At 38.1% G+C, this 72089-nt stretch overlaps 2 protein-coding genes and 1 long non-coding RNA gene across 4 annotated transcripts; all 3 read left to right on the top strand.

Moving 5' to 3' along the window:
• The first annotated feature begins 5656 nt into the window (after positions 1 to 5656).
• Positions 5657 to 7553, top strand: LOC124170189. Its single transcript, XR_006867349.1, has 3 exons — positions 5657 to 5859; positions 6461 to 6607; positions 7240 to 7553. It is a non-coding gene; the product is annotated as an uncharacterized LOC124170189 (long non-coding RNA).
• Positions 7554 to 21864: 14311 nt separating this feature from the next.
• LOC124170066 lies at positions 21865 to 23967 on the top strand. Its single transcript, XM_046548752.1, has 2 exons — positions 21865 to 23616; positions 23750 to 23967. The coding sequence occupies exons 1-2, from the start codon at positions 23322 to 23324 to the stop codon at positions 23965 to 23967; spliced, it is 513 nt and encodes a 170-aa protein (XP_046404708.1). The 5' UTR covers positions 21865 to 23321.
• An 11165-nt stretch (positions 23968 to 35132) lies between these two features.
• LOC124170120 (zinc finger protein 468-like) lies at positions 35133 to 67095 on the top strand. 2 transcript variants are annotated; one of them, XM_046548805.1, is made up of 2 exons: positions 35133 to 35326; positions 65977 to 67095. In XM_046548805.1, the coding sequence occupies exons 1-2, from the start codon at positions 35281 to 35283 to the stop codon at positions 66903 to 66905; spliced, it is 975 nt and encodes a 324-aa protein (XP_046404761.1). In that variant the 5' UTR covers positions 35133 to 35280; the 3' UTR covers positions 66906 to 67095. The 2 variants fall into 2 exon arrangements, with proteins under 2 accessions (XP_046404761.1, XP_046404762.1); XM_046548806.1 differs by having other exon boundaries at positions 35133 to 35330.
• The last annotated feature ends 4994 nt before the right edge of the window (positions 67096 to 72089 follow it).

Raw genomic sequence — 72089 nt, 5'->3', positions numbered from 1 at the left:
GTCTGAATGTGCCAAATTGATAAAAATCTGTCACAATAGTTATATGTCTCAATTGGAGGCATCAATTACTGGTAATATTAAGCGCTTTTGGAGTCATGTAAATGCAATAAGACGTACGGGTAGATTACCAAATTTAATGTGTTTTCAAGATCAAATTGTTGACTCGAGTGAAGGGATAGCCAATTTATTTGCTAAATATTTTTCATCAGTTGGAAACATGATAATGCTCCTATTCCAGGCTACTCATTGCATTCTTCTTTTACTATAGCATCGTTAATGATTTCAGTTAACGAAATTGAACATTAACTTGGTAATCTTGATCTAAACAAAGGCTCTGGTTCAGATGAGCTTCCTCCCCTATTTTTGAAGATGTGTCTAACCCCATTACTGTATCCACTAATCATACTTTTTAATAAATCCCTCAGTAGTGGCATCTTCCCTGACTCCCTAAAATCCACTTACATAATACCTGTGCATAAAGAGGGTAAAAGAAATATTATCTCTAATTATCGCCCTGTTTGCAAAACTATCAGCATTGGCCAAAGTTTATGAATCACTGGTTGTAGATAAACTTAGTTCTACTATTAACAGCATAATCATTCCAGGAGAACATGGTTTCATTAAAAGTCGCTCTACTTTGACTAATCTTCTTACTTTTCAAAACCATTTGCTGAAAGCTATGGAAAATGGTACTCAAACAGATGTCATCTATACCGATTTTCTAAAGCATTTGACTCGGTCAATCAAAAAGTTCTCCTGGTGAAACTGAAGTCACTTGGCTTTACAGGCACAATAATTACCTGACTCGAAAGCTCCCTGTAAACACAAATAGCTGCAGCAGCGCTGCACAGGGGTTTCCCAGCTGCAAGTTCGTTTCCGTTTCAATGAAGCGCGGTAACAGCGCTTGTGCAGCGCTCTTTCGCAGCACGCTGGCGAAACATGCAATTGCAGCGCATCAACAGCGCATGCCCAAAGCATGCCTGCAGCACGCTGCTGGAACGCTGCAAATGCGAGTTTGTGCAACAATCCTCCGCTACGCGATACGCGATTGTTTACCAGGGTGCTTGGGAAGTTTGCTGAGGCTATGGCGGCCAACTTTGTGAAACTGTTGATCGTCCTTGGGGATTCTAATTAGGTAAGAATTTATCATCTTCTTTTAAAATGTATAATTTTAGTTACTTTAAATTCAATGCTCCTTGAAATTAGGTAGAATTGGCATTCTTTCATGGTGAATATAAACACATTTTAAGAGTGAGTGTATTTGTTTACATACGTGGTCGTAGTTATGTTTGGAACCATTGGAAATAAGCTTTAAAATAATAATCATATAGGTTTCCATTAATAGTGAAATAAGAAATTTGTAACGCATATCTCAGGAAAAGTTCACAGTTGAAAAGTTTTTAGTTAGCCAACCTTTTTAGTAAAATACTAAAAAGATTGTCTAACGAGATGGGCTGACGCGGGAGTGAAAAAATCATTAAAGCGACAGAGAGAATGCCCTGCTAAAATGGAAGATGTCAATACTGATTTATCCAGTAATTATCTCGTGTTACTAATTAAAAAATATAAGTTGTTTAAAGCTTAAGTAAGCCTTCAAGAATGCATTGACGAATTTTAAAATGAAAATGCTGGTAGAGGAGTAACGGGATAACTCAAAAGCATTTTGGTCTGGTGTTAGGGAAGTACGAGCAATGTAAAATATCTTCCGTTTGATCGCTAAAATACGATGATGGATAAGTATTAGCAAACAGTTTCGTGAAAGTCAATTTATTGAATTCCTACTTCAAGAGTGTGTTCACTGAACCCTCTGAGAACAAATTAGAAAATATTGACAATGTTTTTGCAAGTTCTAGCTTCAGGGTAGATTGCCTTCATGAGTGTTTGGCAAGTTTAGCCTTTATATAAATGAGAGAGTGTAACTTTCTGGCGTATGTAACATTGTCATTGTGACCGTGTGGTGTGCATGTGGGAATCCTCTTGCGTGCTTATGATTCATCATGATAAATATTACAATTATTACAACGCTAGTAGCTTGGTATATTTTTACTCTTGTCATTTATTCCTTCCCTCCTTTTACAATTGATCTCCTATTGATTGCATCTTTTGTATCAGTTGATGCTTTATGTGTGTTCTTTGGTATTTCCTCAGATGCTGATAAGAAGCCTACGCTGGTTCATGTTGGTTTTGGTAAAATAAATAAAAAGTTAGGAGAGTGGTACCAGCAATTGCACCAGGATAAGGAGATCCGTTTTTGACAGCGATTGTGTATACTGTTGCATTATTATGAATATATGCTTTTATTTTCCATTGAATTGCTCTTGCTTCATCTGATGTGTCTAGCATAATTACTTTAAACGACCACTGTTTATTCTCTAATTTTCAGTTTCGTATTTCGAAGAAAGAGCATAAAAACTTCCACTGCTATTATATGCCATGCAATTCTGCCCTTGGGTACTGTCATTTTGTTCTGTAACTAGGAATTATGGTGCATTCTCATTCTATATTGAGTACTATGTTTGTTACCTTTGCTTTTGATGATTTTTCGTTGCATTGCTTCTGCTGACATATCATGCATTAATACTTAACATGAATTTTGTTTATTCTCTAATTTTCAAATTTATTATTCTGAGGAGAGGGCAGAGAAACTTCCACTGCCATTAATTGCTATTTAAATCTGGCCTTGCATACTGTCTCTTTGCTCTGTAACTTTTTGGGATGCAAATTATAAGATGCACTGAAAATAAATTTTTTTAAGCATATTTTGAATTTTTGCGATTTTATTCTTCTACCATAAACTCATTCTGCTGTATGGATAATGCTGTATAGCGAATGGTGAGTAAGTATCTGTGTTTAAGGTATGCTTAGTTATTCTGAGGATTGTTGTACGCTTTGTATGGAGTGGTTACCAGTTCTTAATTTTGCATTCTTTTTTTTGATTCGAGATTTGAGAACTAGTGCTGTTTTGGCTGAGTGAAGTACTGATGGTAAGCCTAGAGTGAAAGTCTATGGAAATTTTACTTTCTAGGTTATGACCGTCATAGAATTCTACCCTGTGTGCCAAACTTCCTGTCAAGGTAATTTCGTTTTGGTTTACTACCCTGTGGCCATAGTTGTTATGCAGGTTATTCCGGACCTTTTCATTGATGGTTTGCTTTCAGTGTAAATCCCCAAAAGCAATTCCATCATTCATGTGCAGGTCTGAATCATCATCGCTGCTATGCTCGTAGATATGTCTACTTGTCCGGGCACTAGTCAGCCTGGCAGGTGAATTAAGAAATAGCTATTGGGCATAAGCTATGAAGGAGTATTGAAATAAATTATTAGGTCTTGAATGAATTACGCAGTTCAATCAAGACCTAATAATTTATTTCAGTACTCTTTCATAGCGTATGCCCAATAGCTATTTCTTCATTCACCTGCCAGGCTGACTAGTGCCCGGACAAGTAGACATATCTACGAGCATAGCAGCGATGATAATTCAGACCTGCACATGAATGATGGAATTGCTTTTGGGGATAGGCCACCGGGTAGTAATTGGCAAGGATAAACTTGATTCAGTACGCAATTAAAGCGAAATTCGGGCGCCGCAGCACCGCTGGTGTAGCGTTGCTAGTGCATTTCTACAGCGCTGCCGCAGCAACTGAACGGCGCTGCTGCAGCTGTTCAGCAGCGCTCGTGATGCTCCTCCGTTACGCTGCCGCAGCTGTTCTGCAGCGCTACAGTGGCGCTCTAGCAGCGCGTGTGGCATTCAAAAAACGGAAATTTGAAGGTTGCTGTCGCGCGTCAGCAGCGCGTGGGCACCGTCTGCAGCGCTACGGTGCAGCGCTGCTGCAGCGCGTCAGCAGCTATTTGTGTTTACAGGGCTATTTATCTAATAGATCACTTGTGGTTAATATTAATTCCTCAAAATAAAATTTTTTTTTATGGTACTTCTGGAGTTCCACAAGGCTCTCATTTGGTTCCGATGCTTTTCAATCTGTTTATAAATGATATCAAGGATGTCCTTGACCCTGTTTCTTCTCTACTCTATGCAGATGACCTAAAGATTTTCCAAACCATTCATTCTGAAATGGACTCTGACTCTGACTGAAATGGACTATTGTAAAGACAAAACAGTCTACAAAGGCTTGGAAAATGGTGTAGTCTCAACTATCTGAATTTGAATATTAAAAAGTGCTATACTGTTTCCTTCCATAGAAAAAAAAGCCATTTCAATTTCAATACAAATTAAATGGAATTGCTCTTTCACAACAATCCCATATAAAAGACTTACGGGTAATATTTGATTTCAAGCTTAACTTTCTGCAACACCTGAATTATATTCAAGCAAAATCGTTTAGAGCTCTATGCCTTATTTCAAGATTTGTTAAAAACTTTAATAGTATTAAAATTTACAAAGTGCTGAATACATCTTTAGTCAGATCAAACTGAGTACAGCTCTGTTGTATGGTCTCCTTTCTATGTCTCTCACATTAATACCTTAGAGTCCATCCAAAGGAAGTTTGTTTGAATGGTTTCGATAAAGTTTCGACTATTTGATAAGGACTATAGCTATTCTGCCATATTGCCTTTGTTTAATGTTCCATCCATGTTTAAGCGGAGACAGTGCTCTAATATTATTTTCCTTTATAAGCTGTTAAATAACCTAGTTGATTCCCCTGTCCTATTAAGAGAAATATTCATGAAAGTCCCTTCTTACTCCACTAGATGTGACACTCTTTTTGACATTAGCCATCACTCACACAACTACACCTACTTTTCCCCATTGCAGCAAATAATGCGTGACGGCAATTTATGTCTCAAGGTGGACCTATTTTTTGATTCTTTACCTTCTATATTGAGGTACCTGAAAGGAATACCAGATAAGATGTTACCTATTACATAATTAACTATTACAATATGTTTATTTTTGTCACTGTTATGATATTTTATGAAGAATTTTATGCTTTGTAATTGGGCCTTGGCCCCTTAATTGATAAAATGTGAAATATGACACCAAGTAGCCCTTACCATTGAAATATCCCAGATAACACACACTTCTGTAATACAGCTGTAAGAATACACCAGTTATACATATGTATCTATACAGCTGTATTACACATGTATTACTCGCGTATTTTTACATGTGGAAATGGTACACATGTAATACAGCTGTAAGAATACACCAGTTATACATATGTATCTATACAGCTGTATTACACAAGTATTTTTCGTGTATTTCTACATGTGGAAATAATAAGCATATGTAATACAGCTGTACGTATACACCAATTATACATATGTATTTATACAGCTGTATTACAGTTGTATTACATGTGTATTTTTACATATGTACAAATACAGCTGAATTACACGAGTATGAAGTCATCATCGCCTCTAATATTCTTGAACAAATATTCAGGTAATAATCATTTCATAATAGGATTTATTTTCGATCTATAATTGTATTTATAATGCCGGTACCCTTTTTGGAACCCATATTTAAATATGAACGCTGATGGTAATGTTTTGTTGTTAATTAATATGCTTAACGTACTATGCTGGCCTCCTGCGCTCAATCGCCATATTATTAGATAGAGTCCTCTTTTTTTTCTCCGCACTCGTTGTTTACGTTGTGAAAGTTAATGTCATAAATAACTCTATGGTTAATGTGGCCGGCTGTTGCTCGGCAAGATTTTCCGTTAATTGTAGAAGAAATACGGCACAATATGTTGTAGCTCGGCTCCTAATTGCTCCATTAGCACCAAGGACGTGTTTAAAAATTTTAGTTTCCCTCAAAATACTGAGAGAAGAGCGAAATGGCTTCAAATATGCCGCAGGGACAAGTGGCACCCGACAACGTCTTCCCGCTTGCGTGAGGTAAGTTTTTCTACACATAATGGTTCCTTGAATACAATTACCTTAAATTTTTAATAGTGTTGATCCACGTATTTCAATCATTTGGTTTGAACTGTGCACAAGTAGTAATTTTTAAAAATGTATTCCGGTTCAGATAGTCCGGCAAGGTTCTTGACGAGTGTTTTAATGCTTCTTTGTTTTCAATTCATCAATAGAATGTGTGAAATTTTGTGATTAAAATACAATATTTAGTCTAGGTTGCTGAGATGATTGTCGTAGTGTTTACTAAGTACCAGAAAGTGTAACAATAACTTTTTAATGATGCTACTTTTGTATTCAATAAAAATATTTGTTTGTGTCAATGCCGGTATGAAGTAATCTTTCGGTCATTTACAACAAATAAAGGCAATTACGTTTTTTGACTAGAATATGCATATCCCGATACATATTAATGGATGAAACTTCGCTTTTCATTGCTTTATTTGTGTGTTGTTCATGAGAAGATTGACTATCATATTTCGAAGTAGTATGAATGCTAAATTTTAAGATGCAATGAAAATCTCGACGAGTCGCTTTTGCGACGAATATTTTCCTTGCTTCATTCCGATTTTTTTAATTCCAGTTTTGTATTAATAGGATTACATTCCTTCGGCTGGTTAAAACGGAAAAATACATCAACACCGAAATTTTGTCGTGGCCCAGGGCTGATGCTGCTGTCTGCTCCTGTGTACTTGAAATTTCAACATCTTTGGCCGAATAATTACTTGTGGTACGTATTCGAGCATAGTAACTAATTGTAAGATTTGAAATTTTACAGTTAATTAGGTTTTTTAAAAACGGTTTCAGTGATTATCAAAGAGGACGGTGCCATTCATGCCTAAAAATGTAGTCATTATAAAAATATGGCTTTGGAAAACTAGGAGTTTTTCATTATTTCTTCGTACATCATTATATTTCAAAACGTTATTGTCAGTGTATATTTTTCTAGGACTTATTGTTTTACTTATAGATTTCCTTTTACTAAGCCTATGTGTTTGTGTGCTTTTATAAATGCCATGTAAATAGTGATTGTGAAGAGTGGAAGCTTATTGTTAATGGTTAGATATAACTTATTCAAGACCTGATGTGGTGTTGTGTGAAAATATTATGGTTTTAATGATATTTTGGAGATTTCATGTGCAATTAAAACTTCTTAAGGCATTTCTTAGCGACATGTTGTGATAAACCTTGGATATTGTACTCCTAAATCCATTTATGGTGTTTATCCTTCCTTGTAGGGGGATTTTCTGCCATTTCATTTTGCATTGATCATATATTCTAGTGATTAGTTATGTTTACCATTGGTATGCATCAATAAATTTGATTTGCATGATCACTTGCATGTTGTTGCTGCGAATGCAGGTTCCCAATTTTATGCATTGCTACTTCTGACCTGAAGATGCCAGCAGGATGGCTGGAGAAACTGTCGTCACCTATGGACAACTCAATGCGGAGGAATGCCCGGAAGCCAAGACTCTTATGATGTACCTACTTCAGTATATAATGAACTTTAAATTAATTGAAAATTTTCGAATGACAGAATATGCACAATTTGGGTGATATTTAATAATGTGTACATTGTACATTAAATGATAATTTTATATGAAAGAATTTGTATAGTTCCTGTTATATTTAATGATGTACATATTGTGCATTAAATGATAATTTTAAATGAAGGAATTTTTTGTCTTCACTATATTCTTAATTTGCATTACAAATGGCTATTGGATGCATTCCTTTCTCATGGAATTCAGGATTCCCAGCACGACATTCACTTTGTCATTGGTCAGGAATTGCTAGGATTGATTACTTCATTGTCCTAACCTCCACTCTTCCCTGTGCTAGTCCTCACTGCTTGATAACTCATCCTATGTACTTCCCTTTCTTTTATCTGTGAACTTCATAAAATGTTTTCCATTGAGAACTGTTCCATTTTCCCTTCAATCTTGCTATTCATGCATTTAGGGTTTTTCCAATCCATTTTATTCCTCTCTGGTATCTTATATGGTCCTCCTTTTTTACTACTCTGAAAAATTTGTTTCTGGCTGTCCATTTTATATTCTCAATGATGTTCGATCTTCAGGTTTTGAGGGCCATCACGTTTTATCAAGGAAGATTGAGGGCCTCTGCATTTGAACTAGTGCAGCTACTACTTAGAGTAGCTATGGTAAGATGATGTGTGATCAAGTGAAATTAGAAATACAGAGCATAAGTAAGGTTTAGTCAGATTAGTAATTTTTCCATTGACTGCATTTTTAAGTCAGAGAAAATTCTTCTTTTAATTCCCAGAGCAGCTAATATTAGAGGAATCAGCATGTTTAAGATAATGAGGTCAGCTAATGAATACTATTGAGCAAGAAACATAATTTAGATGTATCCATACATCGGATATACAGCTACATACATGTGTATATGTACATGTACAGCTGTAATACACGTGTATATGTACATATACAGCTGTAATACATGTGTATATGTACATATACAGCTGTAATACACATGTATATTAGCTGTATATGTACATATACAGCTGTAATACACGTGTATTACAGCTGTATTTCCCAGAAAAATACAGCTGTAATACATGTGTATTACAGCTGTATGGCAGGACTTTTGAGCTACTTTTACACGTGTAATACAGCTGTATTACAGATGTACTCGCACGCTCCGCGCGCTCGTTAAGGGGCTACGCCCCTTAAAAACCCCGGTTCCGGCTTCGCCGTCTACATTTGTGGTCGCTCGAAGACTTTTAAAGTTCGAATAATCTCACCTCAGCTAGGGGCCGGCTTCGCCGGCCAGGGGGTAGGGAGGCGCCCCACTCATTCCTCGAAACGGCTTCGCCGTTCCTCGCTGGAGGGCGACTTCGCCGCCCAGGGGTTGAGTGTGAGTTGAGATGGGTGGAGTCTACAGCGGCTGCGCCGCTTGAACGGCAGGGCGGCTTCGCCGCCCGAGGGTTACTGAAGCTCCCCCTCGCCTACGCCAGTCACTCCTCGGAACGGCTTCGCCGTTCATCGTTGTGGGGCGGCTTCGCCGCCTTGGGGTCGAGGAGCCCCCCCGCGGCTGCTCCGCTTAGTCCTCATTAATGCTCTTCTCCACCGAGAGGGGTGCCCAAGGGGATTCGGGGGTTTTAATGTGTCATGCATGCGGTCACTAATCGTCCACAGTGATCACGTAGCGATGATTGTAAAGGGTAGTGCAATGCGGAGTAATAGTGGCGACAAGTACCCATAAAAGAAGACTTAATGGCACGTTTTTCATTTTTTGCGGGGGTTCCAACGGAATACCGGGGGGTTTATACTTGTGTTAAACCTGTGGTTACAAATCGTTCTCATAAATTCCGTGCCGATAAGTCGTAGGGGTCCGGAACAGTGGTCTGACGATTCTTTTACCTGGAGAGGCGATTTGTTAGAAATTTTTTGGGAGGTTTCACGGGGTTTTCGGTGGTTTTAATAAGTGGTAGGGGAACCGGTTAAATTGTGACGAAAACTACTCGGAAAGGCGACTTTAAAATTCATTAATTTTTTTAGCGATGTTCCAGGAGGTGATCGGGGGTTTCTGGTATTTTTTCCCGTATGGTTTACGGTTGCTCGCCCTCACCTAATATTCCGGACCTAGACCTCAGAGGGGACGGGTAGTGTGGCGTAATGTTTGCGAGAAGTACCCAAATAGGAGACTAAATGACACATTTTACGTTTGGGAGGGATTTCAGGGGGATACCGGGGGTTTACATGTGTGTACTCCTGGAGGTCACCATCCATTTACATAAATTCCGTGGGGATGAGTCGTTGGGGGCGGTGGAATAGTCACGTAAAGTACCCAAAAAGTAGACTTATATGCAAAATTTTATTTTTTGGGGGGGTGTAATAGGGTTTACCGGGGGTTTATAGGTTTTTACTGCCAGCGGTCATCAATCGTCCACATCAATTCCGTAGCGATGAGTGGTAAGGATTGGAGAAGCGGCGGAATTGTGACGATAAGCACCCGAAAAGGCTACTTATATGAAAATTTTAATTTTTTAGGGGGTTTCGGGGGGTTTAAAGTTGACGATACTATATGGTCACATTCATTTACTGTCATTTCTAACAGAAGTGTGCCTTATGACATCCATATTTCGAGAGTAATACAATAAAAAGCAAACCAGTCCCCAAAAAAAGTGAGTAGTGCCCGCCATTTTTATTTTTTCGCGGTTAAATATATTGAATCATTTATTAAACGTTCATGTTTTCTGAAAGACAATAAAGAAGTGTATGTAACAACAAAGTTTGAAAGAAATCGGTCAGGTTAAAATTGACATAATCTTCTATTAGTCTGTTGGAAATCGTAATTTTCGGTGATTTTCGGAATATTTTAATTTTTTTCAGAGTAACCAAGGACGACGAAAGAAAATTGTTACCTACATTTCGTAGACGATGTTATGAGCATATATAATAATCATTTTCGTTATCATACACTTGAAATTAAGTCGAGGGGAGCGGAAGGGATGAAATTATTTTCGAAAACCCAATTTTTGGACGCCATTTTGGCTACAAGTTTCTTTAACAAAAACTAAAAACATTACAGAATTACGTGCCCACGTTTATTAGCTTTCAAAAACTGCATTAACCATGTATGTGGCACGTACGGTTCGCGCACAGTAAAATTAAAACCGAAAGACGGTCCCCGGAAAAAGCGCGATTTCGGCCATTATGTCGACCTAGCGACGACACGTGGCGGAAACTTCCGGTTTTCGGATTTTTCCTCCGGATCATTTCCGGTTCCCCGCACGCGTGCCAAATTTCAGCTCTCCAGCACTTCTAGAAGTGGTCGGGAATTTGTATCCATGAGTGAGTCAGTCACCACAAGGGCTGTATATAGATAGGATACATCAGCTATACACCATGTATAATGCATGTAATACAGCTGTATTACAGGTGTATTACATGTTTTGTGTTATCTGGGATAAGGTGAAATATATTTTGATACTGGCAGTCAATAGTGTAGTTGATAGGAAACAATGAAGATACACTTTTGTATGTTCCACAAGAGTTTTAATACCGACCCAGGTTTCGACAGTACACTATGTCCCACACAGCACAAAGTGAATAATATGCACATAATATTCAAATATTATGCGAATATTATGGCACCACAATGGTATAAAACGCGCATAAAATGTACATAATATGTGCATATAAATGGTATAATGTCCTCATAAATTGCGGTATTATGCGCATAATATGCGGAATATATGCACTGATGAATGGCATAATGTTTGCATATATACGGAATATATGAGGACATTATACCATTTATATGCTCTTTTTATGTACATATTATGCACGATTTATACCATTGATGTGGCTATATATATGCACATATTATACCCATATATGCCATTTATATGCACCTTTTATGCACAATTTATACCATGGATGTGGCCTAAAATATATGCGCATATTATGCCCATATATACCTTTTATATGCTCCTTCTATGTACATATTATGCACGATTTATACCATTGATGTGGCTATATATATATGCACATATTATACCCATATATATGCACCTTTTATGTACATATTATGCACAATTTATACCATGGATGTGGCCTAAAATATATGCGCATATTATACCATTTATATGCTCCTTTTAGGCACGATTTATACCATTGATGTGGCTAAATATACGCATATATTATACCCATATATACCATTAGTATGCACCTTTAGGTACATGTTATGCACATTTTATACCATATCTACGAACCTTTCATGCATATTTTATACCGTTGATGTGTGATAATATGCAGTTGCATAATATTCGAAAATTACATGAATAAAAATTGATTTCTGGAAACGAGGAGAAATTTAATGAATCATTCATCTAGACACAGCATAGGTACATTGCACTAAAACAAGGCACAATCCTTCAGCGTTGTATCACAAATATAAAAATATTCAGTTAGGAGTCCTATATCATCGCAAATTTGGTTTAAATATCATGTGAATGACATCTAAAGACAAACATTCACCCTTCCATAATCGTTACTCATGAAATTGCGATTAGAAAGTACAAAGTATGTCACACGAATTCACAATCACTACACTCGCGATGATTCCTTCCACGACATCCGCATGGTTGAACATCTACGGTCTTTTCTTAGCGAATGTATTAAAAATGGTCCAAAATGTGATTCCAAGCCACAAAGAGGTCTTCTAATCGCATAATTATCTCTGTGTTAGTCATAGAGTTGTGGCGAGCAATCACGCAAACGATGTAAGCAAGCCGTTCTTGAAAATGCACTCCGAAACAATAAAGATAATATTGTCATTAATAATCACAAATTAAAATAATTATACGCATATATGATCAAGTATGTGATATCTTCAGGGCGAAAGTGCAGCTCACAACCTGGATCAGTACCTAAGTGCCAAAACTTCGTCTTTCCTTGAAATAGCCTTCCTTCACTTTTCAAGCTGGGACTCTGACTGAAAAAGTACCGTCATAAGATATACATTTAGGTAATTAAAAAAATTAATTAAAGTACTGGGAATAACACTCAAAATTAGGAGCTGATAATTTCAGATTTGCTTTCAAACCCTATGGCAAACGACAACGACTCACGTACGTGTACTTACTTTGATTTTAAATAAAGTCCTGTTCTTCATACCATGAAGCTTATTATTCCTTATCGTATATGCGTTACCAGAATAGTACTGTGACATAAAATAGTTCCGTAAACCCATCTTTTCCTCATTAATATTAGATTTTTCAATAGACGTTCAATTCTCCCAACTACGGCAATATGGCTACGGCAACAACTAACAACAATGAACAACAACACAACGGCCATGGACAACGGCAATATGGCTACCAAGCTGCCTACCTCGCCAGACCGGAATATGCCGGTGTGTAAAATAAAAAAAATATAATATTAGTGGAGTATTCTGCGAACGATACGAAATTGTTAGTGATATATTAAAACATAAGTTTTCACATTTTTTGATACAGAGGATGTATGATCATAGATTTTTACGGATACAATCACAGTTTACGGCGGCATATTTAAATATAATGTGCATATTATTCGCATATTATGTGCATAATCGTCGGAATATTATTTGCATATTATGCCTATCCATTTCTGCAACTTTTATACTGAATAGGATTTTTGAGTTTGCTGGGTGGCTGCTGATTTATGATTCTTATAAGAATCATAATTAATGATAAAATGTTACTAACAACGAAATAATATACATACAATGTCAATATTATTAATAGTTTACGGCGGCATAATATTTAAATATAATGTGCATATTATTCGCATATTATGTGCATAATCGACGGAATATTATTTGCATATTATGCCTATCCATTTATGCAACTTTTATACTGAATAGGATTTTTGAGTTTGCTGGGTGGCTGCTGATTTATGATTCTTATATGAATCATAATTAACGATGAAATGTTACTAACAATGTAATAATATACATATTATGTCAATATTATAGTAAAAGTTTACGGCGGCATAATATTTAAATATTATGTGCATATTATTCGCATAATATGTGCATAATCGACGGAATATTATTTGCATATTATACCTATCCATTTATGCAACTTTTATACGGTATAAATTTTGAGTGTGCTGTGTGGGGTCATAATCAAGGTGAATATACACAAGACTTGCGAGCTTATATGTATATACCTTAGGGAAGGGTGGGGGTTAAGACAGGGAGGAGGTAGTGATGGTGGGAGGGGGAAGAGCTAACGAGGAAATAGGTTCCTCAAGGTCAGTGGGTTTACTTGCTGAGTCCAGGAGAACGTGTAGTTGATATTGTAATAGGGAGGACAGTGAGTCTTAATGGTAATGCCATTGAGAATGTATTCATTGCCATCATAAAATTGAATTGATGTTCAGAAATCACTGATTATGAACATAACTTCACAGCCTAAAATTAAAATTAGAGAAGAATGAATAAAGTTTGAATAACTTATGCATAAGCCTACCACAGTTACTTCAAGGGCTCATGGCCGAGTAAACTTGCCATCCAATTATTAAATAAATGTACAATTTGCAGCAAACCTTTCATACTTTACAAGTAGGCTGCATGTTGTTGTAACAATATGCATCTGTAACAAAATATTGTTGCTCTCTTTGGCTCATAGCTTGGGATGGGGGGTATATTCTTTATGTAAAGACCATTTTTGCAAACCTTGTGTTAGAATAAGTTTTAAGTGCTATCGTAACTAGACTTCATATCTAATCAACTATCAAAATATACTTCAATTTATAAAAAAATCTGTTGAAAAACGTATCTAATCAGAATGAAAGCATTAAATTTTAACTCTCAGTGGTGTTTATGGATACCATACTATACATGTGATACATATTTCCTTTTATTCTCAGCCCACAACATATGAAGCTTTCAAGCTTTCATTGACCATGTTTGAAATATTTACCTGAGTACTAAATTATACAAAGACAGTAGTGGATCCAGGATAGGGACAGGTGAGGTTAAAATTCCAGCTGTAGTGGGGGTCGGAAAAAAATCACCATTCTATCTAGTGTAAATTAGATACCCAAGGGGAGTAAATTGGATAGCCCCCTTAGCTCCCCCCCCAATAGATCCGCCTCTGTACAAAGATAGATATTTATATAGCATTTAAAGAATTTTTTTGTATCAAATGTAAAGCATAAGGATTCCATGATGATGACTCCTTCACTGCACCTGTCTTTTTGGGATATGGGTTTTCAAAGGAATTATGTTGTTACCTGTAATTTTTTAACTACCTACTTCTGGGGTCATTCTTTCAAATGCTGTACCAAGTAATCTCTGAATGCACCACATTGACATCACTCACTTATAATTAATGTATGTGCTTCCATTATCATAAATGTGATAATATGAATTCCTCACAGAATTTTATCGCACCATGTTCTATTTATGAAGTGATTATAGAAGCAATTTCCCTCACATCCACTCCACTTTCATAGATCTATTAAGGCAATTTGCCTTTGTGACATGATCATAGACTGATTCTCATTACATTCGTTACAGCTATCATGTTAAAATATATCTCCAGCAATGCAGATCGGGGCGAGACAGATAGGGAATAAATAAAAAGAGGACAATTACAGGGAAAATCACAGCACCTAAGTGCAAATAGAAGTCTGGTTAAGAGATATGGAGTAAGGTTTAGTATGCAACTGGTATTTTTGACCCAGAAGAAGGATAAGAATAGAGGTATACAGGAATGTATAGATAAAATTGACAGAGAAAAGAAAGTAGGAAGTGCGATAAGTGAGGCGAGGGAATTATTGCAGGAGATGAATTAGATATAAATGATGTAGATGAAGTGCACATCAAGCTTGAAATGCTGACAACAGTGATTAAGGTAAGGATTTTGAGTAACAAGCAAGGACAGGGAGATAATGGTCCTGGAATTAATGGGAGAACTATTTATGTTACAAAGAACTATGTCAACCTCAATGAGAAGATCACTTCTAACAGTATGTAATGGAATGAGATATCTAGTCATACATTGTTATAAGTGTTGAAGATATTTTACCTAATGTATTTTTGAACTAGTGTACTCATTAGTGATAGTCCAATGGATGGAGAATGAAAAAATTAATAATAAAGCTATGTATGGGATTGAAATCCCAAGAAACTAACATGTGTACCAGATATGTGATGTAAAATGTCTGTTATAGGAATATGTCTTCGCTTATCCTTTTGAAACTTATTAGTTAGTTAAATGTCGACAAGTAGTAGTAAAGGTTAATATTTTAGGAAGAAACCACATTAAGAATTCCATTCAAGACTTTGAAAGAGTTATTAGTAAAATTAGACATTGCAATATTTCCACTGAGTTTTATTATGATAAAACTCGGTAGAAATATTACAAAGTCTAATTTTACTAATATGAAGAACTTCCACCATATCTTGCCCAACATCATACAACATACTTTGAAAGAGCTTATCGATGAAAAATTATCAGTGGTCACTTATGAGCATGGAAAATAATGGGTGTTGCATGCAGTCATTCCCTGTAAATTCAACCTCATTAGCAAATACATAGGTACACAGACAACAGCTTTCCCCAATAGCCAGAGTAGCCCAGCTGGCTCAATATCATAAGAAATACACCTGATTCTGATTGTTTCAAACATTCTGTTAGCAGACAATGCTTTAGAACCATAATATAATTGTTCCTTGATTAATCTGACTTTAATGATCTAGAAGTCTTCAGGTGTAAGGGTCCAAATTCTCTCCTTGAATTAAGGCTAAAATGTGTGGAATAAAATCAAACTTTTTCAAGATAAAGTATCGATTTGTTTACTATCACTATATCAAAATATTCAAACCTGAAATAAGATATCTAAGTATTAGTGACCAAACTGGCACTCTTATGTATTAACCTGAGGTATCTAGATAGGCACCACTGATTCTATGACTCTGAAGCTACTTTTGATGGTAGATAATTTGCTATGTTTTAATATTACATAACCTGTGTTTGGCTACCAACAGCACTTATTTTATAAAGTCACTATTTTTTCCGTTGAAGGCAATACATTGGAACATACAGAGAAGGGAAGACTTCTCTTGCTTAATGTGCCTTTCCAAGTCTTTTTCCATCAAAAGGATGAGAGATCATTACCTTAGTCACAAAAGGTACAATAATTAGTAAACTTCAGCACTCTAAATACTCATTTGCCAAACGAGTTCATTTATAATTAATATGTCAAACCATCTTATGAGGAAATCAGTCATTCTTACTTTTTTTTACCCACACGAGCTGTATTGGCTGCATCAATTTACATTTTTCAACTTCCAAGGAAAACTCAAACAGCATCTTCTATATACTACGTACGAAATGTGCTAAATCCTTTCTTTTTCACGCAATCTTTCACTTGCCACACTCATTCCCATATATTTATCATCAAGAAATACCAAGCCGTACGCCACATATTGTTATTGGAGTTACCTGCAATTTTTATTGAAGTACTTTGACAAACATATCCTTTGGAAAAGGCAATAGAAAAACATTTTAACAGCTTACCCCCTTTCACTTCATGACATATATCCTCACAATTAATTATGAATTCTATAGTGACATCGCATGCTAGTAAATGAGAATGCATTCAAACTGTCTTCGTAATCACCGTCACATTTTGAATTCGTTAATGAAGTCAGCAAAACCAGGTAATAATAGATTTCTAAACCCACACTCCTGTTTCACCTCCTTCCTTTCCTCCGATATGTAATTCTAGAATTTTTCACCAACTCGCTTCGGCTGGCACAAAACATAACAAACGCCTCCTTCGGCACAAATATTGCATACCTTCAACATTTTCAGCGGTTGATCACACTATCTCCGACTGCAGTCCACAAAATAGACAATTTTTTAATGGATGGTGATTATTATCAAACTTGAGAGGCTTGTAAGGATCTAGTAGCGTATAACCCACTTTAGATCCCATCTATTGAATTACGTAGAACGATATGACGGGTTAAACTTCACACAGATTGTACGCCAAGCATTTGAATAACAATTAAACTATTTGGGATCAAAAATATAACATAATAATGGTGTATAGCTGTAATTAAATCACGAGTCGTTCTCTCATCAATTCTTTCGCCGAGTCGCTAGAGCGACTTCACTGTCGTCGCTAGCAAAATTCGCTCTTGGCGAATGTTTACATTCGATAATTGCTCGCCAGACAGAACGAGAATAACTTTTTCGTCGCCAGAGGAACTACCCAGGTAAAAATAATTGGTCTGTAACCGATCTGGAACAGGTCTGGAACTGGGGTGGAGCTACAGGTCTGTAGCTGGTCTGGAACTGTGAAGAAATTGAAACATTGTTCCAGACCAGTTTGGTCTGGAACTGGTCTGGACAACGGGTGGGTTAACTGGTCTGGACCCAGTCTGTAACTGGTCTGGAAAACGGGTGGGTTAACTGGTCTGGACCCAGTCTGTAACTGGTCTGGACTACGGGTGGGTTAACTGGTCTGGACCCAGACTGTAACTGGTCTGGACTACGGGTGGGTTAACTGGTCTGGACAACAGGTGGGGTCACTGGTCTGGACCCAGGTGCAGCCTTGTTACTGGTCCGGATTTGGGAGGGTTCATCTATTCTGTTCTCAGACGATCTATGCGGATTGGAGCTTATCTGTTCTAGTGACTAGCTGGTTTGTACCATTTCACCTGGGACTGAATTACTCAAACACCAGCCTATGTCATCGATTTGACTGGTTCAGTTTAGCAAGTAATGTAAAGGGAACACCGTAAAATGTAGACAAGAGTCGAAGGCTTTCCAGCCCGCAAAAGATAGCAAAAAGATTCAAAGACTGAATAGCAGTTTTCTTCAATTTTTCACTGTATCATTCATCACATAATCCATTTACTCAGGTTATTTTGAAAAGGCACAATATATCTCTACAGATATGCACAGCTGAAAGGACAAGAGAAGTCAGCATATCTTACAAAGATCAATTGTTCAGAATCACTATTAAGTCCGGATTAGGAAAGTATGAGTGCAGATGGAATGCTAAATTTGATTTTAGTCAATGTAATTGCTAAATATTCATTTTACATGTACAAGGCAACTGCATTTCAGCTGTGAACACCCATCAAAACTTCAAGTTAATGAAAAAATATTTGCATGACCTTTGGCAACCCATCAATAACATATCCCATTTAATCAGCTGGTCAAATAAATAACGGAAATTAAAATAATCTTCCTATGCCTATTTAAAAGCAAATTTGGGATAATCATTCAATTTTTACATAGTCAATGAGGTTGATGATTTTCAATGGAATAAGATAAATCCATACAGGCAATTTTACATTTATTAAAAAATACAAAATACAATTTTTTATATAATATAATAATTATATAAAATACAAAAATAATATAATTTATAAAATACAAAATAGATATTATTGTCCATCATTAATCCTGGAAAATGAGGAACATAACATATTATTACCACTTCATACATACTTCAAAATAACTTTTCTCAATTCTTTGTTTTTTAAAATATAATAAAATAATTTAAACACTTCCAAGGCCAGTAACAAAATACTAACGAATCATTCTCACCTCTGCTTGCGAGGGTATCGCCAAATCCCCTCTTGCCATTGTTGGTGTCGTCTTAAATTCTTCGACAGGTCATTATAAGTTTTATTTATAGAGGGAATATTACTGGTCCCCTTAAACCTGTGAGCCACGAAACCTAAAAAATTAACAATATATGTGTTATAGTTACATAAATCAGACAGAAATTGGAGTTTCAAAAGAAATATGCTGCCACCAAACACCTCACTAATGGGTTACTGTCGTAAGCTCCACATTGTGCAATACAAAGAGTGAAAAACTAGCTGTCTACACAGACTAGAAGAACTGCAAATTATACTTTAGATGCGTGAAAAAGGACTAAAGGAATAATTTTGTACAACATTAAAAAGTTGCCATATATCAATGCACTTGCATGTAAAGGCTAACAAAGCACAAGGAAATGGTAATCTGAAATTATTGGCATAATCAGGTTAAACTTTGATAAAAATTAGCATAAGAAATTCCCATAACTACAAGTACGATAGGTAGTTTTATTATACACTATAAGCCAAGAGAAGTCAGAACAGGTAAGTAATGACCCCTTTTAACACTACTAAACATTGACAATTGAAATAGTGACAGAAATTAGACTACATCTACATAATACCCTGCGAGCCACCTCTAGGGTGTTTGGCAGGGGGTGATCAATCACCAGCATGCAGCATGCTTTTGGACTCCCACATGCACACCACACCGTCCAAAAAACGTCATGTATAGTAAAAAACTCTACTACTATATACTGTTAGAAACAATAATTGAATGAAGAAACATGCAAGTTTTACATAGGTTAGTAGGCTACACTACAAGTCATGCAATCTATTTACGAGTTCTATTGCTGCCGTTATAATCTCTTATTGATCGTGGAAAAAATGACATTCGGAATCTGTCTGTTCTGCAATCTATCTCTCTTATTTTATTTATATGATCTGATCTTCCGTAGTACGTTGGCGTCCACAAGATATGGTTAACTTCGTCAGAAAAGACACTGCTCTTGAATTTATCTAAAAGGTTTAGTCTATTTTTCAATCTACGGTCCGACAGAGATTCCCATCCGAGTTTATCTAAGATGTCAGTTACACTAACAAGACTATCGTAACGACCTTTCACATACCTGGCAGCTCTTCTTTGCACGCGTTCTAACTCTGATATTAAGCCTTTTTCATGAGGGTCCCAAACACTGGCAGCGTATTCCAAATGTGGTCTAACGAGGTAAAAGTAGCTAATTTCTCTCACTTTGTCGTCGCACTTTCCTAATACTCTTTTAACAAAACCCATTTTACGATTAGCTTGACCGGTTATTTCTCGAATATGTTTATTCCACGAGAGATCATTATTGAGTCTAACCCCTAGATATTTCACGGTTTCAACTGCCTTTAACTGGGTGCCCCGAATGATATAGTTACGCTGTAGGGAGTTATTCTTCTTCCAGAAATTCATTACGACGCATTTTTCCAAATTTAATTCTAATTGCCAAGCATCGCACCAAGATTGGATAGCAGCAAAGTCATTCGTTAGTTCATCTATATCTTGGCTGGAACGGATTGCTCTGTAAACTACAGCGTCGTCTGCAAATAATCGTAACTTACTCTGCACTACTTCGCCAATGTCGTTTATATAAAGAAGGAATAGGAGTGAGCCAATGACACTACCCTGAGGAACGCCAGAAGTGACTCTAACCTCATTGGAGACTGCACCGTCTAATACTACTCTTTGGACGCGGTCGCTCAAAAATGCTCTAATCCAGGAAATGACATCTTCGTCTAGACCATAAGATTTCAGTTTTATTATTAACTTTCCGTGGGGTACTTAATCAAATGCCTTTTTGAAATCAAGAAAAATCGCGTCTACTGGAATGTTGTCTTCCCCGGAGACTAAAATATCGTGGGCGAAAAGCACTGAGTTTCGCACGATCTGCTTTTCCTGAATCCATGTTGAGTTCCCATTAATAAGTTTTGCACGTCTAGTTGTTTCATTACCGAGCTAACTACGGTGTGTTCAAGGACTGTACGGGTGATTTATTTGGACTAAGCGATTTCAATATATTTTCTATTCCGAGCATACTAATGTAGGTTTATTAGATTACTGGGGAAGAAGTTTTTGAAAAGTTTATATCACAAGCAACGCAGTTTTTAAATAGGAAAACTTACACTGGACGGCTGCCAACACATCTCTATCAGCACCCGGATTTCCTTTGGAGGATTTTCGCTGCCCTGTCGCACTGTGCCCCTTAATGTAATTGTCGCCCAGGGTTTTCCGCAGCAAGATTCTTTGTAATTTTCCAGCATTCCCTTTACAGTCTTGTAGGGCACAAATCTTCTCCTGCTTGCTGATCATCACATTATATCCTGGGAATAGTGTAACCTGCAAAAATAAGCACTTTTGGTAATAACTGTGTAACTTAGAGCCCATAGGAACCAACCCACACAGCAGAAATACGTCTTGGATACGTCTCGAATATCGCATGTTACGTCTCACAGACATTCTGAGAGCTTCAGAGACATCTCTGAGGTGTCACTATGTCCAAAAAAATGGTCTATGAGATGTCTCATGAGACGTCTCATAAGAGTTTGTACTCTGGTATACTTAAAAATGTAGGCAAAAAATAATTAAATGCAAATTATACAGTTGTGACCTACTTATCTCGATCATTTTTAGCGACGAATTTTTGATGGATGACCTTTTGAAAATAAGAAACCCATATTAAATGTCGTGATTTTAATAATCAAAACTGCGCAATTGCACCGAAAAATATATATGTAAGGCATTGATGGCGTTTAAATAACTTTAAAAAAAAATTCCCGAACGGCTCACGATTACATCTCTGAGACATTTGCGATATTCGAGATCATAGTGAGACGTCTCTGAGAGATTCGTTGCTATGTGGGAAGTGAAGCAGGACCTAGGATCTTTTATACGTAACAGATACTAACCATATTGTCTGCAAGTGCCCCCTTGCGCAACTCGCATAGCCGCCTCTCCAGAGAGAAAATTTCTTCTTCTTTACTTCCTAAAATAAATCAAAAAGAATTTATTGCATACACATCTATTGAAATATTCCAGAGGATTACAATAATTAAATAATAACTTACTGCTTTGCACGTTTTCAGTCGAGCAAGAAGCGCCATCCGTGGAGGACTGCTGGTCCTCACTACCTCGACCTTGGTTTTGAGTGTCTTCGGAATATGCAAGGGGAAAACTAGCGATTAATTTAAGTTTGTCCACCATGCCCGATTGGAAATGCATTCTTTCCCAGCCAAATACAATTAATTTCATCATTATCAATTCACCGATCGTCTAATAAATTTTGGCTTACCGATTTCTCCCCTCTCCCCATGACGGGTAATCTCCTCCGCCAGCTTGATAATAGGCGGCAATTGCGCCCGAGAGGTGGTGACTGAGGGTTTCCTCCTTTTAACTCTCTTAGCCGCGCCGCTCAGCTCCTCCACATCGCATTCATTTGCCGCTCGGTAGCTGCTATAGCCTTTCTCCAAAAGAGCATCAAATCTATCATTCGCTTCGGCGATTTCGTATGCAGTGCCTGTAAACAAATGATAACGAAATTCCGCCGTTAGGATATTTTACTATGACATGCATGTTCCACCAAACTCGAGAACCTCCATTTCATCAATTTCTTCACTTACCTCCCACTTTCACGATGAGAACCTTCTCAGTTTTCCCACCAAACTTAATCGTCTTCACCTCATTTTTCTTAACAGCCTCCCCAAAAACGGACTTAGCGTCCCTCTCCACAACCGTGGAATTGTCTGAGTAAAAATATATAATTACTCGTTCCGGCTTCTCCCTGCCGCTTCTTCGCACACTGTCGCAACTGTCCTCTTCATCATGCGAGAGCATAGCGCTGAATGATGACCGCAGATGAACGATAAGTCACACCAAGTTCCACGGATTTCTTTGTTAGTCTTCCAGCACGTGCAGCAAGTACCTAGGATGCTTCCCCGTTAGTCACTGTTTCCTCTTGCGTTCGATTATCTCGATTATCTGACTCGTTGATAGGTGGTTCTGGTTGGTTCAGTCGGTTGTCGATACATCGAAAATAATGGAATCCCATTGGTTGTAACGGTGATGGCTGTCGTTTGTCAACTTTGGAAAAATTTGAACATTCGCAATCCAAAGATAGATGTTTGATGATGTTTGTAAGATCAAACGCGTTTTGATGTGAAAACGGTGTCAATAACAAAAAATAAGGGTAAACATTCCCTTACTTCCAGATTCGATTTGTAGTAAAACCCCTAAGTAAACTCTGTGGCGATTCCTATTCCACTGTGCATCGTACTGTGTTTTCCTTGTCCTGAAACAATCCGTTGCCCTTTAGAATATGTCTAAAAGGGTTTATAGCGGTAACTCTAGGACAAGTAAGTGGAGATACAAGAAAAAAGTTCGTGGCCTCGACGAAACGCAGACACCCGATATCGCAGATTTCGCTACACAGCAAGTTTATGAGGAAGATAATGAGGTGCAGCAGCTACTTAACTTTCAAAATGAGCTTCTCTCCGCGTTTTTTGATCGCAGCGGTCATCAGCAGAAGTTAGAAGGAATTGATAACAACGTTAGTGAAGAGGTGGGATCAGTTGCTGACCAAGGGCTTTCCAAGGATGAAGTTATTGAATCAGGTGAAGATGTAATATATTTTTATATTAAAAAAACATAAAAAAGTAATGGTACACCCCTTTCATCATATTTTACTAAATTCTGCATCCATGCGTTCCCTATGTATTAATCTAAAGTTATTTCCATTATATTTAGATGATGATGAGTATGAAGACTGTTCGAGTGACGAGAACCAGGGATTTTCGTCTGGTTCCGGGCGCGAGACATCGGAGGATGAAGGAACACCTGTATTCGAGCCGCATTGCTTTTTTGAGGAAAAGATTTACTCAGGGGACAATTACGGTGGGCGAGAGTGCCGTCATGATTATGTCGTTCCTTCTGCACTTCAAGCTATCATACTCGTGCATGAGTAAAGTCATCGAATTGATTCGTTGCCACCTGCCGTCTGATAACAAAGTTATCAAAACTGTGTTTCTTCTTCGTAAAATGTTCTCTTCCAACAGCACCCCCATGTACAAACGCATTCGTTGCTGTTCTGAATGTGGAAGGCTGGAGCCCATGGGTAAGATATGTAGTGAGTGTAGTTGTGATAGGTTCTCCTATTTTGTTTCATTTCACATGGAGGAGCAAGTGAGAAACCTATTCCGCCGACATGAGTTTTGCCATGATTTACTTCTGCACCATCACCGTAATATGTTAAATCAAGAAAGTGTTGATGATATTCTTGATGGTTCCCTGCATAAGAAGTTCAGGAGTGTTATTAAGGGTGTTTATGATTTTACTTTGATGTGCTATACCGATGGCATGGCTCTGTTTAACTCCTCAAAATTGTCTGTGTGGCCTCTTATGTGCATCATAAATGAGCTGCCGTATTCAAAGCGATTTCTTGTTCAGAATGTATTATTTGCAGGGTTGTGGTGTGGGCATAGTAAACCTAACTTCCATGCTCTTTTGAGGCCCCTCTATGACTTTTTTCAACTCTGCTCTTTGGGTTTAAGGATTAAAGTTTGGAATGATGAAATTCACCACATTCGAGCAATTCTTCTTAATTCTACTGCGGACATGCCAGCTAAAGCAGCCATCATGAATATGAAAAATGTAAATGGCTTCTACAGCTGTCCAAAATGCATGGTGAAAGGTGAAAGTGCTAGTTTTGCCGGAGGTCAAAGAGCATTTTTTTTCCGGTATGAGGATGATGTCCCATTGCGGACTTTGAATGCTTCAGTAAGGCATGCAGCAGAGGCTGAAAAATCTGGGAAGGCTGTTTTTGGGTTTAAGGGTGTGAGCCTACTCTCGAAAATCATGCCTGACTATGTTAATGGTTGTGGAATAGATGTAATGCACTCTGTTTTTGGTGGAACTGGAGGAAAGCGCCTCATGGAGCTATGGTTTAGCCCAAAATTTAAATCTGAGTCATTTTCACTGCATGGTCATACTGCTTTGGTGTCTAAGAGACTTGCTATTGTCAAACCCCCTAATTTCCTGTCTCGCACTCCACGACCTATAGAAAGTCACTTAGCATACTACAAAACAGCTGAGTATAAAAACTGGTTTTTTTATTTTTCAATACCAATTTTGCATGATGTTTTACCAGAGAGAATGCTCCAGAATTATTTCAAACTTGTTCATGCAATGTTCTTGTTAAACTCTGTATCTGTATCTTTATCTGACATTGGTGTGGCTGAAACCTTATTGATAGATTTTGTAAAAGGCTTTAGCGAAATTTATGGTGATCGCTTTATATCAGCTAATGTCCACTCATTGTTGCATTTAGCCGATCATGTGAGGAAACTTGGTCCATTATTTCATTCAAGTTGTTTCCCATTAGAGTCTATTCTTGGACAAATGAAAAAGTTTGTGTCTGGGACAACTCACGTTGCTATGAAAATAGCAGATATGTTTTTGCTTTTGCAGTCATTCCCTATGCATGTTGGTTCCTTGCCTCATGGCTCCAGTGCTAAAGATTATACTGAAAATCTAAGTGCCAAGATTATCTGCACAGAAGAGATTGACCCCAAAACTTTTGTTGTTGGTGCTCTAAAACCTGTTTTGTCGGTGTCGGCATTCATGTACAATGCTATAGAAAAAATAGCAGAAATGCCCATCTGTGATATTTGCAAAATATGGGTGTTTGATAGACTTTATAAGGATGGAGTGGATTATGTCGCAGAAAGCTATTCTGTAAAAGGGAAGCATTGCTCCTCTTTTGTTGTGTTAGATGATGGCTCATTTTGTGTCATTGAGACATTTATTAAACTAAAATCTTGCTGTTGCCCTATTAAATGCATTTGTGAGGGGGAATTCATAGCCATAGTTAGAAAATGCAAAAATTATACTTCTAGTTCCTTGCCAGAAAATATCTTCATTAATGAGGTATTAGTAACATCAAAAGTAACAAGTATTGCCATTAATCGTATTGCTGATATATGTGTTATGGTGGAAGTTGACGGTAAAACATTTTGTGTGAAACGGGTAAATAAATTGGAATTGGAATAAATCATTGCAAATTCTTTTATTGATTCCTAACTCTTTCCCTGAGTCCTATTTGATATTTCAGCCTTCATTTCTTCTGATATAATTTCATTTAATATTTATTTTTTCCTCCCGTACATTTTTTACTATCCTACCCCAGATAACACGGCATTTGTATTACATCAATAATACACAAAAAAAACGTGACCAAATACATATGTATAAGATGGAATACGATCGTATTACATCGGTATATTTCACGTAGAAGTGGTTCAAAAGTCCCTATGGATGTATGTATTCGTGCGTATTACAAATTGGAAATCCGAATACCCATACATGAATTATACATATGTATACAATGGAATACAATCGTATTACGTCTGTATATTTCACGTAAAAGTGGCTCAAAAGTCCCTCAGGATGTATGTATACATGCGTATTACAAATTGAAAATCTGAATATCCTTACATGTAATATACATATGTATCTGCAGGCCCTCGTACACGAATTATACATATTGATTTTCTGACCCACATCCACTTAATATCAATATGGATCAAACGGATGAATAAATATAAGGAAACCAGAACGTACAGATAATAAAACATTTATTCAAAGAGAAAAATAAAATAATACACACAAATAACAAGTGTGGCCATGAATATTGCTAACAAGCATTAAGGGCCAGCAAACAGTAGGTGAAACTTAGTTTTAAAAAATGGCACAAAGATAAATCAAGTGCAAACAATGGTTTGAGTTGGAAAATAGAAAAAAATGTTAGCACCGAACAAGTGTTGTAACCCATTGCACAAGAAGAAACCTGAATTCAGGAAACCAACTCTGCACAATTAGCCACTTTCTGAAAGGAGAAAAGAAGAAGTCAAGTTTAAAAGTCATGAAAAATATATCTTTTTGTAAGATCTGAATAGGAGCTCAAGGCCTTTCAATTTTATTTTTATCAATTCATATAGGCAGTCAGTATTCTGTGAAGTCTGTAATTTTAGTACTAATTCTGTATTCTGAATGCAAATGAAAGTTTGGCTTTTCTGATAGATTCCAGACATAAGTTTTAAATTTTTTCATTTACCAATTATGTCGAGGTCCCAACTAGCACAGATTTGACCTTGTCCTTTGAGAAATCATATATTTTGGGGATATGCTTTCATTTTACAAAATTAATAGCCTTTCTCTTAAGAAGAATGAGAAATATGAGAAAAGATCATATGACTACTTTTAAATATAAATTAACTAGGAAAACGTGAATCCATTGGTATGCTTATTTATTACATGATACAATATATATTACTACCATGATTTAGTAGCGGATGACTCACACAGAAAAAATATAAACTTGTGATATCAAATTTTCAAACAAATAAATTTCATACATAACCGATAATTTCAGGCTTAACTTTAAGAAACCTCTCCATTGTGGTAAAAAAAAAATTTCCCTCAAAGCTTACCTCGGTATTAACAATTCCACCTGGTCTTCTGGCTTTGCTTCGTCGTCTTTTCCGTAATCCATTCTCCTCTTGTCCAGGCCAAGCTGTTTACATCGTCGCCTGCTGGGTATGCGCGAAAGAGCATGAAAAGAAAATTATAATTAATTAATTTGGCCCGTACGCACCTTTTTCTTACATATAATGACAAACTTTCGCATGAAAATTACGTATTTATCTTGTGTTAATAATAATGACGAAATGCACCTTGATTGACTGCATTTCAAGATGAAAGAAATATTACATTTTGCTTTAAGGGAACCGATATTACACGACCAATACTTCTTGTTCGTTAAATAATTAGAAGTAGAGAGCAAAACCGCTCGGAACCTCGAGGAATCTATTAGTGACAAGGCTACGCTGATAAGTCTACGGTCAAAGATGTTATGACTAAAGCATAGGATAACTAGGAATGCAAGAACTACAATACAGTAGGTTGTGGTGATAAACAGCGATAAAACAACTTACACGTGAACGAAAACATTCCTTAAACAATTTTTTCTGCTCTTAATTAAGAGAAGAAAAAATTTAACTTCAGCCGCGAAGCACGGAATTACTATACGACGCATAATCTATTAATTTATACGTACAAGATTGACATTACTATGTTTTACCATATAACTTCAATGGACACCAGTCTCCTCGATACATAACTCAACAAAAAAGGAAAACAATAGCCAAACATTAACAAAATAATTACCTCTATTGGCGCAATGTGGTCAACACATTGCGCCAATAGTTGTATCCAAATATACTCAAATAACATAATTAATGTAGTCTATGTAGGCGTACAATACAATAAAAGATAAATCATACCTTACCTTAATAATCCAGTGACAGGAAACTGCTGGAGCTGGCTTGCACGAATCGCAATAACGTGTGGGATTGAAGCACATTTCCAGCAAAACATAGCTTCGGGTTGAGCACACCATCCACACGCACCGGTTATCGAGGATTAATACACTATGTCAATTCTTCCAATAAGTATAATAATACAAACAAATATAAAATTAACTATACATCAGTAGCTAGTTAATAACGGATTTCCTTTTGTTTATTAGCGTAGATGCCGGAGTTCCTCCTACAGGAACAGCACGTTCTCGTAGTCTCGAACGAAATGCCGAGGTTACTGTCAACGAGATTATAACTGTATCACTCCCACTCACTTCCCTAGCGACAGTGAGCCGCGGAATTGAGAATTTAATTTTTTGTCGAAACAGTTACATTAAAATATTGTTTAAATAATTAAACTTCGCTTTTACTTTTGATCTGTGCAAGTACTATGTTTTGTATTTTGCATGTATTGTGAACCATTTTTCCATGTGTATATTTCGCGGATAGAAACTGAATTTTGCATATGTAATACGTCTGTATTTCGCGTGCATTTACAAATTAACATAAATAGCCGCCATATTTACTACCCTTGCTCACATCGACCAGTATATGATTTATTTTTAAGCTTTCTGGGTATAAATTCGAATGGATGAATGATCATTAAAATAGGGAAATCTGGCGTTTGCTGTGAACATATTATTTCTGGAAAAAATGTTTATGAACGTTTCGCAAGACGCCACGAAAATCTACCTCCCAAGTATTACAGGAAATATACATTATGTATATTTTGTGTATTTTTGACCACATTTACATACGTATTTCCTCTGTATTCATACATATGTAAAAGTGGTACGTGTTACACGATAAATACATTTGTATTTTTGTGTATTTTTGACCACATTTACATAAGTATCCAAATTTCAAAATACACTAAAAATACAAATGTATTTATCGTGTAACAAGTGCCACTTTTACATATGTATGAATACAAAGGAAATACATTCAATAATACATATGTACTACTGATGTAATACATAACAAAAATATATATGTATGTGACCCATGAAAATACAATATATATACATATGTATATCCAAATGTGTGTTGTTGGGGACCATGCTAGATTTTTTTATGTAAAATACTTATGTTATCAGGTGATCTCTGCATTCTCTTAGGGTTTTCACCGCATCTGTGGGTTTTGGCGACAACAGTTTCCAACAGTGTCAGACCTTCGACCTGAAGACGCTGACTGCAAGGTCAGTGAAACTGTTGTCGCGAAAACCCAGCGAATGCGGTGAAAACCCGAAGAGAATGCAAAAATCATCTGATCAACGCAGCGAAAATCTTTGAACCTATAGGAAAGGAAAGTATACTTTTGATATCAGTCTAAAATTATTTTGTTGCCCTTTGTAATGCTGTCAAAAGAAAGCAACTCCCCATGTTGCATGGTTATGTGCAGTGGGTACCCTTGAACCTATGTGCAATTTATATATGTGATAACATGTATAAAGGAAATAAAGGAGTAAAACTTTTTCAGGTTCGTTATTATATTAACTTCTTCTTCATAACGTAATATTAATATAATAGTGAACCTGACAAAGTTTCACTCCCTTATTTCCAATATGGAGTGGTTTCACAAAGTTAAGCTTGAAGTTATCAGTTACCATGTATAAATTTTATCTCTTCTTGAAAAAAAAAACTCATGTACATCAAAAATTTACTACTCCAAAGACCAGGATTCCAAATTCCACTAATCCTCAATGCCTAAAATATATTCTAATGATTGAACAGTTAGATATAAATTTAAGAATGGTTAAAGATCACTGAATAAAATATCAGAGCTCATATCTTATCATAATCCAGACCAGTTGCCCCTTTGATTTTTCAGAATAGCTCCAGACCAGTTCCCAGATAACACGGCATTTGTATTACATCAATAATACACAAAAAAAACGTGACCAAATACATATGTATAAGATGGAATACAATCGTATTACATCGGTATATTTCACGTAGAAGTGGTTCAAAAGTCCCTATGGATGTATGTATTCGTGCGTATTACAAATTGGAAATCCGAATACCCATACATGAATTATACATATGTATACAATGGAATACAATCGTATTACGTCTGTATATTTCACGTAAAAGTGGCTCAAAAGTCCCTCAGGATGTATGTATACATGCGTATTACAAATTGAAAATCTGAATATCCTTACATGTAATATACATATGTATCTGCAGGCCCTCGTACACGAATTATACATATTGATTTTCTGACCCACACCCACTTAATATCAATATGGATCAAACGGATGAATAAATATAAGGAAACCAGAACGTACAGATAATAAAACATTTATTCAAAGAGAAAAATAAAATAATACACACAAATAACAAGTGTGGCCATGAATATTGCTAACAAGCATTAAGGGCCAGCAAACAGTAGGTGAAACTTGGTTTTAAAAAAATGGCACAAAGATAAATCAAGTACAAACAATGGTTTGAGTTGGAAAATAGAAAAAAATGTTAGCACGGAACAAGCGTTGTAACCCATTGCACAAGAAGAAACCTGAATTCAGGAAACCAACTCTGCACAATTAGCCACTTTCTGAAAGGAGAAAAGAAGAAGTCAAGTTTAAAAGTCATGCAAAAATATATCTTTTTGTAAGATCTGAATAGGAGCTCAAGGCCTTTCAATTTTATTTTTATCAATTCATATAGGCAGTCAGTATTCTGTGAAGTCTGTAATTTTAGTACTAATTCTGTATTCTGAATGCAAATGAAAGTTTGGCTTTTCTGATAGATTCCAGACATAAGTTTTAAATTTTTTCATTTACCAATTATGTCGAGGTCCCAACTAGCACAGATTTGACCTTGCCCTTTGAGAAATCATATATTTTGGGGATATGCTTTCATTTTACAAAATTAATAGCCTTTTTCTTAAGAAGAATGAGAAATATGAGAAAAGATCATATGTCTACTTTTAAATATAAATTAACTAGGAAAACGTGAATCCATTGGTATGCTTATTTATTACATGATACTAATATATTACTACCATGATTTAGTAGCAGATGACTCACACAGAAAAAATATAAACTTGTGATATCAAATTTTCAAACAAATAAATTTCATACATAACCGATAATTTCAGGCTTAACTTTAAGAAACCTCTCCATTATGGTAAAAAAAAATTTTCCCTCAAAGCTTACCTCGGTATTAACAATTCCACCTGGTCTTCTGGCTTTGCTTCGTCGTCTTTTCCGTAATCCATTCTCCTCTTGTCCAGGCCAAGCTATTTACATCGTCGCCTGCTGGGTATGCGCGAAAGAGCATGAAAAGAAAATTATAATTAATTAATTTGGCCCGTACGCACCTTTTTCTTACATATAATGACAAACTTTCGCATGAAAATTACGTATTTATCTTTTGTTAATAATAATGACGAAATGCACCTTGATTGACTGCATTTCAAGATGAAAGAAATATTACATTTTGCTGTAAGGGAACCGATATTACACGATCAATACTTCTTGTTCGTTAAATAATTAGAAGTAGAGGGCAAAACCGCTCGGAACCTCGAGGAATCTATTAGTGACAAGGCTACGCTGATAAGTCTACGGTCAAAGATGTTATGACTAAAGCATAGGATAACTAGGAATGCAAGAACTACAATACAGTAGGTTGTGGTGATAAACAGCGATAAAACAACTTACACGTGAACGAAAACATTCCTTAAACAATTTTTTCTGCTCTTAATTAAGAGAAGAAAAAATTTAACTTCAGCCGCGAAGCACGGAATTACTATACGACGCATAATCTATTAATTTATACGTACAAGATTGACATTACTATGTTTTACCATATAACTTCAATGGAGACCAGTCTCCTCGATACATAACTCAACAAAAAAGGAAAACAATAGCCAAATATAAACAAAATAATTACCTATATTGGCGCAATGTGGTCAACACATTGCGCCAATAGTTGTATCCAAATATACTCAAATAACATTATTATTAATTAATTAATGTAGTCTATGTAGGCGTACAATACAATAAAAGATAAATCATACCTTACCTTAATAATCCAGTGACAGGAAACTGCTGGAGCTGGCTTGCACGAATCGCAATAACGTGTGGGATTGAAGCACATTTCCAGCAAAACATAGCTTCGGGTTGAGCACACCATCCACACGCACTGGTTATCGAGGATTAAAACACTATGTCGCAATTCTTCCAATAAGTATAATAATACAAACAAATATAAAATTAACTATACATCAGTAGCTAGTTAATAACGGATTTCCTTTTGTTTATTAGCGTAGATGCCGGAGTTCCTCCAACAGCACGTTCTCGTAGTCTCGAACGAAATGCCGAGGTTTACTGTCAACGAGATTATAACTGTATCAGTCCCACTCACTTCCCTAGCGACAGTGAGCCGCGGAATTGAGAATTTAATTTTTTGTCTGAACAGTTACATTAAAATATTGTTTAAAAAATCAAACTTCACTTTTACTTTTGATCTGTGCAAGTACTATGTTTTGTATTTTTCATGTATTGTGAACCATTTTTCCATGTGTATATTTCGCGGATAGAAACTGAATTTTACATATGTAATACGTCTGTATTTCGCGTGCATTTACAAATTAACATAAATAGCCGCCATATTTACTACCCTTGCTCACATCGACCAGTATATGATTTATTTTTAAGCTTTCTGGGTATAAATTCGAATGGATGAATGATCATTAAAATAGGGAAATCTGGCGTTTGCTGTGAACATATTATTTCTGGAAAAAATGTTTATGAACGTTTCGCAAGACGCCACGAAAATCTACCTCCCAAGTATTACAGGAAATATACATAATGTATATTTTGTGTATTTTTGACCACATTTACATATGTATTTCCTCTGTATTCATACATATGTAAAAGTGGTACGTGTTACACGATAAATACATTTGTATTTTTGACCACATTTACATAAGTATCCAAATTTCAAAATACACAAAAAATACAAATGTATTTATCGTGTAACAAGTGCCACTTTTACATATGTATGAATACAAAGGAAATACATTCAATAATACATATGTACTACAGATGTAATACATTAAAAAAATATATATGTATGTGACCCATGAAAATACAATATATATACATATGTATATCCAAATGTGTGTTGTTGGGGTTGATACCCATTTCAGTAGAATTCCAGACCAGTTGAAACCCATAAAATATTTCAGCTGAGTTACAGAATTGATCCAGACTAGTTTCAGACCATCGAAAATTCCAGTGCAGTTACAGACAATTGATCCAGATCAGTTACACACCATCTAATATTACAGCACAGTTACAGACCAGAATTCCAGACTAGTTGCAGACCATTTTCCTTGGCCTCTCTGAAATCCAGACCAGTCCAGTTCTGTTACAGACCAGTTACAGAACAAAATTAAGCCTTTCAGACCAGTTACAGACCAGATCCAGATTAGTTACAGAGCAAATATTTTTACCTGGGTAAGCGAAGCTTATCTGGCGAAATACCTAACGAATGAAAACGAGAATATGAATTTAGTCACCGTTCGCCAATTTTTCCGACAAATCGCGGTTGCTATAGCCAGAAAGAACCAGAATAGACCCCCAGAAATAATATACTTTTGATTTAGGCAGTAAAAAAATAGGAAAACTCTCCATTCCCTCTCACTTAAGTGACCCTCTTCGTGATGCACTTTGCCGCATGGGATTCAGTCCCAGTTTTAATATTGACAAATTTTGTTTTATCGTCCTGGCCCTGGAACCTTAGGAGAAAGGAAAGCAAGCTGAGAAGCTATTCCATCTACTTGTGCAGCAGAAATTGTTTCTCCCCTTACGTGCGTTTGACATAGGATTCCATTCTTTCTTTGCTGACTAATGGGAGGAATATTTCTCAAATTCATAGGTAATTTGGTCTTCTGTTGCCGATGTTTCAATAGCTTTCTCCACCAACATATGCAAGTGATGAAATTTCCAAAACACTCTGATAAATAGGCAATTCCTATATATGGTTGCACTACCAAGTCAAACTGTGTCAGGGATACGTCTTGGAATTAACACTGAATTATTCCCATTCGTTGGACGGTCCTCTAAATCTATAAGAAGCGAAACTTTTTAACCTTCAGACTGGGAATCTGTCGGAGTTTCACCCTTCGTAAGTGAGAGATTGTGCCTCTCACAGGTAATTGTTACCTTTTGCAGTCATTTTTAATGTGCCAGGTCAGAGGTTTTACAAACATATGTAGAGATATTTTTTCTGTCTGGAGCATTAACCTATGTATGTATTTCATAATAACAAACATAGATAACATTCATTAGCAAGTAGTTTGATAAAAACAAATGGAAAAATAAATTATCACCAGTAGTTTGTTTTGACAAAGCTCTCCCATCCGCTAATCTCATTATATTTACTTAAAAGAATTTTCCTGTAATGCAAGTCATTCAAAGCTTTCGTTCACTTTCCTCAGTGAAAGTTAGTTGTATTCCTCAGGCCATTCTATGTCATGATGTGGCTGAAATTATTCCCTGTTTTGCTATCGTTTTTCATAACATATCTCATTTCTCTCACTCATCTTGTTACTTATTCATTATTTAATCAGTTAAATTATTTTATCTTCATTAATTTTTGTGAGCACCACATTTTTGGTACGTCATATCGTAGCTTTGTCTAGTTCTTAGAACCCTGACAAATGATGTTCGAAGCTGGCTATTGTTATTTTCTTCATGTCTAGGTTGCCATTGGTTCAGGAGTCTAGCCTGATCCCAATTTATATCATAAGCAGAGTTCCGAGCTCCCTCCATATTGCAGCTTCCCAGATAACAGCAGCTGGCCTGGCGGTTTGGACCACGGGAAGGCTAACAGAGGACCTGCACTTTGGACACTATGGAGGCATCAAAGTCTGTCATGCGTGCAGGGAAGGTCACTGCTGGTGGGTACAGTACTACGATTGCTATCTATGTAGAGCCAGTTTCATTGCTTATTTTAACCTGCAGTGGAAGGTCGATAATCTGAAAGTCATTGAAGCAGGAGTTTTGTGGAATTAAGAGTTTTTCAGTCTTTAGATGATTGCTTTTCAGTGAAAAATTTAACCAAGGTTTCAACTTCCATTATGACTGGGATTATGAATGAGCAGAAACGGTTTCATTATCGCTATTGCATCACGAGTTGACTTCCCTTTTCTAAAACGAAACTGGTATTTGCCCCAACACTCATTTTCCCCCCGCCTCCAATCGTCTGCTCAATATTCTCAGTATACCTTACCCCATATGCGATATAAGGTTATTATTCCTGTAATCTCTGTATACCACTGCAGTTTTCTTGTTTGTTAGAAGTATTAAATCAGTCTTCACAAAATCCTCTGCCCAACATACCTCCTCATTGTTCCTTAGTGCTAGTTTGAAAAATCTTTCCTTCTTTCCCTCCATAAATTCTTCAGAAGCTCACACTGTATTTTTTCCACGCCCACAGCTTTCCTAATCTTTATGTAATGAAGGGCTCTCTAGATTTCAGCATCTCATATCCCTGGCCATTTATTTATCCTCCTCCACTGCACTTTCCTCCTCTAAAGTCAATCTCTCCGGCCTCTTCTAATTTGGTTCATGCATTCGAAAATTTTCCTATCTGGTCCACCAAAATCATTTGCGCAAACGTACATTAACTTGTACGTGTTAATGTACCATGTAACTAGGCCTTTAAGCGCAGGAATTTACATCGTAGTGAAACCCCCTCCATCTTCTCCAGTGTGAGGTATGGAAGTTGAAAGCACATCACTGTCGTAGTTAGATCAGCACACTTCCATTGACTTCCGACTTAGGGAAAACTAGAGCAACATTACCTTCTCTTGCATGCTATCCGGCGATGCGTATTTCGATATTTCATGTGTGCATTGGAATGTAGTTCGATCAGGACATCGTCAGTTGTGTAAGAAAATCACAATTATATTCAAGATGGTAAGATAGCAATCAAGTGTAGGTTTGCAGGTAAGTAAGTACTCAGCACCACCAAGTAATCGATCCAAAAAAATTTTAAAAGCAGAATTACTGTGCCGATAGCAGAAATCCTCTTCTTGGCGACCAATCATAGTGAATCTTCAATATGTCTTCTTTGTACTCTCTAAAATTCTTAAAAATTCAAAATTTCATATCATATCAGCAGACCTGTGACGCACTCCTGTGCAAACCCTGAAATATGTTTAAACTAATGGCTTAACTTAGATGCGGGTTACCCTCAGTGGCTATGTACTATGCGAGCACTATTAAAAAACGCTATTTCTTACATCAGATCCTTTGAATATGTTGGCAATGATTAAAATCTCCTATTTAAGAGTCCTATGTGAAAAATAATACTCCGTTCCGAATTTTGTGAATCAGCACATGTGTCCTCGCCAATCCGTTCCCATGCGATGCTTTTATCGTAGGCATATGAACCGTCTAGTGTTATTATTTTCTGAGGAACTGATGGTTTTGTAAATTAAGTGAAATATTATCGTAATCGCTCTCCAGATAACTCTCTGACTACAGTCCAGCCAGAGAGAGTTGTCCAATGACACAGCATTGAGGAGGACTGGAGAACCCTCCACCAGCATCAATTGCAGCCAATCGCTGGCCCCAAAGTGCACCTAACGCTCTCGCCTAGTCATGCAACAGTTGTCACATGCGCATTATTCAAATAAACCAGCCCGAGAAACCAAAACAAGCCCTTCCTTCGAATCACCAAAACAAGGTCATTTTCCCATCATGCTCCTTTCTTCATGGAAGCATTCCTTTTTTACTAGTAACGAAGGCGTTTCCTATTCTTACCTCGAAACCCCACCCCATACCCCAAACAAGGCCCTTGTGGCTGACCTCAGACAATTCTCGGACTATAAAGAGGGGTGAACTCAATGCCCCCGATCGTTTGAGCAAGATCCAAGGCAGAGGGCTGATGGGGCCTCAGCATTCAGAACAAGGGAGCGATTGAAAAACTTCTTCCATCTCGTGGACTGGATGTGCCCAATCACACGACAACGGAGAGTTTGGGTGTGGGTAAGGGGTGGATCTTACTCGCTTGGAGGGTTGGAGGGTGTGTTTTCAGTCTTAGGGGCGTAGTAGTGTCAGGTTGTTTATCGCTAGTGCATTATGCCTGGGAAACGTAAATATTTGGGTCTTAATATGATAATTAAAATTATACACGAGTGAGAAAGTAGCTGGACTTTAAATACTGAGAAGGGGAGGCGGCTTTGCGTCTTGTCATTTAGGTTGTTCACAATATTAAAGAAAGGTATAATTTGTGCAATAGTGAATGAACTAGGAACACCCGAGAAGCCAAAAACATTTGCAGCACGGGACCACAAATAGAGTCTGTATTATTCAAGTGGTTTTATCTTCAAAAGTCTGCAGGACTGACCATAAACTTTGCGATGTTAAAGATGAAAGCTGACTTCACTTCCAATGGGGAGAAATATCTTCGACTGCAGAAATATCAGAGTATTTCACTGTATGTTTCAGCCAATTTTTCAACTAACGTTCTGGTTTAAGATTCAAAAACACATCAAAACTGATATTGTCGGCATGATGTATTCGCAAAATTTTCTGCAAACACCCGCCTCATGCCAAACATATGATTGGGAGTAGTTAAGTTGTGAATTCAATTGATTCGGGTTTTACTTTGTGAAAATCCATGTTGAAATGAAAATACACAACCTTGGTTACTTTTTACTGGAAAATTATTTTTTGGTATGATGCGTTTTGATGATGAGGCGTCATTCTCAAGTACACTGTTTATAATATTTGCATTGGAATAAATACCCTAATTCTGGCAGGGGGGAGGGACAAGGGTTTTACAGGGGGGAAATTTTGGGAGAGGTGGGAGGGTTGGTGAGGGAATGGTTGGGATGTATGACTAAGCCCGCGCTAGGAGAGGCAGGTAAGGTTCTTCGGCCTTTAGGTAAGCTGTTTTACAGCTTTATTCAGTGATCAAAAAACACAAGAACGGGGAATAAAATTACAGAAACTGGGTAATTAATATTTAATAAAATTGAAAATTTTCTTTCTTTAAATATGTTGATAATCAACTAGATTGTGCATGATAATGACTCTTACACTGTTTTACTTTGTTAAATACTGCGGAAACAAAATAAAAATTAAATATTAACAACTATGGGACTTTGTTCAGTTCATTCAAGGCCTTCGGATACAACAAGCGCTCAGTTTTGCGAGTAATTTCCGAGAGATTAATGAGTAACTGTAAAACCAGGCTTCTACTACTTTTACCCTGCTCTGTACCCACTTTCTTCCACTTCCTCCTCTCCTTCATTTTTTTACCATTGCCTCTGTGATTCACAGCTTGTTAACCCGGCGTTACTTGCGCGAGATTCCCGATCGAGGTTAGTCGCGTGGGGTGCTCCTGACACCCCATAGAAATTTTTTTTAAGAAATGGGTTAGACAGTATTTTATTTGAAAGAATTACTAGGAGTTATGTATTTTCAAGGATAGCGTCATTGAATCTACGATGGGTTGTTGCATAAAAGAGTAAACAATTTAATTATGGTAATTATCAGTGCCCAAAGGCAATATTATAGAGATGAACGAATGGAATTGGATTTTTCTGTGGAGAAATCTAATAGAAGGGAAAAATTTGATTTGAGTTAGTCATTTAGGGTGCGATTCATAGACGACACTGAAATTGCTCACTTTACAAAGTCTCTCTTTACAGTAAAGTGAGACTTTAGCTAAAGTTCATTGCAGAGTCGTTTCAAGGATCTCACTTTATAAAGTGGCACTTTAGCTCCTACAGTCTCGATCATGCATTGAAATTTTGAGTGTTGGCAATGAACGCTGCGAAAAAGTGAAGAAAAAGATGACACACGATATTAAATGCGTACTTGTTTACATGTTTCTGGCGACTGGGTTTTCGTGTTGTATTTTTCTAAGATTTTATTAAGCTGCATTTTCTTGTTTTCTCATAATATGTGCAAATGTAAATTAATACAGCGTCATTGAAAGCTTCTCCCCACTACCTTTTTTGTACGTTAATGACTGAGTTGGCTGTATAAAAGCTCGCTTTTAGGGTGCGATTCATAGACGACACTGAAATTGCTCACTTAACAAAGTCTCTCTTTACGGTAAAGTGAGACTTTAGCTAAAGTTCGATGCAGAGTCGTTTCAAGGATCTCACTTTATAAAGTGGCACTTTAGCTCCTAAAGTCTCGATCACGGTCTTAGAATATGAGAAGGTCTGGACACTCTCCGTTCAGGCATGGTCATTTAATGAAGCCGTTTCCCGTTGAGGCCGGTAGGGGCGCCACCTATCCTGAAGGGCAAGTTTCCTACGTATCTGTATACGATACTTCAGTAATTATGAACTAATTTATGGCAAAAATGAATATAAACACATCGACAGTGGTTACTAGTTAACAAGTTCATATGCACTTAACATCTTATAGCGAAAAATACCTAGAAATCGTTCTCATACGTGAGTATTAATCAAATGGAAGGCGTTGGATTTCAGCTTCGTCTGCTTCCATACCTTTGTAAAATCAGTTACAGCCATAACGAAAGATTGTCAGCAGTTAAAATCTTATGTAGTGAGGAAAGGTATTTTTAAGGAAATAATTATTTATAGCTATCTTGTGGTAAACGTTAATATAAGTTGTCATAGAAGCAACGTACGCACCAACGCCTCTGAGCCCATCGGCATGTTTCCGCGGCCTTATAAGAATATAGATGTTATTCCTTGCTTTCAAACACTATTTACAAATATAATATCAGAAACGCAAACGGCTTCTTATCAAGGCCGAAGTGATATACTTTTTATGAAGTGACGAATGCTAATGTTTTTACTCTCCTGAGTCTCGATCAAGTGATAATAATAAGGCAGGACACAGCAAACCTGAAACAATGATTCTATCCTAAGGACGTTCTACGGGTATAGAATACGCATATTTAAGCGTTGAACAGGGTGAATAATTTCCGGAAGTAGCATTATTACCGTTAAAGACTATATTATATAACGATGCTTGTCTACTCACAAAAGGAATAATTTGAGATTTAAGGAAGTTAAATACCATATGAAAGATAAGAACGAAAGAGATTTTGCAAATAATTTCCGAATAAACTTCCACGAAAACAGTGCAATGGATATAATCCGAGGGATTTGCGGATGTCTGATCACTTTCAGGTGCTGGCAAATCTGAAATATTATCCCTCGCCCAAAAATAAGATGAGTAGTACGACAGAAACCACAGGCTAATACGCGGTAAATGTTCTTTTCATGAGAGTTGCACGTACCATCGATAACAGCTGCATTAAAAGAAATCATCGAAAGAGGTATTAAGAATGAAAACGATTCACATTTTTCCAACTTATATAATGTACACACACATCAAATCTACATTTCCAGAATGATTACACAATGCTATTGAAACTGAGATTATTTATACAATCAATGCAAGGTAATGTCATGAAAAATAAATTTTAAGTACTCACAATTTAACATTTCTATTAATTCTTTCTATTACTAATTTCTATTTCTAATTACTAATCATTCTAAGAGATTCAATTTAGTAGGAGAGAATGATGAATAGTTGATGAAAGCCGTCGCACATCTTGCATTTTCTCAGTGTTACTCCATTCCTCTACTGTGAATGACATTGACCACTGGAACAGCAGAACCTGTAATTTAAAATATGTATAAATTTTGGAGCTTTAGCACACCAAAAAAAGGAATCGTATAGCTATTTCATCGCTTCTCAGGGTCCTTGGGGACTCTAAAAAGCGAAATCCCCGAAGTCTTGTGGCCATAACCAGTGGTGCAACGCGGTACTATACACGTCCACGGCATTTTCCTTTTTTCAGTAAATCCGCGATATATATCCACGAAATATTAATGTAGAACAATAAGGAAATAATGCAGAAGACTAACATTTGAAAATAAATGAAAACTAAATCTTAATTAATTACAAAAATGACTATTTCCACTCACCTGTAGTATGTGCTCAACAATACGGAAATTAACTTACCCGCTAATTCTTGCCCTCCAGAATACGTGGCGCCGCCCCGGCAAACGTGCGGCAGGTTGAGGAAACGACTTCAATAAAAGACCATGGGTTCCCAATGGAGTGGGATAGGAAGTGTCATGGGGCTGGTCTCGATCATGCATTGAAATTTTGAGTGTTGGCAATGAACGCTGCGAAAAAGTGAAGAAAAAGATGACACACGATTTTAAATGCGTACTTGTTTACAATTGTTTCTAGCGACTGGGTTTTCGTGTTGTATTTTGCTAAGATTTTATTAAGCTGCATTTTCTCGTTTTCTCATATTATGTGCGAATGTATATGAATACTGCATCATTGAAAGCTTTTCCCCACTACCTTTTTTGCACGTTAATGACTGAGTTAGCTGAATAAAAGCTCACTTTTAATTAGCTTCGTGCATTGCCCTTCGATGTTTCCAGCGATGTAAATATTAAAATGATGATATTTTCACGACATTTTCTATGATTAACTGCAAACGGTTGTTAGGACTACATGCTAGGCGAAGTTTGATGGTGTACTTTCATTGAAGGTGGGTGGAATAGTGAAATTCTCTCGCGTTCACTTGAAACTGTACCAATTATTTGAAGATATACCGATCAGTGGCTGTCTCAGTTGGACGCATATTTTGAATGAGGTATGGGTGTTTGCTGAATTCTTTTCTGCTTACCAATATTTTAATTCTTAGAATGTTGAGCTAAGGCGTTATATACTATACTAGAGAAATGGACATTCAAGAATACCCACATCATCAAAACCAATGAATGAATGGCCACACAATGAAACATTTTGAATGTGAGAATGGATTTATATCAATAAATATCTCTTTGTCTACTTCAAATGATGCCTCGACATATGTGAATACCTAACCCGAGTATCCATTCACGAATTTTGTAGTAAAAAATGTCTGTGATGCTGTGTAAATGAAATTTCATAACAATCCTACATCCTCGAGAAAACATTGCTTTGTTGCAGATAATATGATTATGAAGGAAAGTATGTTTTAATTTTTTTGCTGCCTTTCATGACGAGATCTTATATCATCATTATAAACATTCAAATGCATAGTCGAAAAAGGAAACAGAAACTCGACTCAATATAGTTTCAAAATCACAGAAACATGTTAAACGTGATATGGAGGCATACGGCAAGAGTACATTAAGCTAAATTTGAATAAAAACGCTTAAAATGCAATGCAAGGTATAGAAGCTAGCATTTGGCTGACCAAACGACATGAAAATCATGTCTTCGCGTACGAAGGCTATTGACGCCAATGTAAACAGAATTTTGCTATCATATTCAAGTATCTTAGGAAAATCATGGAACATAAACGCATAAATAACAGAAGTACTTAACAATAGGGAACTTGCATATATTTCAGATATAATCAATAGCCCCAAAATTATATAAAAATATATGTTTGCATACCTCAGTGAAAGTTTTTTTTATTATTTTATGACGTGGTTTGCGATATTTAATGCATCAAAGTTCACGAGAATTTTCAAATGCAAGTGTGAAGCGAAAACGCCCGATGATTGGCTGGTAGAAAAGTGACGTCATAGTTCAGTACGAGGCACGGCGGCACGGCCATAGTATAGGTTGCATACTTGAATACATGCGACGGCGTGGTTATGATTCATTTATTGAAGTGCAGACTTATCGGAGTTGTTCATTGTGACTTCAGGGCTATTATTTGATCTATTTCTCCTCCATTGAAAGCGATAGATTGCGTAAAGATGAAGGCATGTGGTTATTCTTAGGCTGATCCTAGCAAGCTTCCTGTTACTGATTCCATCATGATAACAGGGTATTTTAGTGAAACTGTAGACTTCGTCGGCTCGGAAAGTCGATGCCGAGAAATGGAAAGGTGGCTGATGTGCATCTGTAATGTTTTATAGTTCATAACAAAGTGAGATTTGCGTATAATATCGGCGAAAGCGTATACTCATGTGAAATGTGTATTCTTTTGGCAGTCCGGTAGAGTCTTATGGTGAACTTATTTCCACCTCGAAGCTGTCGATGATACTTTCAACTTAAAAATACCTTGCCTGGAGGGCGACAGGAAGCTCTGAGGAAGCCAGACTATTAATGTTTCAATTTAGTAGCGATAATATAGACGAACTTCCAACACAATCTACCATCTTGTGACTAAAAACCCCGAAGCCACTTCCTATTCTGCAGAAGGAATCGGTCAATCGCACTTCGATCAATATAATAAACACAACGTCTTCAGGTGTTAATAAGTTTCTTTTGAAATGAAATACGTACTTCCTAAATTAACATTAAAATGTGCATGTTTTCCAAACAGAGTCTTTAATACATTTTGGGAGCTTTTCTCACGATATATCTGAAACCTTCTCTAAAGGCGAGCTCATCGTCATTGCGATCGGTTGTCACTTAAAAATTCCGTATCGGAAATCCTAGAGGGATGACTTTCGACGATGACCGTGATCACCTGCACTCTCACTATCACTGGAACCCGTGGTGAAAATATCATCCCAATCCAACATCTATTTGGTTTTAACTGGGGAAAGAGCAACATAGAACTGCACATTCTTTGGGCAACTTTGGGTTTGACTTTCCCTCAAACACACCATTTCCCCTGTGGTGCACATCAGTCTTATCTTTATACGATGGCCTGACAACCTTTAAATGGACCCTTGGTTTATCCTGACAACCAACTAAATGGAAATTACGGATCCACACATGTCCATTCTTATCTCCATAATTTCCAAATCAAAGGCCGCGGAACATTCCTCTTGTGACTCAACTTTTTTTTTGAAAAGCAAGCAACGGCGCAGAATAAAATCAAAGAATGCTGCGATTCATTTTTTGTGACCACCTCTGGATTCCATTCTTTTTCCATCTACAACTTCCTTTATCTTTCGGGGTAAACTATGGGACAAGATAATGTTTAAATATTTTCATTAATTTATAACAAAATATAAGTTCTAAAAATACCCAAAAGCCATATTATTAATCCGCACTGATGAGTGTAAATTAATGTGGAAGATGAATTGCAAAGTTCATGAAGTTGACAAAACGGCTAATTTTTCGGTGCGCGGAGTCATTTATTGCACTGACCGTATCTACATTTTTCAATTTTTTGTGTAATAAAATAAATCAGAATTTAGGATAAAATTTCCTATAAAATGACGTATAGTTCATTTTTATAGCATGTAGTGAAGCCAGGATATAAATTTGCAAAGTACAGCGGCACATCATTGTGACGCCGACAGTAGAAGAAAACGCTGTCTTTCTTGGCTGGCACTCGAATGCATGAGGATCAACGTTGCTCTATATTTTCATATTTCCTCCCTTGATTTTAAACATCATGGAATTTTCTATGTCCTTCCGTAACTGAAATTGAACAAGTGCCTTAATAATTTGAGTCCATCGTAACCATCGAGAAACACATATCTCGATTTTTGTTCGGAAGTTGAGTTTTTATTCTACGGCGGCCGAATTATCAAAAAATCTCAGTTTCAAGTTATTCAGTCAATGAAATATGGAAATATTATTTATATTAAAGTTATCTTCGCTCACATAGCACACGGGCTTATCATTCCGTTTATTATACTCTTATTTTTCCGTTACGCTCATCCCGACAGACGGCTTGCATCGACGCTTTTCTTCTAATTTCCTCCGTGGGAATGCAGACGAAAATTTTTTCTGGGGTGTTATTGCACAGAGGAACAATGCACCACTTGTAATTTTTCCTTATTTCACCCACGTTCTCCTTTAAACGCAACGTGGCTCTTCCAAACCTGCAGTTACTGGGCTTGGATCTTGGACTCGTACTGAACTATGACGTCACAGCCAAAGATTAGTGGGGGCGGTATTTTTTAGCCCGCGAAACTCGGGCGACTTTTGGGAGTCATTTTCTAGGGTATAAACTGAATTCTAAGCGGAAAAAAGTATATTGCGGTACTAAGTGTTTACTGTAGTATATCAGCATACTGTTTATAAAAAGTATGCAATTTCCCTATTAGCTTGTGTACAAATGCAACATAAATTATGCCAACCTGTTCAACCAATTACTGTGTTGTAATTATCACACGACCGATAGAGTTAAACTTCAAAATATAAGAATTGGGTCTTCTCCATCAATACCGACTCGATATATATTCAGGGAAAAGACATATATTACTTGTATGGTTATTTCTTGAAACGCGCCAGTTTGCTGCTGTGTTCTCACAAAAAAATTAGTTCATATTCATTTCCGTAACCCAAATATCTTCATATTTCAAATTCAATAACAGCCGGTGCCGCCATATTTATTTATCCGTAAAGGACACTTTAGCCCTAAAGTGAGCTCCGGTTGGGCACTTTACGGTAAAGTGACGAGTCGGCCATTTTTCTTCTAAAGTGGCGTTTATGAAACGGAAAAAGCAGACTTTAGCCCGGCTAAAGTATACTTTAGCCTAAAGTGCCGTCTATGAATCGCACCCTTAATTAGCTTCGTGCATTGGTAATGCCCTCAGATGTGTCCAGCGAAGTAAATATTCAAATGATGATATTTTCACGACATTTTATGATTATTTTCTATGATTACCTGCAAACGGTTGTTTGGACTATATGTTAGTCGAAGTTTGATGGTGTACGTTCATTGAAGGTGGGTGAAATAGTGAAATTCTCTCGCATTAACTTTAAACTGTACCAATTAATTTGAAGATTTACCGATCAGTGGTTGTCTCAGATGGACGCATGTTTTGAATGAGGTATGGGTGTTTGTTGAATTCTTTTGTGCTTACCAATATTTTAATTCTTGAAATGTTAACCAAAGGGGTTATATATATTAGAGAAATGTACATTCAATAATACCTACATCCTCAAAACCAATGAATGAATGGCCACACAATGAAATATTTTGAATGTGAAAATGGATATATATCAATAAAAATCTCTTTGTCTATTTCAAATGATGCCTCGACATGTGAATACCTAACCCGAGTATCCATTCAAGAAATTTGTAGTAAAACATTTCATTGAAGTCTGTGATGCTGTGTAAATAAAATTTCATAACAATCCTACATCCTCGAGAAAACTCTATAGTTTCAAAATCACAGAAACATGTTAAACGCGATGTGGAGGCATACGGCAAGAGTACGTTAAGCAAATATTGAATGAAAACGCTTAAAATGCAATGCAAGGTATAGAAGCTAGCATTTGGCTGGCCAAACGACATGAAAATCAAGTCTTTGCGTACGCAAGCTATTGACGCCAATGTAAACAGAATTTTGCTATCACATTCAACTATCTTAGGAAAATTGTGGAACATAAACGCATAAATAACCTAAGAACTTATCAATTAGCTTGTATACAAAATCAACATAAATTATGCCAACCTTTCCAACCACTTACTGTGTTGTAATTATCACACGACCGATAGAGTTTAACTTCAAAATATAAATAATGGGTCATCTCCATCAATACCGACTCGATACATTTTCAGAGAAAAGACATATATTACGTGTCTGGTTATTTCTTAAAACACGCCAGTCTGCTGCTGTGTTCTCACCAAAAAATTAGTTCCTATTAATTTCCGTAACCCAAATATCTTCATATTTCAACTTCAATAACAGCCGGTGCCGCCATATTTATTTATCCATAAATGACACTTCAGCCCTAAAGTGAGCTCCGGTTGGGCACTTTACGGTAAAGTGACGATTCGGCCATTTTTCTTCTAAAGTGGCATTTATGAAACGGGAAAAGCAGACTTTAGCCCAGCTAAAGTATACTTCAGCCTAAAGTGCCGTCTATGAATCGCACCCTTATTCATCTGAAAGTGCTTATTATGATTTAAATCAATTTTTACTTGCAGTTTTAATATTGAGGGAGAGCGTCGTTCTCATGGCAGAGGTGACTTACATTTTCCCAGAAAAATAATGCTCACTGACCAATTAAATGCACTGAAACAATGACCACTGTGACCCCGTGTTCCATCTGAGAAATTTTTGTTTACTCTTCCGATACGTACCTGAGATTATACTTGGGGGTGGTGTTCCCCCCAAAATTTATATCTGAATCCTCATCTGTCTCTCACGAAAATTACATCCTCAGAATATTCAATATGCACTGTGAATAATGTTATCATGGCGTAAAAACGGTAATCCGTTTTCGTCGCGTTCTCACACATTCCGTAACTTATCAAAGATTTGTAGTCTAAGTTTCTAATAAACATAAACACATATCGGTATTTTTACACTTTATTTTCCTCGTCAGTGATCCTTAGAATTTTCCTTAGAATCCTTGCAAACATAAATCATATGGCTCGCGCACATCCAAATATTGCACTAGCAACTGAACAATTTTGTTTTTGTCTTTATTCTGCGGACATACAATACATATACCACTTTTTCCTTTTCTTTGCTTCGTAGCACTTTCACGTGTTGATTAATCTGCAAAATAAGCTGTCTTTCTTTTCAGTTCATTTGGGATCATTTTCACTTCCAATCTTCTTCTCCTTATGTGCCATAATGGGCACTTTCTCAATCCCTCCGAGACTCAACCCCTCTGAGACTCGACCCCTCTGAGACTTGACCCCTCTGAGACTTGACCCCTCTGAGACTTGACCCCTCTGAGACTGAGTACCAGTCTCGCGAAGCTCCAGAGTACGTCGTGCCTGGCTGACCCACGCGGGCCGCTGATCCTCGCGTCCTGTGAACTGCTCACAATTTATAGTGAATTCCCCAACGGTGTCGGCCTCTTTACGGCATGTGTGAACTTCAATTACCCTCCGCCACCGTTTACCCAATTGTAAGGTGATTCGTCAGCGTGAAACCTGTTTCCCCTCCTCTGCCTACACCTCCCCTCTCACGCCTGCTTCGAGCGCCGCTGCGATCTTGCAAGCCGCCTGACTCGCTCTCTGCTACTGACCTCAGACAAGGAAGGAACTCTTGCGTGCCCGGCTTCTTCCCATCGGCAAGAGTACATTATCCTCAGGCAATTTAGTATTTTATGTATTGTGCTCCTAAAGCTCACTTGGTTATTAAATGTATTATTACTGTTGGAAATCAACCATATTGTTTGTTAATTTTTCACTCCTAACCACCTATATTCTCGTCAATTCGTTCTCGCGACGTGTGTGCGTTGCAAAATGGTGCCGTGACCAGGATTTTGGTCGAATTGACAGGTGGTTTAACTAATGGAGTGTCATTTATTGTATTCTTTAAGTTGTCTGGGCACTGATTTCCACAATATTCTCTTAAATGGTTTACTTGTATTTCACTGCACCTTGATCGAGGTATTTTCTGCTATTGCTATCGTGTGTATTACTGATTTGCTTAGTTTATTCACTGTGTTCTCTGGTGTGCATATTCTTAAGTCACTTGTTTTCGTATTTACTGTGTTTTCTAAGAGTGTCGTGACATCGACTCAGGCCTTGTGGTGTGACTTATTTAGGGTCTCTTGCTCTGATAATCATTACCTCGCATCAGTGTTTGTGTGCTCTGTAGATTACTGCGTTCATGTCTCAAAATCCAGAAAACCCCTACGCGGTAGAGTATCTCACCACGTCGTCAGACCGGCGTGATCGTCTTAATGCTCGCCAAACTTCCTTGAATGCTGTAGAGTCAAACGTAGGCTCAGCTAACTCTCTCGAGCAACACGAATCCATAGTCAACATGGATAACGCGGACGGTCTGCGTGTAGTACGTCAATTGATTGACGAAATTCCTACTTCGTCAAGTTCGTCTTCTAGTGTATGGTTTAGTTTTATTTGTAAAACCTCAGAGTTGTTAGATTTGGCTCTGACCTCTCAAACTCACTTATTTACTCTTTTACTATGTAAGCTCCCACCAAATTGTCGACCCTTCTGGCTGGGTGTTATTCGTAGGAATGCTTCCTGGGAGCAAACTATCTCCGAAATTTGGGACACTTTCGTCTCCAATCGCGAGCTTGACCGTTTGGTCTCTCAGAAGCTCAAAAGATTTCAATTTCCTAACGAAAACCCTCGTGATTTCTATTACTCTATCGTGTCTGCAAATAAGGCACTAGGTAAAAAGTTTACCGATCTCGAACTCGTGGAAGTCATTCTTGATGGTATCAATCCACTAACGCAGTCTGTTTTGCTCTTTTGTCAAAAGCCCACGAATTTGGTCGACTTGGAAAAAATGTTGATTCATGCCGCTAAAGCTCTTATGACACGAGCTGAGTACTCAAATTCTGTTTCCGAATCGCGCCCCACTGTTCAATTTCCTCGTTCTCCTCAATCCTCTACTCTTACATGCCATTACTGCCGAAAACGTGGTCACGTTGAGCGAGAATGTCGAAAGAAAATACGTGATTTGAACGCTCGAGACAGGCCGTCTCGGCCACAGCTGACTTTTGCTTGCGGTGACTCATTCCTCGGCCTTGCTCATATCCCAGTTCAAATTCAGGGCGTGCCTGGAGATGCGTTGCTTGACACAGGGTCTACTCTGTCTTTGCTTGATGAACGATTTTGGAACAATATTAATAAATGCAGACGAAGTCGAGGACAAGGCTGTTCAATTCCATTACATTCTATCGCCGGTGATAAAATTATACTTCGCACTCGAGTGACTTTACGTGTGAAAATTAAATCGTTGTCATGGCAACATCAGTTCTATGTGTGTTCTCTCCCGCTTCCGTGTCTTTTAGGACAGGATTTCATTAAGAAGGCGTCTATTTCTATTCACCCGAATGGCTTTTCTTTTGCGTCGTCTCCGGATCGCGTATTTCCATTTCGTGAAAAACTGATAGAAGACGATTTGGATTCCACTATTTCTGAAAACGACGGCAGTGAGCATGATTTCAATTCGACTTGTGTGGCAAAATCCATGACCGATGGCGAAAATAGTAATTTACGCCAAACTAATTCGCACTTGCTCGCTCGTGACGCTCCCGCTTCGCCGTTTGAACTTGAAAAACAAATGAGCAGCGTATTATCTCGTTTCTCCGATGTAGTCCGTCATTCTCACGGCGCGACCCACCTGTTACAGTATGAATTGGAGGTGACTGACCATCAGCCAATTCGCTCGTCCCCGTATTCTTTATCGCCACCGAAGTTACAAGCATTGAAAAGTCACTTGAAGAAACTGTTGGACGATAAAATTATCGAACCGTCTAATTCTCAATGGGCAAGCCCTGCGTTTCTAATTCCCAAAAAGGACGGATCTGATCGGTTGGTGGTCGATTATCGTAAGTTAAACAAGAAGGTAAAGGCGGATTGTTTCCCCACGCCCAATGTCGAAAATGCCTTCCAGTATTTGGGTAAGGCTAAATTCTTTTCTATTATCGATTTAAATTCTGCATTTCATCAAATTCCTCTCTCGTCAACGGCAAAGCAGTACACAGCTTTTATTACACCACTCGGTCTGTACCAATATACTAGGCTGCCATTCGGTCTAACGACTTCACCCCAAATTTTTTGTAGGTTGATGGATTTGGTATTGGGTGACCTTAAATATGCTTGTGTTTTTCCTTATATTGATGATCTGTGTATCTACTCGAGGGACTTTGAGCAACATCTGTTGGACGTGGAAGCAGTGCTATCCAAACTGAGGGTGGCAGGACTCACGGTACATCCTGACAAGTTAAAAATGGCCCAAACATCCATTGCATTCCTTGGCCACAGAATTTCTGAAGGGGCACTTATGGTGGACCCAGATCGCACTGCAGCAATCAGAGAGTTCCGCACTCCGAGATCGGTGAAGGAGGTGTCACGTTTTCTTGGTATGTCTTCTTTCTATTCCAAATTCATCCCTAACTTCGCCGAATTGTCATCACCGTTGACTCGCTTGAAACGGAAGGGTGCTGTTTTTCGTTGGGACGGTGAGCTGCAGGAAGCATTCCAAAAGTTAAAAGAGTGTTTAACTAATCCACCAGTACTATCTCTCCCTGACTTTGACAAAGAATTTCACTTGTATGCTGATGCCAGCCAAGTTGCCCTAGGGGCTGTGTTAAATCAATATTATGATGGTCATTTAAAGCCAGTTGCTTATGCTAGTAGGATGCTCAATGATCATGAAAAACGTCTGCTCTCTTATGAACTAGAATCTATGAGTTGTTGTTGGGCTGTTGAAAAATTCCGGTCATACGTCCAATTTAAACCTTTTCACTTGTATACCGATAATAATGCCTTGACTTGGCTATTCAAACATCCTAAGCAGCTAGGAAAAGTGGGGCGTATGGTCTTAAAGTTATCTGCCTTTCGTTTTGTCATTCACCATGTAAAAGGCAAGCAAAATAGTGTTGCTGATTGCTTATCTCGCCCCAATGAGTCTGATACGGCTTGCCAGAGCTCTCTCTTTCTGCATCATGTCCCTCTCTCTTTTGTAAATATTCGTGAGCACCAAATTTCGGATGCTGGTCTAAAGACCATTATTGAGGATTTATCTAGAGACCCAGAGTCACACCCGGGCTGGAAGTTAAAAAACCACCTTCTGTGCCATGTCACAAACAGAGCTGAAAGGCCCAAAATTGTAGTACCACCTGCTATAAGGCCTATGTTATTTAAATATTTTCATGACCTTCCTACCAGTGGCCACATGGGTATTGCCAAAACTTGTGAGAAAATTGGACGTCAGTTTTGGTGGCAAAATTGGAGGAAGGAAGTCACTGATATGGTCAAAAGATGTCACTCTTGTCAATTATCGAAGCCTTTAAATCGTCTCCCACAGGGGCAAATGTCTTCTGTTCTTTCAACTTACCCTTGGGAGAGAATTTATGTAGATTTTGTGGGTCCTTTGCCCCGTAGCAAGAATGGCAATGAGTATGCATTCACAATAATTGATGGATTCTCAAAATTCACTTTCATTGAACCCATCAGGAGTCCAAGTGCCTCCTTGGTTGTTAACCTGTTGTCAAGGAAAATATTTCCCAAATTTGGATATCCAAAATTTCTTGTGTCAGACAATGGTTCTGCTTTTAAATCAAGGTTATTTCATGATACAATGTTTAAGCTTGGTGTTTCTCATGTTTGCACTTCACCATATTATCCGAAGGCAAACCAAGCAGAGAGGGTTCACAGAAATTTGAAATGCGCCCTCTCGTCTCTCTGTAATAATTCTCACAATAAATGGGAGGAATTTCTTCCTGATCTGTCTTTCTCGTTTAACTCAGCTCGTCATTCTAGTATTGGCCACTCTCCGGCTAAGGTGTTCTTGGGTCGTGAGTTGCCACACCCATTGAATAATGTCTGGGAAATCCCCCCTGAAATGTTCAATGATGGTATTGATACAAACAATATGTCTTCCTTTTGGTCTGAGGTACTAAGTAATTTGAATAATGCACATCAGAGACAATCAGTAAGGTTCAATAAGATGCACAGTGATGTTCAATTCAAGGTGGGAGACCAGGTACTTCTCAAAACTCACCACTTGAGTTCCAAATTAAAAGGTAAAACTGCCAAGCTATATCCAAAATGGGAAGGCCCATTCACAATTGTTAAAATGCTTACTCCTGTCACAGTAGCTTTGAAGGTGTCACAAAAAAAGGAGAAAATTGCACATGTTTCTCATTTGAAGGCCTACTGTAATTAATCCAGTCTACTTGGCTAAAACTATCGGATGTCATGTTTACCGATTTCAATTTGTGTTACTGGCAACTTGTAATATTGTATAAAAAAACATATGTTTGAGTGGTCTATTAATAATTTACTGAAAATATGAATAATATCTCAAATAATTTATGATAATAAGTGAATAATATAATGAATTTTAGTATTCTCTACACCGAATTGGTGTGCAATTGGTATTGTGTTACCCATCTATATGTCGTCACACACACCAGATGTCACTTGCCAGTCACTCTTGACTGATTCCATTTTTTCTCAAATTTATGAGAGCATTCATTCTGTGAGTGGGAAAATTCACTGTTTGCCAAATGGTGAATTCATTATTTGCTGTTTATGGGTCAAGCCATTAACCCAAGTTTATTCATGGTCAATACTGCAGCCAACTCGCCAACCCAAGTTATTGGGGGCCTGATTTTGAAGTGATGGGAGCAACCCAGGGATGGTGTTAACCCAAGTTGGTTACTAACCCGAGTCAGCTGTTTGCTCGGGAAGATGATATTTGTTCATGGCTGATGGCCTGAACACCTGCAATGCCCAGAATGGGACCTGTTGCCACTGATGGAATTGAGATTCCTGGCACAGATGGCTTATGTCAAGCCACAGATTGGCGTAGGGGGGTTGCGTTCCCATCGTCCGGTTGGCTTGCCTTCCGCAGTCAGCACCCAGCAGTATTCTGGCTGGTATTTTGGGGGGATTTATGGGGTTATCCTGTCTGTCGACAGAAGAATTCTAAATATGAATTATCAGCACCCAGCAGTATTCTGGCTGGTATTTTGGGGGGATTTATGGGGTTATCCTGTCTGTCGACAGAAGAATTCTAAATATGAATTATTGAAATACTGAATACTTGAATTATTGAATAAGGCTGTTTGAATAATTGACCATTTAACCTCAGCCATTGACTTTTTGCGAGCTTCTCAGTAAAGCCCATTTAAATTCTTGTCCCACATTTAGCTGAATGCTCTCTGTCTTTCGATTCTTGAACATGCAAAATTACTTCTTTCACGTTTTTTCAAACCCAGTATGGCACTGGCTAAGTAATATTTAGAGCATTTTGCTGGATGATTTTATTCAAATTGTTTATATTTTGCTTGTAATGCAATTATTTATCTGGTGTCTACGACATTAGTGGGCAATTGTGTTTTCTCTGATCCACATGTGGTTAAGCAGTGGACAAAATAGTTAATGTCATTTGTAAATGGTAAGATGCACTCTTCTTCTCTCTGCCTCCTCATTGGTTCACGACGGATTGGTACCATCTCATCTAGTTTCTCGATGGTTACCTTGTGTAATTTTTCAGTGATGTATCTATACTGCTTCACTACTTTTGAATTCTTTATATTCTCACCCTTGCATCCATGTTATCATGGGGAGTTTATGATGTCTATGCTTTTTGATGTCTGGTATAGTGAACCTTAGTTTTTCATGCTTTAGCCTAATCAAGTAAAAAGGTTTATGGTTCATTCTAATTAGTTTGTGTCTCACTGAGATGGAAGAAAGTTGATAATTGTGTTAATTCTCTTGTTCCAGTGAATATTTTCTTTGAATTCTTATCCAAAATGTTTGTAAGACGGTAAGTGTGGATCAGAAAAGATCTCCTTAATGGAGCAACAAAAGAAAAAGAAAAAATGTTATAACAATTAATAAAAAAAAAATATAATAAAAAAATATGTATATTCAACAAAATTGGTTTAAAAAATGAAAGAAATAAAATATGAATGAAAAAAAAAAATACAACTAAAAAAAAAATATAAGAAAATATCATTACAAAGATTGAATTATAAAAAAAATAATAATATAACAAGGTCCACACTCGTCTATCCTATTTTCTATCTATTATGTAATGATTTATCACTAATGTTATTGTTAGATTTGTTTGATCTGTCATGATTATTGAAGTCTGTGACAATATTAAGGACTTCTCTAAAAGTCAGAACTTGATTATTTCCTTGTCATGTATCTTTGTTGTTTGCCAAAGCAGTATATTGTGTAAAATTAGGCAGAGATGGAGGCATCTAAATAATATGTATGTTAAGGGTTTCTTGGTAATTTCTAAACTATCGTTTCTCTGATAATGAATGATTACGTTGCCAATATTGTATCATGAGTGCAACGATAGTAATTCTAATAATAATGTCTGTTGAACAATTAATATTTGCTGATTAACATATGGGAACTCTACAATAATGTAATATGATATATCGAGGGTTTTGGATTGGTCAGAAATAAATGTTTTTTTCAATATTATTAATTCACTTATTTGCTTATTGTTCAGGGGAAGCTCTTTATTGGAAGGGATATCTGTTCTGGGTGAAAAAGTCTCACCCCCATCTTTAGTTCATTTTGTTCAAAACACATCAGTGGGTGGATGTGCCATAATGGGCACTTTCTCAATCCCTCCGAGACTCAACCCCTCTGAGACTCGACCCCTCTGAGACTTGACCCCTCTGAGACTTGACCCCTCTGAGACTTGACCCCTCTGAGACTTCACCACGAGGAGACGATTCGCGAGCTCCTGAGTACCAGTCTCGCGAAGCTCCAGAGTACGTCGTGCCTGGCTGACCCACGCGGGCCGCTGATCCTCGCGTCCTGTGAACTGCTCACAATTTATAGTGAATTCCCCAACGGTGTCGGCCTCTTTACGGCATGTGTGAACTTCAATTACCCTCCGCCACCGTTTACCCAATTGTAAGGTGATTCGTCAGCGTGAAACCTGTTTCCCCTCCTCTGCCTACACCTCCCCTCTCACGCCTGCTTCGAGCGCCGCTGCGATCTTGCAAGCCGCCTGACTCGCTCTCTGCTACTGACCTCAGACAAGGAAGGAACTCTTGCGTGCCCGGCTTCTTCCCATCGGCAAGAGTACATTATCCTCAGGCAATTTAGTATTTTATGTATTGTGCTCCTAAAGCTCACTTGGTTATTAAATGTATTATTACTGTTGGAAATCAACCATATTGTTTGTTAATTTTTCACTCCTAACCACCTATATTCTCGTCAATTCGTTCTCGCGACGTGTGTGCGTTGCACTTATAAATGACTATACCAACTCCCTTGCAATTTCTTACAGGAAATTTAATCTGCATATCTTGCTTCCTGGATTTACGTTATTGTATATAAAAAATGAGTTAATGCATACCACGTTTATCAAGTGAAAAAAATCACCATTGGCCATCTATTTGAGTTTCTTGAAACACTATATGTTACGCACATCTCATCCACTGTGTCAACACCTCCCTTCTTGGCGTTATAAAAAGATGTCATCTCCGGTTTCTTCTTGTCATCAGTTGAACCGTCTTTGCTCATACTGCTATGCATCAATGACAGCAAAATTATGATTTTACCTTTTTTGGGAACACAAGATAAGATATTCATGCTCTTTCTAAATCCAAAAATACTACTATTCACACTCCTCTGTTTTGTACAAACCATCTGTTGTGGCATTTCCCTTTTGTTTTTTGTTAAGAGTTCCCACCAGTGTCAATTTACTTTGTAACATATGTTCTACCAAGGGAACACTTGTAAAGCAATTTTCAACAGTGACGCTTATCCATGTCCCTGAAATTGGTTCTACTAAGCGCCTTTCCACCTCTTTAGGAGTGTTGTTTACTTTTTAGGGTCATTCGGGTTGACTCCATGCATACATCTCCAAATTGTAAGTATAGAATACATTAGAGTCAGCCAATACAAATATTTCAATGCCATATCCTGCAGGTTTATTTTGGAGATATTGCCTGAATGAACATTTTCTCCTAAAGCCGGCAAACTGCTCATCTACCGTAGTGTACTCTGACATGACAAAGTTATCCTGAAACTTTTAGACCAGCACTTCAAAAAGTTGACTAATCGGAGCTAATTTGTCCATAGTTTTTCTTTCTGCCCTACTGTCGATATCATCAAATCTGAGACAGCAAAAGAACATGAAATTTTGATAATTCATGGATACGTAAAATATTTCAACACCCAAACCATCTCGATCCCATAATTCCTTTATACATATTTTGTCGCCCAGATCTATTTGTTCCCGCAAAGAGCAAAAGACTTATGAAATATTCAATTTCTCCCTCATCAGTTGGCCTGGCATCCCTCGCATGCGAAAAATTTGCACCTACTTTTTGAATTTGAAGGTTTATACATGTGGCAATTGTGTATATTACTTGCCTGTCAAAAAACAATCGAAAGCAATCTAGAGCTCTTGACATTTTCTTTTCCACCTTTGAATACAGGCTTTTCGGAAATGATATTCCTTTTCGGTGATCTTACGTTGGGGCGCGGTTCCTTATTGCTTCATGTAGTTGTGTTGCCTTTCCCCAGTAAAAGGTTGTTATTTTCAATGGGTACTTCATTTTCGGAAATATCAGCCTCATCCTCAGTTTCTGTTTCTTGTCCTGAAGATTCAACAAAATCATCAGAAGAAACATCCTCCGTGTCACTCAATTCTTTATCGAATGATTCATGCAAAAGTCATTCATTTTTTTACCAATTTTTTATGTTATTTTACCAGCAAAGGTACATTAGGTATGAATAATAATAAAAAAAACAAATAGTCCCATTTCACCGACACAACATTGATTAGTAAGAAATAAGCATAAAAAGATATTCCATCTAAAATTATGTTGTAAAATAGTAACAAAAAAATTAAGTTTCTGAAATATATTTTAGAAGTAGGTAAATCTATCAAAAATCAAACTTCAAATAAAAGGTGCGTACTTTTCACTGGGTGACCTATCACACTAGGTTTGAAATTATGGATGGTAATGTGGTGATAAAAAGATAATATTTTCAGAAAAGTTGTGGATAGTCAAAACGAGAAGAAAATCTGTAATACGATATAAGGTATTATGACCACTAAACCATGAATATATTAAATATTTCATAAGTACTGTTCAAAGATGGAATGCGTCCAAGAGTAATCTACCTCACAGGAAGCACATGCCAAGGAGTATACGGCACCGAGTCAACTGGGGTGTTCAGGACACTCCGCGCGAGTAACGCTGTGAGGGAATATAGAGCGAATGGTTTGAAAAGCATTCTCTAGCATATAATAGTAAAATACTATAATTCATGTTACATTCTAAAACAAATTTCACAGTAACAATGTGGCAAGCAACATAAATGAGGCTTGGTGTAAGCAACAATCGTAAAAAATTGAGTAACACGAGCATTATTCTGTTTTGGGGCTACTATTCAAGTTACTTACTAAGTATGATTGACAAAGTTAGTGTCAAAAGAAAGAAAACAAATCATATTCAGCTACTGAAAAGGAGAGGTTTGTGAAATTAAGACTAAAATATTGATACAATGAAACATAGGGTGCAGTGTTCAGAACACCCCGCACGAGTAACGTTGGGTTAATCCTTCTACTGTAAACGTAACCAACTGAATTCTCTATTTGCCTATTTGACTATGTACTGTTTTAATATTAACCCACCCATCCTCTACAGTATGTGTTTTCAATACTCTGTACAGTATTTTCCGATAGTCCCTGATATTCCTGTCTCATAATCCCTTCAGAGCATCTTCATTCCATTTCCTCTCCTTCCTAACTTTCATTAGTCTTTTGAATATTACAAGCCTTCCATAAAACCTAGGTTGTGGTCTGAATCCGCATCCACTTGAGGGAAGCTGTACATGTTTTTCACACTTTTCATAAACCTCTCACGATGATGTAATCTATCTGATATCTCCCCTCATCCTCTGGGCTTATCCATGTGTACCTTCACCCTTAATGATGGTTGAACCATGTGTTTGTGATGAATAACTTTTTTCTCGTGGAAAACTCTGCTTCTTTCTCTCCCCTGTCATTCCATTTTCCCAATCCGTATTCTCATACATACGATGGTCTGTACCAAAAGTAAGGATCCCATATTTTTTTTACTAATAAAAAACTTTTTATTGATATTAATTTTCAATCGTTGAAAAGCTTTCACTGTTGCCTATTTTTCAACGTATCTCCATTTTATTCGAACACTTTTAATGACAATGTTCTAGCTTGTTTTCCCTAAGTTGTAGAAGTCGCCCGCCAACCTGTTGAGGAAGTGAGTGACCTCTTCTCGGACTTAATCGTTGCTCTTGGAGCGTTTGCCACCTAAGAGTTTTGTTTCGGTGATATGGTGAAATACCCACGCTTCATCTCCGGTGATGGTAGAGACCAACAAATTCTCCTTGTTGCCTCCCATCTAAAAAATTGATGATGAAATTTGTGAGCAGTGCCAAGGCATTGCTCCTTGAGTCCGTCGGTCAGGACCCAGCAAGCACACACATTGCGATAACCCAAAATTTCTGTTAAATTTCTTTCAATTGAGCCGTGAGAAGCTTCAAAAATGCGTTCAACAAATTCACGGATTGTGACTCTCCGATCTTTGAGCAGTTCACTGTTAATCTTCTGGACAATCCAAAACCGGTGGTCTTCCACTCCGTTCTTCATCGTGAACTTCCATGCGGCCCTCAGCAAAAGCCCCACAACATATGCGGACGTGCTGAATGGACATGCACTCTTCACCATAAATATCAGTCAGTTGCTGATGAATCTCCAATGGCGGTAACTTCCTTACAAGGAGAAATCGGATTACTGCTCGATCCTCACACTTGGCGGGAACGAGGATCATCACTTTCATTGTTAAAGGTTGCTAAGCCAATAATGAGTGCAAAGTGAATCGCGGACTGGCGGTCTCAGAGAGTAGGGGAACCATTGCACACAGAAATGTTGTGGGATTTAGCCTAGCACCTTCGCTCAACATTGTAGCTAATTGGGAACCTTACCTTTGGCACAACCCTCGTATTTCCCTTCCATCCCTCCCTTTCTCCACTGAGGCGTGCCAGTCCCCCATCACTACTAGATTATTCTTCCTTGCAGTTTGTCTAATTGTTTCCTGGAGCTGTTCATACACCTCATCTCCTTCTTCCTTCCTATGATTTCTATGTAGTGGGCATGTAAACTTGAACCACATCAAGGGTAGTTGGTCACACCTCTTTTTCTACCAGCAGAATACTATTGCTTACCCAATGTATACTTACCACACGCTTACCCATCTTCCCATTTCATACGATAGCTACCCCTCGCTGACTTTCCTCCCCACCACTGTATGTATATCCCTATACTCATCTCTCCTATAGTCCCCACCGTCCTTCCACCTTACTTCGCATAACCTTAAGATATATATATATATATATATATATATATATATATATATATATATATATATATATATATATATATATATATATATATATATATACATACACATAGGAATACTTGCCTCTCTCCCACCCTCCGCCTCACCGCTAGAATTAAAAACGCTTGAATTGTCTTCCATTTGGCTACACCAAGCATTCAACCCGCCTGGCCTTAACAGGGCCCACTGATCTCCATAGCCTTCTCCTACCCCCCATTCCCCATCCTCTCCCTTCCCCTATCTTATCCTAATCTCCTCAGCCTTTAGGCATCCTCTGTCCTCGTCCTCAGTCTCTTCTTGCCTCCCTCCCGACGAAGACCCTAAGAGGTCGAAAATTTGAAAGAAACTAACGTGTGAGTCCTCTTTTATTCATGTAGTATAAGACGGTAAAATACCATGGTTTTAGTTCCCATTCAATTGTACCCATAGGATGTAAGGCGATCACGCCACTTGTGCAGTGACGTGATTGGCTAAAGTTCAAAGTGAGTGACGTGTGTCAGCTTTCTGTAACGGAAAAATCGGGAATAGCGAGGTTACGTGGTAGGAGGAGAAGTGGGGATGAAGTCAGTGGGTGAACGGACACGGTACTGGTCTGTTGGTCGAGAGGGAGACAAGCCTGTCTCGAGGTACCAGCAGAGAGAGAGCACATAATTGGGAGCTGGCAGTCAATGCTCAGCTGTGAGAGGGAAGGAGACCCAAGAAAGGCAACGGCTGTGATTGCAGAGGTGTGACGGAGAGCGACCGGGGGAAGTGGAGCAGTTTCTGATTCCGGAGCACGGATAAAGGTGCTGGCCCAGGCGTTTGAGAAGGCGACATCTGTGCCGAAAGTGAGGCCGTCGCTGCGCTTGTGGGCCGTTTTCATCCGGAGCAGCCAAAAGGCTCCCCGAATCGCTGGCGACGGAGTCGTCGGGAACCACAGACTGCCATGCCCATAAGTATCAATCTCCAGTAATTATTCCCGTATTATCACATTCCCAAGTGCTTCAAGCAGTACCAAGAGGGTAAAGATTACCACTCTAAAGTCCGTCTACTTCATCCAAATACCGGTGATTCATGTAAAGACCAATCAAGTCACTTTCGCAAGAGTTCATGCGAGACTGCAAAAAGTCAATAACTGCACCGAGTTTTTAAATAGTTAATTGAACAGAAAAGGACTATTGATTGCACGTCTTACGCCCGTAAATAAGGGCAATTTAATGTACCATAATTTCCCGTCTTTCCAGGAGGCAGACGAGGAACATGTAATGGCTTTTCAATTCTTATTTCTTTGTGTCATCAAGGGTATTTCATCTTTTTGCTTGTGTTCATTCATCCATCATTAGTTTGTAGATTAGGCTTAGTATTGTTCAAGGGTGATTTTCATCAGTGCGTTGATGGTTTTTCGTTGTTTTCGCCAAAGTCTCAATAATAAATGGTGATTTTTGTGCATAATGTAAAAGGTCAGTGTTCATTCGTCGGATCCTCAAACCCTTGTCCGTGCGTGAGTCAAACAACCAGTGTCCGCATTGTCATATTGTCCACCCGTATTAACAATTATTTAATCCTGGGAGTTTGGAACGTCCTTGCTTCTACCGGCAAAGCTAGTTCGTGGGCCGCGGTTTTGGGTGGCGCCCTAATAAACGATCTAAGATCGTATTCTTCTGCAATATTTTTCCCAAAATCACATTCTACCGAAACCAGATTTCGGAGTGGCGAGCTGTCGGGGAAGGAAAGAAGGAGGGGGTAACACTCGGGAGCGTGAGGGCTGAGACGGGTCGACGGGCTGGCAGGGAAACGGGCCTGTTCCGTCACAGTTTAATTGGCGTACCAACGCGGTGGGCCCGATCCGCCACAGATTTTGGCGATCACGACAATTTTTGGCATTCAACTAGGTGGAGAGTTTGGCCACAGTTTTTGACGCGGATGGTGAGATTGACGGGGTAGAGGCAGTGACACATGCCTTTAGAGGAGAGTCAGTTGTGTTTTGCGAAAGATACGGAATGGCGGACGAGAAAAAGGGGTCAGCTTTTACCCAGTATAGGGAGAGTGGGGTGATTCAAGACGAGGAATCGGAAGAGCGAAGTGAGAATTCAGACACCGATGATTTAGCGAATTGTATACAGGGAATGGTTTTGGATAAATCGGAGTATCGGGAAGAGGAACAGCGTGCCGATCATAAGGACGAATCCTTAGAAGTGATACAGCCGCAGGTTAGATCATGTAATAATGATATATTGATGTCCATAATGCAGGCAATACAAAAAAACCATGAAACTACACAAAAAGGCAAAATTAGTTTAGAAAGTAAAATACAAAATAACCATGAAACTATGCAAAAAGGCCAAGAAGCTATCCAAATTAGTTTTGAGCGTAAACTACAGTGTTTTGAAGATAGGATGCGCGATACCGTCGGTGAAATGCGATCAGAATGTAGGTTAGCGTTCAATCAATGTAGTGACAAGATAGGAACTATGTCCCGCGATATTGCCAACCTACAACGAGAGGCAAAAACTGATAATGGTCGTCTCAGGAGAGAGATAGCCCAAGTCAATGATAGAGTGGGAACCGTCGAAGTAAAATTGAAAGATGTTCATGATGAGTGTCATAAAATAATTGAGGCAGAAGTAAGGCAGATTAACGCGCGTACGGACGCATTAGAGCATGTTCGTCGCGAACCCGACGAAAGGAATGATGAGAGGGTCAGTGCGATTGAGGCTAAGATCGCGGCCATAGAGGGAAGGGGGGCTATTTCCACAGAGTTCTCGAATCATATTCTAGCTGTGAACAAACCCCGCTTCTCCGCGCGAGATAATGAACATCCCATAGCATTTTTGCGAGACGTAAAAAATTATTTCTCGTTAGCAGCAGTTCCGGAGGCATTAAAGCCACAATTGTTTTACCAAATGCTATCTGGTAACGCGAAAGTTTGGGGAAACGCGCTATTTCCATTGCCTCAAACCTATCAAGAATTTGAACAGAAGTTTTTGTCAAATTTCTGGGATGCGGACACGCAGTATAATTACCGTGCCAGAGTAATGACTGGTAGATACAGTCGAGAGGGTGCAGTAACGATGAAGCAATTTGCCAAAGATAAATTGGCACAAGCTCGTTTGTGTTCTCCTCCGTTAAGTAATGGTGAAATTCTTCACGCGTTAGTTAGACAATTTCCATTACCAATACAAAACCATTTAAAATCGGTAGAGCAGTTGACCGTGGAAAGGTTAATAGTTTTACTTGGTTTATACGATCAATCTATCGAATCAGTAGCATTCGGGAACAGGGGAAATCCACCGCGGACGGCTACGGGTGATTCGAGGCCTCGGGACACAAATTACAACCCAAGGATAAATACGGCGAGTTTTGGGCGTGGGTCACAATGCCGTCCCGAACGACCAAAAGGTAGTACGTTTGCTAGTCAAGATTCTAATGAATCCGCGAGCCACGCCATCGCGGAAAATGGCGAGTGTAGTGAAGGAAGGAGTCCGTTAAACTCCAAACGTCTGGGATGAATAACCTCCACAAGCCAGGCGAGGAACTCCGCATGGAGGTACTAGGTCATTTCGTATCCACTTGCGAAATCACTCAAGCAGACTGGGAGGGGTATAACAGAGAATGGGTGAAATCAGAAAGACGCTTGTGTCCTGAAGTTAGTATAATAACACACGGCGTGCCAATCATGGCACTATTGGACACGGGAAGCGAGATATCAGCGATTTCCGAAGCGCTTTACAATAAGCTCAAAGCCAAGACTGATATACCGTCGTTCCCAATAAGTCGTTCGTGTATAATTTGCGCTGACGAGAAAAAATCGTCACCCATAACCCGACAAGTATTGTTGAACATGTGCATAGAAGGGAGAGAATTTGAAGCAGTTTGTCTCGTGGTTAAAAATTTAATTAAACCTGTGATTCTTGGCGTCGATTTCCTTACTGATAACAAGATGATAATTAATTTTGATCGAAAGACAGTGGAGATAAAAAGCTCAGACTTCGGAGTGGCGAGCTGTCGGGGAAGGAAAGAAGGAGGGGGTAACACTCGGGAGCGTGAGGGCTGAGACGGGTCGACGGGCTGGCAGGGAAACGGGCCTGTTCCGTCACAATATATATATATAGTGACGGAACACTCCCGTGAGCCATGCACCGTCGAACTGAGATTATTATCCGAGTTCTTACTTTTTCGTAGGTTCTGGGGCTCGTGGTCAAGATGGGAACTCGCGGCATTAAACGCAATGGCACAGCAAGGGGATGAATGACCTCGTACACAGCGAATGACTGTCATACAAAAATTTATTCAGAAAAAAATAAACGAACACTTCTGTCCTTAAACGCTAATGAGGGATGGAATAGTGATGCTGAATTGGGCGAGACATCGATGATGCACTTGCAAAAATGAAAATGAAGCAAATATGCTATACACAAAAAGAAAGAAATCTTATATCTAATAAATGAGGGATGAGATGATTATTGGGGTAAATGAACAAAAATGGACAAAAATAACACTGTATACTCTCAAAGATTGCTATGACACGGGCACTCGAAATCTTGCTGCACTTCAAAGGTAATTATGAGTAATGTTCGTCGTTCTACTTTCAAATGTTACATGCGCCACGTTCTGTTCAATCAAAAATGAGTCTGACGTCAACCAGATGGGATGACGCGAACGAGAGAATCGTGATACAATTTAAAATGGTCTTTAGACCGAGAAAGAGAGACGTGAGTTTGTGTCATAAGCCACATGAGTATTAGGATGACACACGCGCACACTGGGGACTTTCTTCGTACAGGGCGCGTGGGCTGGCTGGAGCGGGGGAGGGATCGGGATTATTTCCCCGTCCCGGGAGAGGGTTTAGAGTACTTAAGTGTCAAAGACGGCGGGTCCGAATCCTGGCCGCCGGGTCACGATGCGTCGATCGCGGGGAACCACGTCCCGCAAATCCTTGGACGATGTCGTGATGTCCTGACGAAAAAGCAAGGACACTTTTCTCGTGTCTCGCTGTACTCCACGCTTCTCTCTCCGCACGCCCTTCCCCTGGTCGCGTTGCCCGACCTCCGGAATGCCGTAGCCCTCGTCTGCCGCAGCCCCGTCTTGTCGCCCCACCTTGGCACTGTCACAGCTGACCTCCGTCTTCTCCAGCGGATCAACTGCCGCTTTCTCAGGAATCGACCCCAGTTCCAACAATACCGGGCCTTATATACCCATTACAAAACAAAAGACATGCTAAATTCTAGCAGACAACACAGGAAAAAGAAAAGAAGGTCGCTCATCACTCGCTGTTGCCGCGCGCCAATATGAATCGGGGAGAAGAGCTGGACGCAGAATGCGCCGTGACGAGGCTTTTCGTCACATCATATATATATATATTCTCCTTTCAACCATTTCCCTTATGATATTTTCTAACATTCCCGCCCTCACCGTTGTCCTATCATTACACCTCTGATGCTATGTACATTTGAAAGAATTTTGAAATGGTTTCTAAAAATGATAAAAATCCCCCATCCGAACAAAAAAAATTAATTTTACCCTTGGTTATCATATGCTTTCTGAATCGAATAAGCCTAAATTTATTTAAAAATAACTGGAAGCTGTAGTTTTCAATCGCGACTTTTATTCAGTCCTAAAAATCCAGTCTACAATGCAAATCCTTCTTTATGGGATGATTTTCACTATCTAATATTTATAACATTATTTCAGTTTTAATCTGCACTCTTTGATGTAGGATTACATTTTATTCCAGCATTTATATCACCAGTATGAGAGTTCTTTTGTTTATTACACTCAGTTGATGGACCACCTGAAACTAATCCCTTGCCTAAAATTAAACAATTCAGACATGTAAGATAGTGCTAATAGTAATCAGTATGTAATAATTCTTTTCTAGGCCTTCCAAATCACAGCTGTATGGGAATGCGTACAAGGTCCGTGTCACGTGTGGGGAAGGAAAGAAAAGCAAGGATTGATCAAAGTGATGGCTGTATGTCTCCTATGGCTTCCGGAAGTAGCACTGACTCCAGGGCTGTAACATTCCATCAAGAGGAGGAAGGGATGTTATCTCAAGGAAGCTTAAAGATTCATTGTGTTCTTAATGGCAATGAGAAAATGTGTGGCTCCATACTCACAAATGGAAAAGATAATGCAGAATCTAATCGCACACATAAAAGTGGTGGAAATGAACCTATGAACAAGAATGATGGGGATGTAGGAGGAAAATGGTTTGGGCAAGGAGGCAATGGAAATATCGAAGCAGGCTCTTCAGAACTATTGGATAAGAATCCTGTGTTCCACGGAAGGAGGAAACGCACCATAGGAGTGAAATCCTACAAATGCAGTACCTGCTCAAGGCCTTTTACTCGGAAAGCTGACCTTCAAAGTCACATGCGTACACATACAGGAGAGAGGCCCTACAAGTGCAGTGAGTGCTATAAGGTTTTCACTTTCAGTTTTAACCTTAAGAGTCATATGCGTACACACACTGGAGAGAAACCCTACAAATGTAGTGTGTGCCATAAGGCTTTCACAAAGAGTTCTAATCTTCAAAGTCACATGCATACACATACAGGAGAGAGACCCTACAAATGCAGTGTGTGCTATCAGGCTTTCGCTCAGAGTGGTCACCTTCAAACACACATGCATGCACATACAGGAGAGAGACCCTACATTTGCAGTGTGTGCTGTATGGATTTCACAAAGAGTTCTAATCTTCAAAGTCACATGCGTATACATACAGGAGAGAGACCCTACAAATGCACTATCTGCTGTAAGGCTTTCACAATGAGTCATCATCTTCAAAGACACATTGGTACACATTAAGGGGAGAGACTTAACAAGTGCAGTGTTTACTCAAAGACTTCCACTCTTATTGCTATGACATGTGTACACATGAATCATAACATTTGTATTCCGAGTATTAATCTCATAAAATGTAAGGAAAATATTCAGTGTGTATTTTGGAATTGGTTCATTATTTCTGTATTAAAATGTCATTAAAAATGTTTACAATGTTAAACCTGGTGTTTAACACTTAGAGTGCTGACGACGCAAATGTGCGTCGCCAGGGGACTTGCATTTTTTGCGAGCGAGTCACATATGCGTTGCTGGAATTATTACTTTGTTGCATGGAAAGTAACACTCTGTAGCGTTGCTAGCAGTGAGCATTGGCTCATGATTGTATACATTGTTCACGCAAAGCATAATTTAGCCGTCTATAGCGCTCGCTGTCGTGAAACTAGTAAAAGACGTCGATGTGTCCCGAGAACACGTGTGTGTCGTTCGTGAGCCTATTGCGTGCATGTGAACATGGAGAATCCTGGCTGTTCAAGACACCTTCAGGATGGAGAAATTATTGATTTACTACAGAATATTAGTCCTGATGAAGACACAGACTATTCTGAAGATGATGAAACATACATTCCTCTGCTGCCAAATGAGCAAGGTGAGTGTTTTTGCCATTCTGCGTCCTTTCAGCTAAATTTTCTGTGTGTTTTTCTTATTCCTATTCTATACTTTTTCATTTCAAATTATCTTATATTTCTCAATGATAAAATTCTTTCTTTTCTAAAGTTAGTTGTCATTTATCGCATGTTAATTTGGAATATATTTTAATCCATTTCATTAGAGTACTTCCGAAGCAGATAGTGCTGATGACGAAGACGTCGATGATGCAACTGCGGAGAGTGTCCGCGATGCATTCCAAGAGGCTCCTCGCAAGAAACGCCCACGCTTACGAGTGGATAACCATAGCAACATTGGTTGGACAGAGAATGAGTGCACACCTACTCTTCCAGTATTTCATGGAGATACTAGGGTGGTGGATGCGGTTGGCCTGGATGAATCGTGCGAGGTAATTGACTTTTTCTTTCACTTTTTTGACGCCAATATTATGCGCACGATGAAAGAGCAAACCAATCTTTATGCCCGGTAAAATATTCAAAGCTAACGAAGTGAAAATAGACTTTCACCTAACAGTAGACTTCAAAGTGGAAAGCCGTAACTCTGAACGATACAAAAAAAATTTTAGGCATCATTCTTCACATTTCAATCAGTGATAGGCCATCTTTATCGGATCACTGATGCAGTGACCCTGTTGTATCCTGTAATTTTTGCCCAAATGTCCTAAGCCGGGACAGAAGTTTACTTATTTATCAAATTTACACATGGCTGATAATAGCAGATTGAAAAGGAAAGGACAGCCAGGTTTTGATTCCCTGTATAAAGTTAGGCCATTGATTACGTCACTCGTACAAAAGTTCAAATCAACATACAACGTTGGTGAAAACATTACAATTGACGAAGGCATGTGTCCTTTCAGGGGTCGTATAAATTTTCGTGTATACATGCCCGACAAGCCCAATAAGTATGGAATGAAAATCTTTATGCTTTCTGAAGCTACATCTGGATATGTTTGGAATTTTGAGGTAAACCAAGGAGAAGGAATTGAAAATCCAGTGCCAGCTCTGGTAAAGAGATTGCTTGATTCCCTTGTGAATACAGGCCGCACACTTTTCACGGACAGATATTACACTTCACCTGATTTGGCCATGGAACTTGAGAAGTTGAATACAGATGTAGTTGGTACTGTCAATAAAACAAGACGGGGCATCCCACGAGTTCTCTATGAACCCAAATTGCTGAAAAGAAATGAGCAAGTTTTCCGACGGAAATGAAATGTTCTACTGACACGCTGGAAAGATAAAAGAGATGTCTGGATGGTATCTACGAGGCACAGAGCCGGAATGTCTACTTACACTGACAAAAGAGGAAGAGAAAAAACCATACCATTATGTGCGATAGATTATAATAAGCATAAATACGGAGATGACCTAAGTGACCAGAGGATGTCCTATGCTAGTTTTAGTCACCGAAGTTTCAAATGGTGGTGAAAGCTGGCATTCCACCTAATCCTAATGGGAACATGCAATGCTTGCGTTCTATATAATAAAATCAAGAAACAGAGGCTTGCTGTAACATTCTTCATACAACAAGTGTGTACAGAGTTGGTGCTGATAGAAGATCACCCTATGAAACGGAATACTTCTCAATTAGCAAGATTATCTGGAAAACATTTTATTGAAAAGATTCCTTTACCTGAAGGAAAAAAAGTGCTAGACGAAGATGTGCCGTTTGTTCAGAGAAAGGTATGCGAAAAGATGGAACAGCCAGAAGGAAAGATACCAGCTGGTATTGTAAAGACTGTGATAAGGGATTCTGCCCGGGCGTATGTTTCAAGCTATATCACAGCAAGAAAGTGTATGACAAATAATTACTCAATATTGAATGTAATTTTTCATAAGTAGATGCTACACTTTTTTATGATCCACAGAGCAAAAGCTATATTACATGTTGCTATAATTGATGACTTATTTTGTATACAAATAAGTTTAAATCAATAAATATAAAAGTATACTTTTTGAAATTTTTTAAAAATCATGAAAAAAGGTTTTTTTTAAAAAGAGATAACAAATATTAAACATAATGTAATTATAAAACCAACTATGTTAGCATTTAAAAGAAGCTTTAAACTTTGATACTAAAAAAAGAAAAATAAAATATAATAACTATTTACATATCAATTGATTTTTTATTAATGCATGAAATGGCCAGCACTGAGCCGTGAACAGGGCATAACCTATTTAGCACTCAAAGTGTTAAATTGTTCACTCTCTAGGTATGCCTAAAGTTCCTTGTAGAATAATTTTTCCCTTATTGTAATTTGGAAATAATGTTGAACAATATTTTAACCAATAAAATTTAATTGAGTTTAGTTTTAACATCGCAATGGACATCAATTCTGGGTAACAATGGGAAAAAAACAAAAAGCAGCTGCTCTATAACAATGTTTGGCAAACTTAATTAGCCAAGGAGCCAAAAATGATCATTTTAATCGTTGTAAACATGCTGGGAGGCAAATCTACTTGTTTAGTAAACTTTTTTTACACTTAATAAAACTAAATTTCATGCCTAATAAATATTTATTAATGAGAGCAATGTGCTGGCATCTCCTTGGAAAGTATGAGTACTCAGGTTTGTATGTTGTAGTTTTGAATTTAGGCATGATTCCAAGTTCTCACCAATGAGACGAATTCTCAGTTTACTCTTCATAATATTCATGCGTGAAAAAGATTTTTTGCGTATATATAGATCCGAAAAGGCAAAGAATAGCAAACATGAGCTGTTTCAGCTGGGTGTAAGAGTCAGCATTACTATTCCTGACTTATGATCAACTGAAAATGATTGTCTTCCTTCTCCAGGTCATTCAAAGCAGACCACTTGTGTTGTGATCTAAGATCATATATGTTCTTCTCCAATTCAACACAATGACATTCGAATTTAGAGTGCCACATCTCCTTTTTTTAAATCCAGCATTTGTATTTCGAAGCTACCAATGTCAATTTCTAAAGGAAAAACTTTCACTCGGTCATCATTAAGAGAATTTTTGACAAATGCTTGCGCTGCTGTGCTGTTTTTAAATTCCTGAAACCTGCTCGTAAATGCTTCCCTCATGTTTAAAATTATTGTTTTAAAAAGGTGTTTATCAGAGGAGGAATTGTTTTCTTGCTTCAGCATGCTGGAAAGTGAAACAATGTTTCCCTTTCAAAATCCTGATCCAATATGGATAATTTGTTTCTTCTATCATCAAAATAATTAAGTTTCCTCTCCCTTGTAGTTCACGATAAAGCTGATTTAGATGAGACGTAATGTCTATCAGGAATTAAAAGTTTTGGATTTTCTGATCGTCTGGTAGTTCTGCAGAGTGAGTGCCCTTCTCATGGAGAAATGCTTTAATTCACAGAAAAAGGGACGGGAAACATTTTTAAATGTTCCCTCTTGATAACCATTTGTACCTCATTATGCAGCAGAAGATCAGCATACTCACTCTCCATTTAGTATAAAAATGAGCGTAATGCGCCCGCTCCCAGCGGGGTTCCCCCGCTCTTTTAATTGCAGGTCCGCAGTGATAGGTGCGTTTCTAATTTTAGAATGTAGACATAAAAGGCAGGGTCTTATATACAAATTTAATTGGAATGTTCATGTTCAAATTGGGGTCAGAGGACCTCTTTAAACATTACATTGGAAGTAGTTACATTATCATCTATTCATACTTGTTAAGCGTTTTCCTTAATATTTACAAGTATATTTTGAAAAGATCTTACCCTAGAGAATGCTACATAAAGTTGGCCATGAGAGAATACAGGGTCAGGCAGGAATTAAGCAAGCTCTTTGCAAAGTCTGACCCTGAGCCTTGTTAATAGTCATCGCATAGGAAACCTTAATGGGAAATTGTCTGCGAGTCAAAGTAAAAGGCATAGTGGGATCCGAGGGCTTTAACTGTATTCTTGGGATGAGGACAATCTCGCCGGAAACGATTTTTTACAAATGGATTACTTTTTTTAATTTTTAAAAACCAATTTTAGGAAAGAATATCAAAATTTAGGAAGTAAGATATGCTGTCCCATGTTCTCTGATAAATTCTGTGCATTTTGGTACCTCATTTGTAGAGCTTGGTTGCGTATAAGTTGAGAAAAAGGTATCTATACAGTAGAAATAATCTAGAAGATGGTTGATCAGCTCAATGAAGTCCGCAGTAGCGGTAGCAGATGATAGTGTCAGCTCTGAGGTGGAGCGACTCGCACGGATTGTGTTGGTGACGGACAAACTGAAAACTTTAGTAGGCAGCTTCACTGACACCTTCGGAAAGGCATTTGGCCTTAAATGACCCGGTGTTAATTTCCACATCGCTCTTGTGGTTGAGCTCAAAGTGTCTCTCCTATAAACACAACGGATATTTGCAAAGGAAATTATTTTTCCATCGTCGACAAAGTCACTAGTATGCATGTTATTCCTTAAAGATTTGAAAAGATGAGGCACATCACCTCTGCACTAATTTTGTGTATTTTTTATTTTGAAATAAGGTTTTTCAAATGAGACATCCATGTCTTCAAGTGCTTTTCTGTTTGAGCTTCCCTTATCACAAATAAAACTTTGTGGACTTAATCC

The sequence above is a fragment of the Ischnura elegans genome, chromosome 13, assembly GCF_921293095.1.
Source record: "Ischnura elegans chromosome 13, ioIscEleg1.1, whole genome shotgun sequence".
NCBI lineage: Eukaryota > Metazoa > Arthropoda > Insecta > Odonata > Coenagrionidae > Ischnura > Ischnura elegans.
This window is presented reverse-complemented; position numbering and strand designations above follow the sequence as displayed.

Coding starts and splice junctions, on each gene's coding strand:
- LOC124170066 (XM_046548752.1), top strand. CDS start 23,322: ATGTCTAAAAGGGTTTATAGCGGTAACTCTAGGACAAGTAAGTGGAGA. Junction 23,617..23,749: donor GGATGAAGTTATTGAATCAG/GTGAAGATGTAA, acceptor CATTATATTTAG/ATGATGATGAGTATGAAGAC.
- LOC124170120 (XM_046548805.1), top strand. CDS start 35,281: ATGGAGGCATCAAAGTCTGTCATGCGTGCAGGGAAGGTCACTGCTG. Junction 35,327..65,976: donor TGCAGGGAAGGTCACTGCTG/GTGGGTACAGTA, acceptor ATTCTTTTCTAG/GCCTTCCAAATCACAGCTGT.